At 39.5% G+C, this 72,089-nt stretch overlaps 1 protein-coding gene across 1 annotated transcript; it reads right to left on the bottom strand.

Moving 5' to 3' along the window:
• Positions 1-13,275: 13,275 nt before the first annotated feature.
• On the bottom strand, positions 13,276-43,672 carry nufip2 (nuclear FMR1 interacting protein 2). The gene is made up of 4 exons (XM_043718403.1): positions 43,374-43,672; positions 32,744-34,456; positions 21,767-21,799; positions 13,276-20,816 (listed from the first exon to the last, which is right to left on the bottom strand). Exons 1-4 carry the CDS (start codon positions 43,522-43,524, stop codon positions 20,764-20,766), a joined length of 1,950 nt encoding a protein of 649 aa, XP_043574338.1. The 5' UTR covers positions 43,525-43,672; the 3' UTR covers positions 13,276-20,763.
• Between the last annotated feature and the right edge of the window lie 28,417 nt (positions 43,673-72,089).

Genomic DNA, 72,089 nt, shown 5'->3' with positions numbered 1-72,089 from the left:
ACATGTAGGCCATGAAGTATAACAGGTATCTTTGTCTTGTTCTGACCTGTTTCTCCTTTTCTTTTTAAACTTATAACCCATTTCTTTTTCTCTGTCCCCACCTTCCAACCAAGGGACATTTTCTACCATTCTATTACCTGCAACATCTTCCCCACAACACCAATAAGGCTGCATGCTTTGTGCTGCCTTCTCACCCTCACAGGAAATATCCCCCTGCACCAATAGTAATAGTTGTGTCACCCAATTTCATTTTCTGTAATAGCTGCCTCTCTCTCATTCCCCTCACTTCCGTCCAAGGCCCCAAACGATCCTTCCACATCCTCCAGAGATTTACACATACTTCCGCACATACCATCTACTGTGTCCGTTGCTCACTCTTCTACACTGGGGAGACAGGACACCAACTTGCAGACGTTTTTCAGCGAACATCTCTGGGACAGACGCAGTAAACAACCCCACCGCCCTCGAGCCGAAACACTAACTTCCCCTCCCGCTCCACCAACAACATGCAAGTCCTGGTCTCCCCCACTGCCAAACTCTTACCATCCGATGCTTGGAGGAAGAACACCTCATCTTCTACCTTATGACCCTCCAACCACATGGGATCAATGTAGATTTTACCAGTTTCTTCATTTCCCCTTTCCCCCACCTTATCCCTGAGCCAACCTTTCAACTCAGCACTGCCCTCTTGAACTGTCTTCCTTCTCCATTTTTCTTCCCACTATCTGCTCAACCCTCCTTTCCAACCTATCATCCCCTACCTCCATCTACCGATCACATTCCCAGCTACCTTCCCCCAGGCACCACCCCCTTCCATTTATCTCTGCGCCTCCTTGGGCCAACCCTTCATTCCTGAAGTGTTTATGCTCAAAACACTGCACCTCAGATACTGCCTGACCGGCTGTGCTTTTCCAACACCACAATTTTCAACTCTGATCTCCAGTCCTCACTTACTCTCACATCCCAGCCAACAATAGAGCAGAGAGTCACAAAAGGTGGTGTGCTATCCATCATTCAGTTCCTCATTTCCTCCTGAGAGGAACCTGACTCAGACTGCCTTACGCAGTGGACTTATTGTGTCAGAAATTTGAGTGAAGGCTATCCCCTTTGACTGGGTTGATGATGTAGATAACTATCAGCCCATGTGTGCGCTAAATGACCCGGCATGGCAGCACTCGCTCTAGTTTCCATGTTGGGTTTTCCCAACATCTGCTTTGTTGTACTAGTTTTGTAAAATTCCCAACCAGAATTATAATGAGGAGAGTTAGGTCATCAACAAGGACCTTAACAAGTGTTATTTGCCATCAATTAGCAATGCACTGCTGTGTGACAAGCATCTCACCTCATTGCTTGTGAAAAATGTAAAAGATTGGGGTGCGATGATTTCAACATTGACTTCTTACTCAATTCTGTCTCACCTCACCATAGCCCATGTCACTCAGATTCCAATTAGATTTTGTCTGTAAAATTATAACATACTGGAAATTAAAAGTTAAAAATCTCACAACACCATGTTATTGTCCAACAGGTTTTTTGGAAGCACTAGCTTTTGGAGCACTGCTCCACAACCACCTGATGAAGGAGCAGCACTCAAAAAGCTAGTGCTTCCAAGTAAACCTGTTGGACTATAACGTGTTGTGTGATTTTTAACTTTGTACACCCCAGTCCAACACTGGCACTTCCAAATCATGGAAATTAAAAAATATATTCAGAATAGCTGCAGTGGCCTTGGATATCAGATTTCCATAAGACCATAAGACATAGGAGCAGAAGTCAGGCCATTTTGAATCTGCTCCACCATTCAATCATTGCTGATAAGTTTCTCAACCCCATTCTCCTGTTACCTCCCCATAACCTTTGATCCCATTGACTCTATATACTCCATGTTGTAACAAATTTCATAGATTCCACCACTTGTTGGCTGAAGAAGGTTCTCCTTATCTCTGTTCTAAAGGGTCTTCCGTTTACTCTCAATCTGTGTCCTTGGGTCCTAGTCTCTCCTGCTAATGGAAACATCTTCCGAACGTCCACTCTGTCCAGGCCATTCAGTACTTTGTAAGTTTCAATTAAATTCCCCCTCATCCTTCTAAACTCCATTGATTACAGACCTAGAACCCTCAAACAGTTCTCATATGCTATCTGCAGCAGCCAATTTACCGGGCATCTGTTGACTGTTGAGAAAATAGGAACATATGATATATATTGATACTGAATGAAAAATAGATGGATATCAGAAATTTGTTTCAATTAGAATCAATATGCTTTGACACAATGAATGTTGATTAAATTTATAATGGGATGGTTAATGTGTGATTCCAATTAAAGGGATGATTTCTTTCACACAAAATTAAGATTTCTTTTGTAAAGAAAATTATCAATTTTACCGCATGCAGTAACTTCCTGTTGCACCCCAGAGTGTGCTGATATTCAGCTCCCCATGTGACAACATCCCAATTTTAAAATCTTTGCGATTGTTTTCAAATTCGGCCATGGCCTTTTCTTTTCTGGTCTTGAAAAGTCCTCCACACAACCACAAGTCTTCAAGATCTCTGCACTTTTCCAGAAGTGGTCCTGCACATTTCCAACTTTAATCTATGATAGCCATGCCCTGGCTCCAAGTTCACCCCTCCAGCCTCTTGAGATGGTCCCAAGAACCTCTGATCAAGCTTCAGATTACCTTTGCCAGATTCTCCTGACTTTCTGCCAAAAAGAGTGGAAAAGATTTTGACATAACTCGCTAAGCATTTTGTTTTTTTTTTAAACTACATTAAATGAATTACATAAATGTAAATTGTTGAACAGAATCTGAAGCAGTTGCAGCATTTACAAAACTCAGGCTGGACATTGTCATAATGTGAAAGTGGGGACTGCAGGTGCTGGAGATTAGTGTGGTACTGGAAAAGCACAGGTCGGGCAGCATCCGAGGAACAGGAAAATCGACGTTTTGGGCAAAAGCCCTTCATCAGGAATGCTGTTTGTCGTAAGGCCTGAATTAAAGTAGCAACCAGAGATGAGTAGGCTAGGTGGATAAGCCAGGGTAATGGCAGAGTTAAAGGGATAGGGTGGAAGTGAGAGGTCTGGGTATCAAGCTATTCAGAGGATTGGTAACAACTTTGATGGGCCAAATGGCCTCTTTCTGCACTGTAAGGTTTCTTTGATTCTAAACATAGTCGTAGAGTCAAAGAGCTGTACAGCATGGAAACAGACCCTTTGGTCCAACTTGTCCATGTTAACCAGATATCGGAGATATATCTGGTCCCATTTGCCAGCATTTGATCCATTTCCTGCTAAACCCTTTCTATTCATGGAGCCATCCAGAAGCTTTTTAAAATGTTGTAATTGTACCATCCTCCACCACTTCCTCTGACAGCTCATTCCACACATGCACCACCCTCTGCATGATAAAGTTGCCCATTAGGTCCCTTTTAGATCTTTCCCCTCAGGTCCCTTTTAGATCTTTCCTCTCTCACCCAATACTTATGCACTCTGGCTCTGGACTTCCCCATCCCAGGGAAAAGATTTTGTCTATTTAGCCTATCAATGCCCCTTTATGATTTTAATAAACCTCTAAGCTCCTGTATTATTTCTGCATTTTGCCATCATTTTGGGTTTGTTATTTAAAGGAGATGTTGGATTTGGCTCTTGACTTAGTGGTTTCAAATCCATCTGCTTTATATAATACTGTAATTTGATTACAGTCATAGTCTGTGTCAGGCTAACACTTAATGTTAAGCAGCTAGGTCAGGTTGCAGGCCGGATTGTGACACATGCAGCCTTCCCTTCAAAATAACAATGGAACTTTGCCCACAAGTAAAATATTTGATAGCCATCAGCAAAAATGAGGCAAGTGCCCTGTATTGTTTGCATATTGTATTTCATATAGCTTTATGCTGATATTCTGAGTGCAGGCATGATACAATGTATGTACGCATACAGCTGTCTAAAGTGTGCTGTAATGCAAAGTCAAAAGATTGCAGGAAACTGATCTTTAAATTTATTTCCTACTTTTATTGTGTATTTTGGCTGAATGCTACATGGTTCTGTAAATTGAGCTATTTTATGTGGTACTACTAAGAATGACGACAGTCTGCGGTTAGTGTAGTCTAAACACATTAATAGAGGACTGCTCGAGGGCTTTGGAATTTTTGTAATAGACAGCATCAATGACAATAGAAAGCAGGCAGAAGAGGTAACTGAAGCACATGCAACTTTACCTGCTGGGGCATAAAAATGAAAGTTTAAATATCGTTTACTCTTGTGGTTAAATGCCAATCCTTAATCTTGTTTGTGACACTGAAGCAGAGTATAACAGTAGAAAAGCACCAACTTTCTGAAATCTGAACAGTCCTCTGGAGTGTCTAGACAACACTAACAATCGGCCTTCTAAAGACTGAAGTTGAATAGCAGGAACTGAAAGACAACGAAGAAAGAAAAACAAGTGAACAAAACGTGAAATTAAGGAAAAGAACTTGAGAGAAACAACAGAATGCAAAAAAAAAGATTCGGGGGGGGGGGGGGGGGGGGGACGGGGGACGAAAGGATGTTGTTCAACATTTTGAAATATTTCCACTAACATTATGTATTATTTTGAGCAACTACAGACTCAGCACTTGGAGGATTCGTAAAATATTGGCACCGAACCAATATCACCGCAAAAAAAATGTGCCAATTAAGAGATGAATTAATATGGGAGGTGGGAAAGGGATGCAGTCTATTGTTTATTTTCCTGTCAGATAATGGCAGGAAACAAATCAAAGGCAGAAAATTGTAACATAAGTAAAATGCACAATTAGGAAAGAGGTTAGTAGTTTTAACTTTGTTTTCATGAAGTCATACTTCCTAACAACCATCATCAAACCTCATTAATACCTGCTGACTGTTACTTCCTGGCACATAATTACTGTGGTCTACAGAGGAATGCCACACAAATTGTATTCTGAGAATTAATCATTGTACCATAAATTTTTCAAACTGAATCTCAAAGATCTGCAAAAGGTCACAAGAGATCACTTTCTGCATACTTATGTTTGCTGATTTATCCAACTGAAAAGAATAGATTTTTGATTATACACAAAACCAAACCAAAGCAAAGAGGCTTGTAATTTAGAATGGTGAAGATGTCTTGTTTCTATTTAAAACAAACAAGACTATATTACATGGGGCTAGAAATCATAGTTTAGTCATGCAAAGCCCTGTAGTATCACAAGCAGTTCTGGTCACAATACAGTCAGCAAGATATGTTAGTCAATGAGGAAGAATGATGTCGACTTAACAAGAATAACTCTTATCGATATCATGAGTCACCGCTCCAGATCACCTATAGATATATCAAACTTTAATTCTAACATGTATTTTCGAAAGGAATCAATGCAGTTAAAATGGCTGCAGATGACACTTAGTGGCTATCTGGGGAGAGAGATAATGGAATGTCATCTGACAAAGTGTAGAGGAATCTTCAAATATAAAAGGGGGAAAGGACCTGTAATCTCCTGGGAGCCATCTCAAACTATGAAAAGTCAGCAACTTGGGGAAGAGAGATGTTTTCTGTTTCTCAAGAATACACGTGAACAGATTAAAGCCAGTTCAACACTGGTTTATGCGAGATAGTAAGTTCACCTATTAGAGAGTACTAACGAGTTCAAATACTAACGTTTAGTTAATATCAGTCAAAAACCACCCATTAATCACCCCTGCATTTAAGGGTTTAGTTGAGAAGATGTAGGAACAGAATTAGTCTAGTTGGCCTATTGAATCTGCTCCACCATTCTATGATTGATGTGTCTCTCAACTACATTCTCCTGTCTCCTCCCTGTAATCTTTAATCCCCTTACTAACCAGTCTGTCTGTCTTAAATACACTGACTTGGTCACCACAGCCTTCTGCGGCAACAAGTTCCACAAAGTTACACCCTTTGGCTAAAGAAATTCCTCTTTATCTCAGTTTGAAGGGTCAGCCCTTCACTCTGAGGTTGGGCCCTCGGGTCTCCCCTACAAATAGAAATATCTTCTCCACATCCACTCTATCCAGGCCGAAATTTCAATGAGATACTCCCATATCCTTTTAAACTCCATTGAGTACAGACCCAATGCACTCCTTGTTTGACAAGCTCTTTATGCCTAGGATCATTCTTGTAAACCTTCTCTGGACCCTCCTTACATACTTCCTTACGATATAGGGGCCAAAACCGCTCACAATATTCCAAATGCATCCTGACCAGAGCTTTAGACAGCCTCAGCAGTACACCCCTGCTCTTGTAATCTGGTCCTTAGAAAACAAATGCTAATACTGCTTTTGTCTTCTTAACTGCCAACTGAACTTGCATGTTAACCTTAAGAGAATCCTAAATTAGGACTCCCACAGATACATGAAGCACATTTTCCTATTTCCATGCCTCTGTTCACCCACCAGAGTACATAACCACTCATGTTCCCATATTGTATCCCATCTGCAACCTATCTGCCCACTCTCTGTGCCTGTCCAAGTCCTTCCTCCGTCTCTCTGCCTCCTCAACACTACCTGTCCTACCACTTTGGTGTTATCTGCAAATGTAGTAACAATGCAGTCAGTTCCTTCAGCCTGATCATTAATGTACAATGTGAATAATTGTGGTTCCAACACTGCCCTGCAGAACTCCACTGGTCACCAGCTGCCAGCCTGAAAAATAACCCTTTATTCCCACATCCTGCCAAGTAGGTCAAGCCTCTATCCAATTAAGTACCTTGCACCTAACACAATGGGCTCATCTTATTTAACAACCTCCTGTGTAGAACTTCAAAGACTTTTGGATATCCAAATAGATCATGTCCACTAGCTCTCCTTTGTCTAATTTGCTCATTACTTTAAAGAATTCTAACAGTTACAGACATGACCTCTCCTTGATGAAGCTGCACTGACTAAGGCATTTTCTGGTCTTCTGGATCTTCCCTTGGGATAGTCATAGAGACATACAACATGGAAACAAACCAACCAGTCCATGCTGAACATAACCGCAAACTAAATTTGCCTCACCTGCCTGTTCCAAGCCCATATTCCTCCAAACCTTTCCTGTTCATGCACTTATCCAATTGTGTTTTAAGTACTGTAATTGTGCCCACATCCACCACTTTAAGAAGTTCATTTCACACATGAACCACACTGTAAAAGACTCATGTCTTTTATAAATCTCGCTCCTCCCAACTTATAATGTGCCCCTGAGACTTGAAATCTCCCATTCTAAAAAAAAAGACAACTACCATTAACCTGATCTATATCCCTCATGATTTTATAAACTTCTAAAAAGGTCACCTCTCAACCTTCTATGCTCAACTGAACAAAATCCGAGCCTTTCTTTATAACTTAATTCTTCCATACCCAGTAACATCCTGGTAAATCGCTTCTGAACCCTTTCCAGCTTAATAATATCCTTTCTATAACTGGGCAACTAGAACTGGACACAGTACTCCAGAAGGCGTCTCACCAATGTCTGTACAACCTCAATATGACTTCCGAACTCCTATATTCAAAAGACTGAGCAATGAAGGCAAATGTGTCAAATGCCTTTGTAACCACTGTCTATGTGTGATGCCAATTTCAAAGAATTATGTACCTGCACCTCTAGGCTCCTGCTGTTCTACAACAATACCCAAGACCCTACAATTAATTGTTTAAGTCCTACCTGTTTGTTGCACCAAAGTGCAATATCGTGCATATACCCAGAATCCATTGATGCATTTGATCAAGACCCCTTTGTAATTTTATAAAACTTTATTCACCATCTACCATGCCACCAATTTTGATGTCATTCGCAAACATCCTAACCATGCCTTGTATATGCTCAGCCAAATCATTTATATTAACAAAAAAAATAGGATCCAGAACTAACCCTGTGGAACACTGATGGTGACAGGACTCCAGTCCAAAAAACAACCTTCCACCACTGTCATACTTGATACATTGCTTCATACTGCCTTATTTTGAAATGCTGCCAAACTAACCTGGCACCTAACAGAAACCTTGATATTTTGGATCTACTTAACCTTCCTGACACTGTCAGTGTTCCTTCATATTCACTCCCCTGCTAGGTAAACCAGTCAAATTTGCACTGTATTCCCCTCACCCCAACTGATTTCCATTCAAATATCTTGCAAACTCCAGAGAGGATTGCTATTAACTCCAGTTTAAGAGCCACTGATCCACAGGGCAACATTAGTTACACCTTGAAAAAGATATAAATTTTGACATATCAATTTACCCTTGAAAAAAGTGGTTACTTACCCAGAAACTCTATTGAAAGCCAATGTGCTCTGCCCAATTTTAAAAAATAATAATAAATTGATTAGAATTTGTGCATCAGGGATGCTCAGTGCCGTATCCTGGCAACCAGGGATGCTGCAGGTAAAAAAACAAGTCTTTATTTCATGATTCCACAGAAATTAGGATCTGTTGGAGTATATTGTCTCAATATTTGCACAGCACAAGAAAATCTAGCAAAAACTATTTTGATTTCCAACCTAAACAATAATAAATGGTAACAAAAAACAAAATGGTGGAGAAATCAGAGAAGGTTCATTGCACCAAAGTGTTAACTTTGCTTTCTCTTTACAGATGCTGCCACACCAGCAACTTCTCTTTGCATTTCGGATTTCCAACATCCGCACTGCTTTGGTCTTGTTTAAAATAGATAGCTGCTAAGATAGCAGCTTGGTGCCAGGCTCAGGATCAAGCCAAAATCATTATCTTCTGTTTTATCTGCACCGTCTCACTTTATTACTGTTGTGAGCATGCTGAAGTGAACTTGCCAAGACATTGCTTGGTCCATTTTTCCAACAAATAAATTGTGAATAATGTAGATGGAATGGCAGCAGACGCATGGATTATAAATATTGGACTAACTGAGCTGAGCTACACAAAGATATATTGTATAAAAAGGGGATTCTAGCAAATTACAGCTTATCTGCAATATGAACACATCAGTTCATCCATCAAGTTTGTCCCAAACTCTGATGGCTACAGCACTATGCCCAGAAATGCATTCTTGGGAAACAAAAGTCCAGGACCAAAAGTGGGAAACAAAAATCATTAGAAAATTTCTCCATTTCTACAGCTGATGAAGTCAGTCTAGATGACATGGACTTGTAAAGTCACTTACCTTCCTTACGATAAGATTTTCAGTACAGATAGAGCATTAGCAGTAATTTGCTCCAACCTTCTGGTATGATGCTATTTCTGCCTGTCATGAACCAGTTCAGCCATTTTGAAAACGAGCAGAGAGGAAGGAGCCACAGCAGACAAATGGTCATTGCTCTCTGGGGAGAAATGAACAACCTAACGTCCACTCTATTCCTACTCCTATAACTTACAACTCAAGATCCCTCGTCTTCCCAATATTTTAAACTTTGAATAATCAATACTACACTATTCATGGATCAACATTTCCCTATCTTCCCGGCGTTCTAAGGTACACCTGATCAGATCCCAGGGATTTATCCCAGGGTGTTTTAAGACACCCAGCACCACTTCCTCTGTAATATGGATACTTGTCAAGATGTCGCTATTTATTTCTCTGCATTCTCTGCCTTCCATGTCCTCCTCCACAGCAGACGCATATGCAAAATACTTGTTTAATATCTCCCCATCTCCTGCGGTTCCACACATAGGCAGCCTTGCTGATTTTTAAGGTGCCCTATTCTGTCCTTTTGTCCTTAATATATTTATAAAATCCCTTTGGAGTTTCCTTAGCTTTGGCAAATAAGATTATCTCATGCCCTCTTTTTACCCTCCTTGATTTCCCTCTTAAGTACACTCCCACTGCCTTTATACTCTCCTAGGAATTCACTCAGTCTCCGCCCTTCATACCTGATATACGCTTTCTTCTTATTCTTAACCAAAATTTCTCTAATAATCCAGCATTCCCTACATCTACCAGTCTTGCCCTTCATCCTAACAGGTTCATACTGTCTCTGAACTCTTGTTATCTCATTTTTGAAGTATTCCCATTTCCCAGCCGTCCACCCCTAATCAACTTCTGGAAGTTCTTGCCTAATATTGCAAAAATTGGCCTTTGTCCAAATTGGAACTTCAACTTTTAGATCCAGTCTATCAGTTTCCATTACTATATTAAATCTAATAGAATTATGATCACTGGCTCCAAAGTGCTCCCCCACTGACACCTTTGTTACCTGCCCTGTCTTATTTTGCACCTTCTCTAATAGTTAAGCCCACATACTAAATCAAACATTTTCTTGTACACACTTAACTTCCTCTTCATCCAAGCCCTTAACACTATGGTAGCCCAAGTCTATGTTCGGAAAGTTAAAATCCCCTACCATAACCACCCTATTATTCCTACAGATAGCGGAGATCTCCTTACAAATTTGTTTCTCAATTTCCTGCTGACTATTTGGGGGTCTATAGTACAATCCCAAACAGGTGAGCAACCCTTTCTTTTTTCAGTTCTACCCAATTAACGTCCCTGGATGTATTCCTAAGAATATCCTCCCTAAATATAGCCATAATGCTATATCTAATCAAAAATGCCATTCCCCCTCCTCTCTTGCCAGTCACCCACCCCCCATTTAGCCCACCAAGTCCACACTAACCCTCCAAGTATCTCACCCAGACCCATTACCCTACCTTATTACTTGATATTTCCCCTAATGCACCTAACCTACACACCCATGAACACACTGAGCAACTTAGCATGGCCAATTCACCCAACCTGCACATCTTTGGACCGTGGGAGGAAACCCATGCAGACACAGGGAGAATGTGCAAACTCCACACCAGAAAGTCGCCTGAGACTGGAATCAAACCCGGGTCCCTGGTGCTGTAAGGCAGCAGTGCCAACCACTGAGCCACTGTTTATATGCTGTGAAAGAATAAAACCAAAACCTAACCAACATCAAACCCCAATCACCACTGTGCTTAATTACCTATGGAGGGCCTAATGCTCAAAATTAAAAATTTTCATTTTTATATTAAAACCTTTCATAGCCTTACCTTCCATCATTATTGTTGTTATGCCTGATGCATTCCTTTGAATGCATGACATCTTTAAATTGTGTTGTGACAATTTAAAGGGGATAACTAGTATGTTCGTACAGCTTACAACTTGAGTAATGCACTTTATTCTACTATTTTAATTAAACTTTCCCTTTACGTCTTCTTTGGTAAATGTATCTTCAATTGTCTAATCCCCCAGCTTTGGAATCAAAGATATCTTTTTAAATCAAATCTGATTAACTTTTGAATACTTCTAGTATTACCTTTTGAGTCAGCATACATTTTCTTCTAATGTTTTTGTAACCTACGTCAAAGGGCACTATAAAGAAGTTGTGTGTGTCATTGTTCTGCACCTGTATGTTTAATTGAAGAACATGCTTTCTTAAGTCGAACATATTAGGCCACTGTTGGAATACTGCATTCATTTCTGGTATCCCTGCTATAGCAAAGATGTTATGAAACTTGAAAAGGTTCAGAAATATTGAAGGATTGGAGCTATGGGAGCGGCTGAATAAGGTGGGGTTATTTTCCCTGGAGTGTCAGGTCTCAGGAGGGAACCTTATAGAAGTTTATAAAATCATGAGCAGCATGAATAGGGTGAATAATCAAGGTCTCTTCCTCAGGGTAAGGGAGTCCAAAACTAGAGGGCATACATCTAAGGTGGGAGAGGAAAGATTTAAAAGGGACTTAAGGGGCAGCTTTTTCCACAGAGAGTTAGGAGTGTATGGAATTAGCTTGTCAGTGGAATTGGAGGAGGTTGGTACAATTACAGCATTTAAAAGGCAGCTGGATGGGCATATGAATAGGAAGGGTTTAGAGCGATAGGGACTAAAATGTTGGCAAATGTACATTAAATTAGGATATCTGGTTGGCATGGACAAGTTGGTCCGAAAGGTCTATTTCTGTGCTGTACATCTCCGTGACTCAGTCGAACACCGGTCAAGTCATTTTGTGTTGGTTTTATCATAATGAAGAGATGGAAGCTATATTTCACAATTTTGTACTTCAAAGAATTAAACGTAGTCTTTGGCGATTCAAGGGCAGTGGGAAGCTGTGTTTAATACAAAGTCAAATATCAAAGACAGCAATTAATATTTCCAAGTAACCTAAAATGCCCATAAAACAAAGTAAAATATAAATGTAATGGTTGATGTATGCTTTGATATATTTTTCAAACTCTGCTTCCTGCTGCAGGCATTACCTAAACATTTAATTATGTTTTGACATTGCTCACCACCGATATTTTGCAGCCTTTTCTAAAATACTACAGCCAAAGTGTTAGAATGGACAATATATTCATGTTCTATTATCAAAACTAATCAGCATTTGTCTATTAAAATATAGTTTTTTGAGCAGCACTACTGGTAGCGTACTTGCAGTACCTTTAATTTCACCTAGTTCTTCAATGTACAAAAGATTCAGCTCAACATGATCTACGTTATAACATGTTAACTTTATACTGATATCTGCAAGTGTCAAGAATTTCACCATAAATATACAGGTTCGTAACTTGCTGTCAAGGAAACAGCAGAACTAATAATACTATGTGAAATTTTCCAGCAACTTCAGATGAGGTTCAACTGACGTATTACTCTGTTTAGGCTATAAAATGGCACATGTTTGACACACCACTGAAATCAGTTGAATGGCATGAACGTGCTCTTTTCACATGGTAAATACTAAACAATTCATTAAAACAGCTAGTCTGAACTGACAGAATTTGCCTTAGAGCCATTTGAAACCTACACTTATCTAAATTGAGATCAGCCTTGAACTTGGTACAACATAGTTAAGAGTAAACTACCATCTATGAATCTCTCTGTTGCTGAAAATGACCTTCCAAGCTACTTAGAGGTAAAGTGCAACTAGGGATGTACAACAAATGCCAGTGATGTCCAAAATAAAAACAACTTAATGCATTTCCTCTATAATCCAATCTTTCTTCTTCCCATTTCCATATTACACCTGACATCACTTATTAATTTATATTTTCTTGTCCCATTCCTGTTGCTGCATCACCTTGCACTTCCAGAAAATTATGTAAAATATTGCAATTAAACAAATAGGTTTAAATGGCAGATCGGGTTAAATTACCCTGCTACAAATTGCAGTTAAGTCACAGAACTGACTGTACTTGAACTTCAGAAGTCCAGAACAAATGCAGTATTGATTAGAATTGTGCCAGTTCACAGCTAGTGAGAATTACTACCTAAGTAATGACTATTGTCTACTGAAGCATGGCTACAACACGTTGCAGTCAAACCATACTCAAATGAATAGCAATTAATGCATGGAAAAAAGGAACAGAAAATAGATTTATTGCAGAAAATAAAGCAGAAGAGTTTATTTGAACAATTTTGTACCATGATTGTCAGTGAACTTAGTAGACAGTCATGACTTAAGTCTCAAAAGGAAACAAAAACTGAAATGCCTGCACGGAAACGGAATTCACATCCTGCAGCTGGATGGCATGACTGATGCTGACAGGAATTGATTTTTACAGCTAAATTCTATTACAAAGTGGAAAGGTATTACAGGAAAGAATTTCAGAAGGTTAAGGAGTGACAAAATCTTTGACAGATGAAACCTTTTACACAATAAAATTGGATCGCAATTTTCAGACACCACACACTTTGAAGTTGCCATGTATTATTAAGGCCACAGTCCCATGCCCCAAGTTAAAATCCACACGGTTATTAAATATACAGTACCACATGTTTGTGCAAGAGCTGTTCCTCATTCACATGCTCAGCAAATTTTTTTTAAATTTCACTAAGTTTTTAAGAACCTTGTCAGATGAAAGTATCTTCCCCGCTCCCCCCTAGTATATTTCAATGCCTGTCTCTGTTTCTAAAAAATAAATCACTCATCAGATAATTTATTTTATTAGGAGGAAAGAAATAATACATTTGCAGTGGAATTGTTTGTTTGTGAAAGATAGTTACCAGTACATAAGACAAAAAAGCATGACCAAGTTGTAGCTGGGGTTGCCACACAATCGCAGAGAATATATTTGTGTGTTCCAATACAATATTAAACAACCCCCACTTCTGGAAAGGAGGGCCCACATTTGTTCATAATTTACAAATCTGATTCTTTCAATTTCAGGTATTTACAATACCAGCAATTAAACAGCTCTTTCAGAAGGAAATAAAATATCAGTTGAAGATTTCCAAACAATTCAAACAATTTTAACAATGATGTAGAGGTGGAGGGGCAGTGGACAAATCAGAATCATTAAATAAAACATGGCAACTCCCAAAGGCCAAATTTTCTACGGGTCGCTGTGATAAATTTTACAAAATAATCCATGCACATAAGCATCCAGGGCTAGTTTCTGTGCTTTGCATACCAGCTAAATCATGATATAATGTAGTTTAGGCAACAAATTAAATATATACAGTATTTCAAAGGAAGGGAATAGTGTTTCTTTCATACAAGATATTCCTTAAACGTATTCAAATGGCACTGATCCCAACTAAAGAGTTAATTCCCTAAACATATTTTTAACAAAGTTATCTCATTTACATACTTTGCAGAAATGGTTTTCCTTTGAATTTTATTTGGAATCATCCTCAGATGACATCAGTTAGTTTTGAATAATGATGATTTTAGGACAATAATTATTTCAACCAAAATGTTGTTTCTTTAAAATCACACACAAACTTTTCACGGAACGAGGGTCTAGCATTTGTTTTGAAGGACTATTTCAGCAGTTAAATCCAGATATTTTCAAAAATGCCAATGTGATAGGAATGATTTAACTGATAGATAAAAATTAACTCCTGGAGCTCACTGAGGTACTGTACATTAAGTCTGGCCAGCAAATTTTAAAAATGTATGTTTTTGATTACACACTTTAATACATTTGTGTACTTAGATTTGACATCCAAAGTTAGTCAGCCAAAGTTACTGCACAATTCCAAATATTTTAACCTTTAAAAAGTTGTATTGAAGAGTATAAGCAATATATATTGGTGGTATATTAAAAAGAAATGCTGTACTTGTGCTGCTAAATTTGTTTTCACCAAATAAGACACTACTGACCCTTTGTGGCTTCAAGGATCTCAAAATGGCTTAAAAAGGATTTTCCATGATGATCAGAAACATACATTTTGGCCAAACTAAAAGCCATACATCTCTCTGTACACCTATTTATATTAACATCCATTTACAAGATAACATTCTACATAAATTCTCCTATGGCTTCTGAAACAAAATTCAAAAATTGATACTAATTGAAAATAGCAACAGTTTAATCAGAAATTATGCAGTTCTTTACAAATGTTAGAAATAAGAACTTTTAAAACATTTGTGATATAGATTATAGCTTTTAACAATTGAGAGACATACAAATAGGCAACACATACATGGAAAAAAAAGGAGTTGGGTTGTTTTGTTTATTAAACCTTCCTGCTCTACCCTGTAGGCAGAGTTAGATGCAATCCATTAATTTATTGGTGCAAGTGTTATCGCAATGGGTCAAAGGAATAGGGACATTCTAAATTACTAACTGACCACACGCCCAGCAGGGTATGTTCACTTTCTTGAACCCAACCATGGAACTTGAAACACAGAATCAAGTACAACACACAAACAAAAAAAAACTTACGAATGGGAAGAAATCTACTAACTCAAAACACGTGCATAGCTCAATACCATCAGCTCAAGCAAACATTACTGGAGCTTCAGCAAAACCTGAGTGTGCAAAATGCATTTCTAATGTAATGCAAACAGCCCAGGAAGTAAATTTTACACAATGATACACAGAGGGATTCCGTATAAGGCAGAATTAGCAAAGATATGCTCTTTCGAGAGGGGAAGGGAAAGAGGGAAAATTACACTATTCTAAGCAGGGCAAATAATTGAAGACAGGTATTTTTAGCAAGGTGCTTAAAACATATTCAGAATTCACAGACAATTTTAAAAATGTTTTGAACTGGTTCATTTATAAACCAGACCAGTATGCACACAAATTGTAACCAGAGTGAAGCCAATCTATGCTTTCATAAAAAAATGTATTCAAGACTGGAAAATGTTAACTGTTTATGCAATGTCCTATTCAATTCCTAGCCAGAAACACAATACACTCAGGATATCAGCACAGCAGCAAAACAGAATAAGCTTGGTTGGCAGCAAATGTATGTTTGTGTGGTCTGATGTTACCTCCATTGTTTATCAACTAATGTTTAAAATTTGAACACACTCTGATATAATTAGTTTCAGAGAAGTCAATTTTCAAAAATTTCATAAATTGTATGACAGGAACGCAAATGTACAACAAATGGTAAAGCATTCCACTAAAGTTAACTGCACCATTTAATCTAATCTAACCAGTTAAACGTCCTATCCAAGGCTGCCATCATACTGCAGCCTTGGATATTTAACATTTATGCTGTTCTGAGCTTTAAATGGCATTAATCAAATACTTTTTCTCATTAGCACTTAATTTATGGCTACTATGCATAGTCACTATAATTAGTCACAGCATATTGCAGCACATCCTTACCCCACCCAAAATATTGCAGCAGGGAGAAAAAACAGTGGTGACTCTAGATTCCTTAAAAAAGTGTGTGCCGACTAGTTTAGCACAAGTTTAAAATTAAAAGAAAACTAAATATTCCATGCACCTTTCCACCACCATGCTGGAGCAAATTGCAAACATAAGTACACTTGGGAATAAGCAAATTTAAGTTCAAAGCTGCAAAACAAAGAACACTTTGCTAGCCGCCTCAGTTTGTGAAATATCTGACATATGTATTGTTATTAAAAGAACATGTAAAATGTTATTACTGATATCAATATAGAAATTCTACAAGAGGCAGCACAGATATTACCTGCCCCCACCATTCTGAGAGACAAACATCCTTACTTATTCTGTGCAGGGAGACAATTTATCACCCACTAGGTTAGACATCACAATACCTGTACAATTAACATGGAATAGTCAGCCAGTGTTGAAAAAGTACAAGTTAATTATTTTACAGAAGGATTATTTTCCAAAAATTGAAAGGAAAAAGCTTTCTTATTCTTTTGCATGACGGAAAGAGGGCTGTAGCCACTTTATGAACTGAAACTTATAAAATCAGTTATTTTTTTTTCATTTGGAAATACATAACCAGTAATTTATTTCACTGGCAAATACTGGTCAAAAAATACTGTATTTGAACACAGCAACATGTTCCAGTCACCAACTTCACTCTGGTGGTACAGTATGCACTGAGCAAATAATTATGAACTATATTAAAATGTCAAAAGGAGTTGGTGCGCTCCTTCAGATTCCAGCTTCCCATGTTGTATGCATAAGTATTTTCATGCTGACCCTACCATCTCATGCTGGTCAGAAACTATGTAGCAGCTTCAGTTATTCACATACAACCCAATTTATCTTTTACTGTAAACAGATATTTTAAAAGGGGAAAATTGAAAAAGGGAAAAAATCCTTGAAACATTAGTCCAAGGCTTAAACAGCCAAAATTTCCAAGCTGTAACCTGCCAAAATGCTTCTGCAGATCAGATATTCAGTCCCACATAGTTACACACGAGTTTTTTTTTTAATTTTTTGTTTTTAAATTAACATAATTAGTAACAATAGCAAGCATTTAAAAATACATGTAATTTTATGGTGGCATACAGACAAGACTTGCAATAATTAACCACAAACTAAGATAAGCCCTGGTAACCATACATGCCATCAGTTTTGATGGTAAACATATGAAACATGAAATTTCGGGGAATATGGACAAATTTCTTCAAATGACCATGGGCAGGAATATGGAGCACACATGCATGTTGACAGCCTAGCTTAACTCCCTGAGGTTCTGGCAGCCTTTGAGTTGGGAAAGGGGAAGGGGGGACGCTACATGGGAACTGGAATGAGAAAAGGCTGACCTGCAAGGCCTACAGCTGGACTGACATAACATTACAAAAATGATTTATTTATAAAACAATACAGGTATCAAAGACTTGAACCATGATTAGTTTGCATCTTAGCAACAACAATTTAAAAGAACCTATGCTATCTTACTTGCTTAGTGCCATTCTGCAATAATTAGACCTCTATGATGATCGTTAATCAATGAAATGAAATCAACACATGGCACAAAATAAATTAAGTTCTTATTCTGAATACTAATAAATGCACCAGATACTGTATAGATCTCTCACACATTCATTCAGTCCCTCTTCCCATGTTTTTAGTCTCTTCATAGAAGAAGGGGGCACCACAGTCTACACTGTATTTGGTTTATGCTACAGTACTAACACTCTTGAGGCGGAAAATGTTATACCTACAATAGTAACACATTAGCATTCACTGTACTAATTAGTCACAATTGACTGACCTGTACTTAAAACTTACATGCCTATCCAAAAAAATATAAACAGATAAAAAGTTAAGAAATTTTAAGTGCTTATTGAAGAATCAAGGCAGGGGAAAACATAAGTGAGAGATCAAAAGACAACACAGAAAGGGTAAGCGTAACAAAATCTGGGTGGAACTACCCAGTGGTCCTGTGGCCCTAAATAACCAGAATATTCTACAGTACCAAACATGTACTGGACTGCCGAACCACTCATTCCAGGGATTGATAACCAAGTTATGTGAGTTGTCATTATAAACTACCTTTTAATAGCCATTAGAAGTCAGTAACTGATGGCATGAATAAAATTTAATTCTAAGGCATGACATTTTCCAGTTCAGCATTTGCAAGTAAAAATTTCAACGAGAGACACTGAAAATTTCTACAAGCAATCTGCAGAAAGTAAGCAATAGGCGAAATTCTAAAAAAAATACTGCCTGCTATGTTGAATTGTTCAGAAGTGTATTTAACGGTCAGTGTATATTACTTGACATTATTGGTCAAGCTGCAAACCATTATGATGCTTGTATTTAAATTAGCACAAACATTAGACAGACTAGTTAAGGTGTAAAGTAATGTCAAGCCTTTCTGCTCTCTTGGAAGAATTTGAAAGGACAGTGGTTTCCTGCATTTTCTGATCAGTACACAAAAGGATCTTAAGCATTTCCAGAAATTAGAAATACAGTGCTGGACAGATTTGCACCCAGATGCCATTAAACAGTTGTTTAACTCTGGCTATCATAAGTGAGAGATTTAAGTCTAGCAAGCGCACACTTTTCCTACAAAAAAAAAGACTGCTAGCCTGACCACCAATTTCTCCCCAGAAATTGAGTTTATTTAAATATGAAGACCAGCATAAATATATTTGGCATTGTAGGATTTGAGTTTGTTAGGCAAATTATAGGATCACTTCCAGTCTAGTGCTCAAGACAACAAAACTGATGTGAAAGCTTGAGCATCTGGGGAGGACTGGTGCTGAGCACTGGGTTATATCATACTTTCCACAACCACACAGCAAAAATTAAATCGAGAACATTTACTTTGCAAGACATAGCATAAAGCCACAGGAACGTTCAAAAAAAATCTCTCCCCCCCACTCTGGCACTTAGTCTTACATGCTGCACAAGCTGTAGTGTATAATAACTACTGTTGCACGCTCAGAAGTCCATGCCTGTACACTCTTCACTCACTTCTAATATTGCCATAAAGCTCTTTGCCGATTTGTAAAAATCCAAGCAGGTTTTTAATATTAAAAATATATATTTAATAGTTTAGAAGCAGCAATAAAGCTGTGAACTACACAGAATGCGTTAGAATTTAATAACCAAATTGGCTTTTTAAACTCAAACTTTAAACTGTCCCGTAAGAGGGCTAAAGAATGTAGGAGGGTGATCCAATTTTAGTTTGACTTCAAAATCTACTTTTTTTTTCCTTTTTCTTTTAATCAGTATAATCTGCATGATTCTGGTATATACTGCATGAAAATGCGAAGTTTTAAAAAGCAAGATGATATAAAAGGAAAAAGGAGGGCATAGTAAGCAAATACATATCATTTTGTAATAGTTAAGGCCAGACGCACAACAGGGAAATAACCTACTGATTGAAATATTTAATGATCTAGAGAAAGACAGTGAATGTAGAGCCCCTACAGCAGAAGCAGTGCAGTTTATGTTTCTAACACATACAATGGCAAATTTTAAAAAAATTAAGAGGGAAAGAATTGTACAACATTAAATACCTAAGTTGAACTACTCCACAAATTTCACGTGATATACCCTTTTGCATGTGGAGCATGGTCTTTCTGACCAGTGAACAACCAGCACTGCATTGTCGAATATTGCAGTTGCTTGTGACTTTCTGATTTCTTCCCAGTGATGAATTAAGACAATTTTCCCCAAGGCCTAACTGACCAACATAATCCCAGCAAAAGCCGAGAGCCTTGCAGCAGAAAAGAAAACTGCACTTCAAGGCATTATTCCAGCATAACTTTTGGGTTTTAAAAAATGTTTTGTAATCCTCCTGTTTTCCCGTGTGGAATCTTGGTGCACTCACAGCAAAATGCAGCCTTTGTGAAGTGGGACAGCCCCTTCAGTGGTTCATTGGAGCCTGACGTTACACCAGCAGGATCTTAAGAACCAGACATAGGTAAAAAGTCCACTATTCACTGATCATTGCATTCAGACTTGGTTTTGTAATAGGTTCAGTACCAGAGGTCATTAGATACCCAATTAGAGTCCATCAAAAGAACTGTATGACACGCTCTTTGCACTTGCTCAAATTCGGTTTCCTTTGTTTAAAAACTATTTTTTTGATGATTCTCCTGAACTGGTCCACTGCTAAAGAGATGATTTTAAAGGAGCATAGGAGCATCCAGACAGCGGCTTGCAGCAACAATGAAAACAGGCAGTTCACCAAACTGACTTCATTGATCAGGACGATCCATAGATTCATCATAGGTAACTACTCTAGAGGGATCTGAAAACAAACAGAAGTCTTTTATTATGAAGAACTGAAGGAAAACCCACAACTGTATGAAACTAAATAACTCATCACCACAGTCTGTCACCTCTACTACGAAAATATCAAATCACAGTCCCAAAAATGTTATTCTAACTTGAAAGATCGACAAATCTAGTCCAAAGGTTTTGTGAATAAATACCCTCAATTACACAAACACTGCAAGTTAAGAGTTTTGGCTGTATAATAGCTTCGGTTTGTACTTAAGGCCTAAAGAAGTTGAAGTTCTCCCTTCTCCCCAGATTTTGATACAAAAACTAAACAGAACAATCACTTCAAAATGGAACAATTAACACTTTCCTTCCCTTCAGTTAAACCATAACTTAAGACTCATTTTAGAATTTAATTCACTAGAGTCAAATTTTAGTGAATGTCTTGCTTTCATACATGCCTACGTATAGAATTTGTCCACTAAGAGCATGTCAAACACAAAATTCCAAAGATACAGGCACCCACTAACCTTTCAAAAGGTGAAACAATACTGTTGCTGAAAAAATGAGATCTCTAAAACTAGCATCTTTTGCATCACTGCCCTAGAAATATTGTGGTTTTGACGTTAAATCATTTTTTCCCTCCTAAAGAGCATTACATTGACCCACTTCAGTTTTGAATAAAATGAAATACCAGCTGGCTGCTGATGAGTCAGAGCAAGGCAGCAGTCCAACATACTCTGAGCAAGTATGGTACTATGTTAAGACAGCAATTTCCTAGGTTTGAGCTGCAGAATGTAGATCGAAGAATGTTTAATCGAAGAATGTTCTGTTTAGTTTATCAAAACAATTTGCAATTGTTTTTGAATATTCAAAATATTGAAATTTGATTAAGAAACCTGCAATGTGCGAAGTTTAAATGATAGCATAGACATGAAATTTAGAGTTTCTCAATATTCAAATTTTAATTATGCTTACCTTGTTTATGCAGGTTCCATATAGAGTCCATTTCTGGGGAGGAAAAAAAAATACACATTTTCAATTAAGATAAACGTTAACAAAATAGGTAACAGGAACAGGAGTAGGCCGTTTGGCCGATCTTGCACTGCCATTCAAAAGAATCACAACTGATACAACAATCTTAGTGCCCACTTTCCTGCCCTTTTCCCAACTAATCAAGAATCTAACTCAGCCTTAAATATGTACAATAAGTGCCCTCCCACCTCTCTGTAACATTGAAATCCAGAGACTCAAACCTCCCGAACCTCCCGATCATCCCGATCTTAAATTGCCACCACTTTGAGACACAACACCCTCTGATCCTGGACAATCCAGAGGGGAAAAATCCTCTCAGCAATTACCTAGTCAAGCCCCTGAGAAATCCCATATGTTTGCATGTCTGGGGGACAACACAGGACAGTGGGATTAACTATGAATTGTGAAGATTTTAGGGAACATTTAAAAATTGAGAAGACAGATTTTACAAGTTGGTAATTTTGATGAAAAAGCTATCTTCGCAGCAGGTATTTTACAAACCATTTTAGATGAATTTAAGAAAAATGTGAAAGATAAAGTCGATGTGTACAAAAGCAAAGCTAATCTTTTTCTATTTTTTAAAAAACTGTTTTTAGGGTTCAATATAGTTCTAATCTGGTGTCTTACTTTTCCATAATTCATACAATAGTGGAAAAACATGTTGCTAATTTTCAAATTTTGCTGACTTGTGACATCAACCTTTGATCCCTTGGAGAATTCAACTACATTACAGAATCATACAACACAAGGCCATTCAGCCCATTAGCGCAGCATGCTGGGTTGCCATAAGAATCAACTTATCTGGCACCTTTTAAATGGGTATATTTCATGTGCAGTTAACAGGTCAAATACAGAATTGTTTGTAAATTCAATGCAAAATAATGAAATGATATCAAAATGGACAAAGAAAAACTAAGCAGCACCAGATTAGTGAAAATTCTTTAGTAAATACTATGGCTTATGAATTATAGCATTATGTCAAGTTAAAAGCTAGTTTGGAAGATAACCTTGAAGCATACCATGAGAGATATTGTGAAGTAATGAGTAATATCCTCCAATAGGAATATTTCTGAGATTGAATGTTTTTTGAATGTTGAACGCACAGTAGTGAAAACCAACTGAAATAACTCATGGAGTTACTGGAATTTTTAGCTTCCATTATTCTATTATTGACCTTGTGCAAACTCTGCTAAGGGATTAAAAATTACTGTGTTCAAAATTATGTATAGTAATCCCAAATTTAAATTGATTGAACTGAATGGAAACCTTCAAGTCATTCATGGCTTTGTATGAAAATTTCACCAATTCTCAAGGTTTCAACATTTTGTCTGCAAGCTGTCAAATTAACAAAGACTGAAGCTCAATGGTTGGTCTCACCTAAAGATTAGTCAACTTGAAGTGATCCTATATACTCAGCACTTGTTCTGGGTCAGAAAAGAGAAAAACAAAAGCCACAATGTCTGCTTGTAATAGCTGAATATTGAGTTATGACAGAAGTACACATGGAATGTGATGCACTACAATCAAATAATTTGCAGAAACATACGAATAGTTATAATAGCAAAGTACTTGGAAATAGCAAGGTATCAATATTTCAGGGAAAGGAATAAAAAAAAATCAAAACAACATTTCAATCTCTGGACCCATCAAATGACCCATATTAAAAATGGATATGCATAATTTAGCACGGTTTTAAAACCAAATAAACCAATTTCTGAAACTAAAATGCATATCTATTTAATTGGATCATTTGTGAGCAAATCCAGCTAACTATTCAAGTACTACACTGTTTAGAAATTAAGAGCAATCTTAAGAAAATTTTGCAGAAGACATTTTGATAAAGCTTTTTGAAGTGGTTTTCCATATCTATTTGCAGCTTGGTCAGAGAACAGGTAATATTTCAATGGTATTTGTCTTATTGGCTATACAACTAGTCTCTGCATATGACAGGAGGAAAGAAAATGTGATTATCAACACAATGTAATGTCGCCAAAAATTAAGTATACAATAAACACAAAGTATCTCTATTTCCAGATATGCTCATTCCTGCCCACGCTGACATTGATCCCACTCTTCATCTACAACACCTGTTAGAAATCCTCACCTATGTTAAATTCTGACTTCAATTCATCACCGATAAGTGCAGTCCACTGATTGCTACACAACAGACCTAACAGGACAACACAACACGCCCGGGAACTCTAACCACCCTGCCATACTTTAAAGGCATCTCAGAGATTACGATTAGACCACTCTGACCCTGAGGCATTGTGGTCACCCACAAACTTACCACCACACTGAAACAGCTCCTGATAAATTTAAAAAGGACCCTGTACCAACAACCAGCAGAACAGATGTCACAAAATACCCTTCAAAGACTGTAATAAACATTACATTGGACAGACGGGCAGGAAACTAGCCATCAGGATACATGAGCACCAATTAGCCACAAAAAGGCATGACCAACTATCACTAGTAATCTCATGCACAGACGAAGGAGGACTCCAGTTCGACTGGGATAATACATCCATGCTGGGACAGGCTAAACAAAGACATGCACGAGAATTCCTAGAGGCTTGGCATTCAAACCAGAATTCCATTAACAAACATATAAATTTGGGCCCCATTTATCAACCTCTCAGAAAAAGAACCGGAATTGGTATCACCCACCACAACAGACCAAGACAGATAGAACATCAGTGCTTCATTGGAGGCACGAAATGTCTGAGAGTGAATCTATCAGCTCAGCGAGCAAATTTACAATCTGATTAATTGTCATCTGTTTATTCTTTTAGGACATGGGCATTACTGACGTATCCCTCAAATGCTACAGTCTATGCAGTGTCGCTCTAATCCACATTGCTTTTTTTTTGGTGGGGACAGGAAGAGGAGGAGATTTCAAGTGGTGGCATTCACAACTTCCTCCTTTGCATCAAACTGCGTGTTTACCTATATTTTCACCCTATCATTGGCAGCTATTCTGCCTCTGCCAAGATCCATTTTCAAATTCCCTCCATAAACATTCCCCTAATAATCCATCACTTTCACCAAACATTGAGTCCCTGCCAGTGAGTCTCTGACTAAAATAAAACACTTAGAATACTTCTCCATGCAAAAAATGTGCTGCATAAATCCAACTGCATTAGTAGAACACAAGAATATAAGAAACAGGTTCAGGACAGGCCAATCAGCTTTCAAGCCTGCCCCACCATTCAACAAGATCATGGCTGATCTCAGTTTGTACCAACTCTTCATGACTCTCAAGTCCTGAATATTTTAAAAACTTAGCTACATTTTCTTTAAATTCATCCATTGTCAGAGCAATGGATGTGCAGCTTAGTGTGCATTCATAAAGGACAGTCGCCTTGAGTGCATAAATAAGACAGTAACCATCAAGCAATTATAACTAGAAGATTCTGAACCATCCTGTTACCTGTGGAAATCCAGTTCTCAAGACTCTCTCTCCCAGTTTGAAGTAAAGCTCCTTTTAAATGTTGACTACAATAGCCTGATTCAAACTAAGTTTCAAGGTTTGCAGAACTGATTGTATTCCTGTTTTAGCTGAACACACTGAATTTGCATTTTGCACAGAGAATCAGCACCATTCGTGATTCCTCATACACTGAAGCAGTACATGTCCAAATGCAACAAGATCTGGACAATATCCAGACTTGGGCTGACAAGTAACGTTTGCACCACACAAATACCAAGCTGTGACCATCATCAATAAGAGACAATCTAACCACCAGCCCTTGACATTCAATGGTGTAACCATCATTGAATCCCACACTAACAACATCCTTGGAACTATCATTGATCAGAAACTCAACTGGACTCACCACAAACAGAGTAGCTACAAAAGCAGGTCAGAGGCTCTGAAAACTGCAACTTGTAAGTTACCTCCTGACTCCCGAAAGCCTGTCCACCATCTACAGGGTCCAAGTCAGGAGTGTGGTGAAATACTCCTCCCTTGTCTGAACAAATGCAGCTCCATCAAAACTCAAGAAACTGGACACCATCCAGGACAAAGCAGCCCACTTGACTGGCACTGCATCCACAAGCATTCACTCCCTCCACTACTGACACACAATAGGAACAGTTTGCATTATCTACAAGACACACTGTACAAACTCAAAGATCCTTAGACAGCAACTACCAAACCCACGACACCTTCATCTAGGAGAACAAGGGCAGCAGATATTTGGGAACATCACCATCTTCAAATTCCCCTCCATGCCACTCACCACCCTGACTTGGAAATAGATCAGTGCTTCTTGTCACTGGGTCAAATTCTGGAATTCCCTCCCTAATGGCATTGTGGGTCAACCCACAGCAGGTGGACCGCATCAGTTCAAGGCAGCAGCTCACTATCACCTTCAAGGACAACTAGGGATGGGCAATAAATTCTGGCCAGCCAGCGATGCCCACATCTCTCAAAATGAATAAATAAAAGAAACGCAGAAGATCAAGGAGGTTGCAGGTGTAGCTGAACTCCTGGATGCACTGATAAGATGCTCAGCCCCTTCAAAAGAGCACAAAACCTTTTATTTAAAAAAAAATCAACCTACTCAGACATGTCATAGCAATTAACAGAACAGTGGGTCAGGCGGTCTTTGAATTCAGACCTCCTGCCTCAAAGGAAGTGCCGCTACCACTGTGCCACAAGACCAGATTGAGTTATATAAAATGGAGCTCTGCTTATAACTGGAAATCAAACTAATACATCTTTAAAGATGCTGTTCCACATCTTAAGTCAAACATGTTTAAATTACTGATTATGCAGTCAACTATTCCTGAAGTTCCTTCATCCAGGCTAATTAGCTTTTGTTTTCTCAAACTGAGAACACAAATAATATAAATTATTTCCCTCTACTTGATATAGCACTTGATTTCTATGGGTGAGAAATTGGTATTTGCATACTTGTGTAATGTTGGCATTATGTAGAATGCAATGTAGTATTCTAAACTGGAGTGTCCCATTCAGGCCTCAAGGCCCAATTCCTAATATCCATATCCCAAGTTGAATTTAGTGAGGCGAGACCTTTGATTCTCCACATGGGAAAATTTATTTTCATTTTTGACCATCAGATAGTAAATGTGGGTGCCAAACATCAAAATCCCACTGTTACATTAAATAGCATTCATATTGATTGGGCACAAAAACAAGTATACTTACTTAGGATGAATTAGTGATTCTGTCACCTGCAATACTCAACTACATTCTCAATAATAGGATAAGTGCTAGAAATGAAAAGGTGCACAAAACTATTTTTTTCCAAACAAGCTACATTAACCATTTCTACCTTTTATTATAAGAATTAAAATCCTAAAATCAACTCAGCAAAAAAATTCAAACCCACAAATCTAAGAGCATGCTGTGGAATTCCTACATAAACACTGCAATATATGATTAGTTCTTTCTGGCTAACAGTTGAATTTAAAAGCAGGACAAAAATCAAGCCTCAGAGGTTTCTGCATTTTTGATGTATACTTTGTACTCCATATTTTTACTTTAGCTGAGGTTGACTGTATGGCAGATGAAAGTATTGCAAAGTAAGACATATTAAATTATTCAAAGCCCTGCAGCAATAACTAAATCAACCTAATTCTTCAAAATTTTGCTGCAATGTATGCAGAATACACTCAATTCTGTGAAAGACTACTTTTTCTCAAAGGCATCTCAGTAGTGCAAAGGACCACAAATTATACCGGTTTACTGCATTGCCTGTAGGAGGCACCAGAGGCACGTGGACTTTAAATGCCACGCAGGATGAACACGGCTTTGCATGAATCTGAAACTATAGTAGATTCCTCCGGTCAATCAAGACCGATTTCTTGAACACAAGGACATACTTCCAAATATAACTTTTTTTGCTTGCGATACTATTAAGATCACAAAAATCCAGCTTTATTTCTCCTACCAAGTTGTAAGCATGGGCACATTTGGGAGAAACGTCCAATATAAAATACTATTTTCTTAAACCTTTGACATTGCAATTTATTAGAGAGACGTATGAATTTTCAGTTTACTTTAGCCACTGCTGGCTTGACATGATTAGATTAGATTAGGTTCCCTACAGTGCGGAAACAGGCCCTTCGGCCTAACTTGTCCACCCCAACCCTCCGAAGAGTAACCCACTCAGACCCATTTCCCTCTGACTAATGCACCTAGCACTATGGACAATTTAGCATGGCCAATTCACCTAACTTGCACATCTTTGGACTGTGGGAGGAAACCAGAGCACCCGGAGGAGACCCACGCAGACTCAGGGAGAATGTACAAACTCCACACAGTCGCCAGAGGCTGGAATCGAACCTGGGACCCTAGTGCTGTGAGGCAGCAATGCTAACCACTTGATGTTTCTCAGCCAGAATGCCTCCCAAATCAAGCTAATTAATGACACTGCCCTAACTGATTGTCAATCTCGCCACTGATGTCAGTTGAGCAGCATCCCACTGAAACTAGTTGTGTGGCAGGTGGAAAAACACACCAAGCATTGTAATATTTGACAATGACAGGTTTCAATATTTCTTGTATCCTATTCTGACAGATGGAAAATGGCAGGAAAGGCAACCTTGCTGGAACAACTGGATGCCATTCTCTCTGTCCTGAAAATTCACTTCTTCCTTTCTTCAGTCATTTACAGAACATTTGCACAATTCTACTGTATTTTGCAATTACAGTGCTAGGAAGACAAAGCAATCTTTGGAGGCATGGGTGATTACATTCAAATATTCTTCACCAAAAATGAACATAAGATTTTATGCACAATCTGTATTCCAAAAAAGTCCCCACCACAATAATTACTTGCAAAGTATTAATACATGGAAAGCCATTTATAAACTTTGCAGACCATTTCGTAATTACATCTTTCTTCAGTTCGGAGGTAGACATTAATAGCATAAAGCCACAGCAGCTAATGACTGGGGGCAGCTAAGAAGATTTCCTTTGATCCCTCGAATTCCACGCAGTCCAAAACCATTCATTTGAAATCCATTAATGCAGCAGGTCACTGAATATTTTTAAAGGTGAAGACAGATTGATTCCCCTACCTTACAACCATGATCTCAATGAATGACATAGCAGACTGAAAGGGCCAAAGTCTTTTTTGTCTAAATTCAAATGTTCTTATTTGATGTTTAGATGATTCAAAACCAACTCTATTTGATCCTGTTGAGTTTCACTTGGAATTGGTACATTCTAGCAACTGCACATATTTTATTTTTAACTATCACCTTGCAGTCATTTGGATTTTTGCTATTCAGGATTAGTTGACACTTTCACATTCTAATATTTGAACTCACTATTCCACTAGGCTACTACAAAACAGCTACACAGAGCTCAACTTTTATTTAATAACCAATCCAAGCTACTTAAATTTAGTACAATTCAAAAGCAGGGACAAATCAAAGCTTGATCAGATTACATTTATCAATTGCAATTGGTATACTTGGACATTCTCACTGTACTAAGCAAATTGTCATCCTCAGGAGATTTAACGTTATATCTCAATTCATTTGGCTTTCTCTCCTTTTAATTCAATGGTCTTTTTTTCCTAAATACTGCCCTTTGTTTGAACTTTCTTACATGCATACACAACCAAGCATTTCAATTGTCATCTTGCATACCTACATTATCCATAACATGACTATTATTGATGAGGCAATCTCTGGACATTGTCTTGTATTGTGGTCTGACCACATTTCCCTTTCAAGCTCAATTCTTTGAATCTGGATGGGGAGAAAGTCTCATTCAGGTCACTGGCTGCACACTTTCCAATTCCCAAATATCAAACGTAGGCATTTAATCCATCATACATCACTACAGCAGCTCTCCACCATGTCTGCAATACTCATCTTCACCCTTTTGGAGAGGTACAGGCATGATCATTCACCATTAGTCACTTAAGAGCATCGTTGGGAAAAATAAGAAATTTAAGTGTCATCAAGAAAGATTAAAAATATGTTGCTTGTCATTTTGCACTTTGCCCCAACTTTCTTTAACCCTGAATTTGGATCTGTAGTTTCTCTCCTATCAGAATTCATTTTGATGAGACCCACCTCACTCACAATAGCCAATTCCCACAAAAAACTTCCCTTTCTGGCTCTCATGTTACCCAACTTAAACGTTCTCTCCAATAGTCTCTACTGTCAAAGATTGCAAAAATTTGTTAATTCCTCTGTCCTTAGAAAACCAGCTCCATACCATTCCCTCTCCAAAATCCTTAAACAGTTGGCCTCCTTCTAAAATCTTGTCTATCTTTAAATGAGCTTGTTTGAATCTCTCCAAATAGAATTCATTTGACATGGTTGAGTATAAATTTCTGTTTCAATACCTGTCATCCAGCTGGATGACATTCTACTTTTCTTGTTCTACCCTCCTCTTTCCTGTCAAAGTAGAGACTCAGCGATTGCAGCTTTCCTTTTCATGGCTACACTTTACTTCTACATCAATATCACCTGAGGTCACCTTCATAACATCGTCTAACTCCATCCTTGCTAGAACTAATTTGTAGGCAAAATCCTCTCACATGGCTTTAATAACTATTAGGTTTGCCTACACTCAGAATTGAGATAATTCAAAACACTATCTTTATGCACGTGTTGGCTTCTGCTCAAGCAATGCCTGAGTTTTAGAACTATCACCACTATTTTCAAATACCACATATACTCGTGTGTATGTTGAATTTTTAAGATTACTTTTAAAGGATCAATTTTGAGGGTCGACTAATACACAGGCACTGGTTTTGAGGGGCTGAAATTCATGCTGCAGTTCGAAATACCGTATTATTGGCAAAGGTTGATTTGATCACTCAACTAACCCCAAGCAAAGAAGAAAACAATGTTTAACGATAAAGATAATTAACAGTTAAAGCAAGAGACTGGCACAAAAATTTAACATGTCAAAGATTCATTGAAATCCTTCAAAATCACACTGCTCAATATAGTCATGGCCTGGTATAATGGCACACTTAAAATGAAACCTTAAATTCTGAATGTGTAAGTGTCTTGAACTTTCACACCAAATTCTTCTATTCCCCTCCCATTTACTCTCATATCATAAACCTCAACAACATTAACAAACTTTTCAAAGAATTAAAGATATACCAGTACGCAGCCAACGTACCTCGCTTTTAATCAGATATAATGGCACAATTAAAATGGTTAACTTTTTAATGATATTAACTTTTGGATGTATAGTGAACAGCATCCAATAGGTACCGATAGACTTAGTATTGGGCTGAATGAATGAATCAAAACGTGCTGTAATAAACCAAATGCAGTGAGTTATGAACGAATGAATGAATGAATGGAGACGCAATATAGTAAATACAGCGCGGCGAGTAGAGTACAAATATGAATGAATGAGATTTTGTTTAAATGGGTTATTGTGAAAATGCAATTTTCTTTATAAGAGGTTGAAATGCAATATAGTAGGGTCAACTTATACACACGATATATGGAAAATAAGGAACTTTTGGCCAAAATAAGAGATTGACGTATACATGAGATTAAACCTATATGTGGGTATATACACAGTATCGCTAGTTTACTGAAATCCTACAGTCCTCCCAGATCATTGCATTGTTTCAATTTTGGTCTCTTGAATGTTCCAGAATATAATTGTTTCACTTACAGACTGCTGTACCTTCAGCTGTGAAATTCCCTACCCATATTGCGCTACATTTTCCTTCTTTAGGATGGAGAATTAAATCCCTTATCAAACCTATCAAACATAGAAATGAGTATTGATAGTCACGCACTAACACTCAAAATACCTTAGGGTGCTTAATTACATTGAAAAGGTCCAAATCCATGCAACTTGTTGCTTACTCATTGAAACTCAGTCACAAGCAGAGGCTTGTCTTTCTACAATTGCATTTCAAATACATGGGCATTTCAAAGTCTTGGTGGGAAATACACCACCTCAAACGGACCAAAAGTGCAACTCAAAGATAGTGCTAACTTATTGATCTCACTAGGAGGGTTGTGGGAATGACATTTGGAGTATAATCTTGAGGTGAAGTGAGGACGTGGAGGGCGGGTGGGGTGACCTTCATTAACCCATTTCTAAAACTGATGGCGAACTGCTTTAACTTTAGGTTGTTTTAATCTATATATCGTAGCAATGTTACATGTGCATATACTCTACCTACAAAGCATACAAGGTCTAACAAATCAAGGCCGAACAGCAGGCTTGAAGAAAAGCCCCTCGACCTATTCTTTGGGCATTCCATACATTATGTTTAGCAGTGTCAAAAGTTAGATAAAGCCAAATCAAGTGAAAGCAAAACCAAAATTTAAATGGTGGAAGAGGATTGAAGAGTAAAATGACTAAGTTACCGGAGAAGCAATCCAGAAGCATGGGTTCAAAGTATAGCAGAATATTTGAGACATTTTTAATGAGGTAAATAAATAAATTGAATTAAAAGCTGGCTTCATAGCCTGGTCTCATCAACAATAGTGACTGGGTACCTGTGACTTCATACACAGCACTGCAGATGACTCAACTGTCTCTAAAATAGCCTTGTAGGTCACAATTATATTGAAGTTAACTCACTGCCACTTAAATGCTGGCCTGGCCAAAAACCTAGCTCTTGTGCAAAGAATTAATTTCAGCAATGCTAGAAATAATTTAGATAAAAGCAAATCAATTTAAAACAAACAATTTAAATGATGGAAGAAATATCTTCCATCCCATTAAATTACCAGGATCATTACAGCTTGATATACAATTAGGACTAAACAAATACCCAATCAGATGACAGTCAGTCACACCAAGAAATGGAAATTCACATTGTAAGAGGATAACTTCTACCAAGAAAGATTGTTCAAAGTTCAATAAGGTTAGGAAATATCCTGTTAGTGTTGTGATCCTGCACTGCAATAATGTGTGCGCAAGCTCCATTAAAATATTACCTTTAGTGTGATACATAACAGCAGATTTCAAGTCAAATGACCCAAAGCTGTCCTTTCTGTCAAAGCCTCTGTGGTACCTTGGGTTTTCTTTGGCTGACTGCACCAAAGCATTGGTAGAAGAGGCTTGTTGTGGTGTTTCACTCCCAAAGTCTTTTGGGACAAAAACTATTGCACTTTGGCTTGTAGCAGCCATCTTTTGCAGGTCATTAACATGTGGTTCCATAGGCAAGGACATGCCCTCAGCAGAAACACCAGCAGCCACTGTGGCAGTCTTCATGACACTGCTGAGAACCTGAGGGCTAGTCCGTTTGTCTAATTCATAAGCCTTTGGAAACACAGGAATTTCAGATCCTGTTGAAAGCAGTTCAGCACCCTGTGAAACCAAAGAGGCAGCACATTCAGCTTGAAACGTCACCTCCAGAGGTGGGTTATCCACAGATCTTGCAGTGGCTAACTCAGGGCCAGCACTTGGCTCATTTATAAAAGATAATCCCCATTGGTTCTGGAAAATATCCCCCAGGTTTTGTTGAGTTGTCTGTGACGGCAGTTCAACTGGCTTCGTGCTAGGAAGCACAGATTGCATATTTGAAGGGTAGAAAAAGAGACCCTGCTTTCTTTGTTCCATGGCCATTGGGTCTGAGCCATCAGGGGACACAGAAGTCTCACTCCCAGAGGAGGCAGGCACTACAGTATTAGCAGCAGTAACTGTCTGGACTCCTGAAACAGCAATATGCCCATCAGTCACTCCTGAAGCCAAACCGTTAGAGAAGCTAGATGAGGTGACAGCTTTCACAGCAGACATAGGAACCTGTGACAAACGACCTGAAGCTTGTGCCTGAGTGTCCACAGCCAATGACTGATTTGAGGGTGATTTGTTGAGGTTCTCTTTAACTTTACTTGCATAACTAATCTTGGGAACAATTTTTGCACTACTGTTGTCCACTGGGAAGACTGGAGGTGGCTTAAATAGTGTCCAAGAGTCTTCCTTTGAAGTTACAGATGCTACCTTTGATTTAGGCCGGTCTTCAAACTTTTTACCACCACTAGGTTTTCCATCAGAGTTCTTCCGTTGGGTTTCACCAGCTCCCATCTTCGCTCGAGCTGTGACTGGACTAACTGCTGTGAGTTCATACCTTCCACTGGGCTTAGCATTTTCTAGACGATTTGTCTTTTGCTCAGATACCTCAAGTTTGGCATTCTCAAGATCCAATTTTGGAGAACTTGGGTTCCCCTCGTGCTGCATGATTTTGTCTTGAAATAAATTTAAGTTATCAATACTTTTGTCACTATTCCTCCTGCCTTTACGTTTCTTCGGTGTGGTGTAACCACTCTCAGATCCACTACCATCATTGTCGGCTGAATTCTTGACAGAAAATCCATTTGTAATGTACCCAGAGCTGCTAGTTATAACACCATTGAGAAATGACAATGCCTCCTTCTTTTCAATTGATCTGCTATCCCTAGATTTATTATCAAAGACTTTGTCATTTTTTTTGTCCATACTGTTTTTGTGATTATAACTCTTTGTTTTATTACCCACTCGGTTATAGGTGATAGTTTTTGTTGTGTGCCTGGGGTTGAAATTAGTGTCTAAAAATTGCTTCCTGCCATTAGTTGCGCTGGAAGAAATCAAATTTACTTCTTCGGTTTCCTGGCTTGCTGCAAATTCAACCTCGTCTTCTGATCCAGCATCACCATTTAATTCTTCAAAACCTGAAATGAGACAAAAGGTTAGATCTTTATTATTCTTTTAAAATGGTTAAACAACTACCAGGCATCTCTATTTCTCACAAGAACTGCCCTACGGTCCAGTAGGACATTGGTAATTTTTCATTTTAGTATAGAAGCAACAATAAAGGAGCAGTTATAAAGAACGACATTCGAGTAATTACTCAAAATACAAAGAAGATCAATAAGCCAACAACACTGTCCTCAAAAAAATGAACAGGTAAATCTTAACTATAGAAATTGCATTCAATGCACAAGTTGAGAAATAGATAGGACAGCAATCAGGACGTGAGCAGGTAGAAAAGCAAGGAAAACTAGTTCAACAAGGCCAAGAACTTGACTTATTTAGTAAGAGGAATCTTTAAAACATTACAAAACGGCAAAGAATTTGCAGAGACCAATATTCTATTTCCTTCTTGAACATTTTAAAATATTTAACAAGAATCACTTCCTCCCCATTGTAGGTCAGACCAGTCTCCTGAACAAAATCAAGAATTAAAGTTCCCTATTAAATATCACAGCATGAGGAATGACACCAACTGACAAGAACATTCACTACTCTAGCTCTTCAAAACTAAGGAGAAAGTCTTTCCTGTCTGACATGCATGTACCATTCTCCCTAGACTAACCTTCTCCAGAGTATCTCTCAAGGTGTCAGAGATATTTAAAATTAGAGATTACCTTGTCTTTAAATGTGCCTATTACTGATATGGACAAATCTCGGCAATATGAATTTGGAGAAAGAAATATTTAAAAGTAGGGGAAACTAGATTGAAATCAGAAGGAAATCTGCTGTTTTAATATTAACCATTTAACTCTAGCATGGTCAGCTTGGATCAATTACAGCAATGTAATCATTGAAGGTTACATGTTCAAATCACGTTAAGCACAATCTAAGCTGACATTTCAGTGCTGCACGAGCTGGCCACTGATTTTCATGCTAATAGTTGTGCATGCAAAAAACTATACTTCAGAAATAATTAATTAGCAATGAAACATTTTAAAAGATTTGAAGATGCAGATTAACTAAAATCCTATTTCCCCAATTATATTTTCATTAAAATTTCAGTATAGAAGTTTATATTTTTTTCTAAAAGAAATTTGAACAATAGGACACAAGGAAATGGAATGCAATCTAGTAATAAAGAATCTAGATCCTTCACAATGGTATACCTTTCAAGACACACAAATGTAAATTATCTTTACAGTACTTTGGATAATGGATTTTCTTACACTATTTGTTCATCTTTGGGTGAGCACACTGGAATCACAGGTTAAATATTATTATCCAGTAGCTGCAATGCTCACACTATCCAAACCAATTTTACAGGGAAGTGCAGCCATTTATAGGTGCAAGCTTTCAGTACACAATTTAGCAGTCTTATTCAAAGAGTCGACATGGGCTGACATCTAGGAAAATTTTATGGAACAGCAAAGAACTCTCTCGTCACTTCGGGCCCAATGGAAACTGCCCCTTCATTTAAAACACTCACCAACTTTAGATTTTATTGTTAACTCCCAATCTGAGACAGTCTGCTTCTGTTCAAAATCTAGCAGTCTAAGTAAATTCCAATGCACCATTTATCAGCTGATAATTTGTTCCCACTTGCCGTCAACAGATCCTTGTCTCACTCAGCAGCTTCAGACTGTGATGGATTTCTGAGTGAGCACTACAGGTTCTCCAGGGAGTGGAGTACATAATGAAAAATTCAACAATAAAAGATTGAGACACTAATAGCAAAGGTTTGGTCAGAATGTGTAATTTTCATAAATTCATTCCTACTTAAAATCTGTCGTGCACAAGTTTAAGAGTATGTGAAACACAGGGTACATATTGTCCCTTCCTGTCACACAGTTGATCAGGTACAGTGTGAACCAGTTGTTGAATGAAGCTCTCTCACTGCCACATTAGTGCGCCTTCAACAGGAAGGAAAGGCTGGCTGAGTAATTATGACTTTGAGACCTCTGTTATGCAATACACTGAAAATAAACATATGTTAAGTTAATGAACATTCTATCTTTGCCCCTACAATGATCTGCTACATGATCAATTGATATTTATCTCTTCTACTTAAATGAAGCTCAGAGGAACCTCGATTATCCGAACATCGAATTATCCGAAGGAGATCTCAAGGTCCCGATAGAAACATTACGTCAAACAGCTGTTTCAACCCTGATAGCGTCTTTTGTTTGCAGGTACAATGATTAAAAAATGAACTCAGCTCACTAAAATGCTGCCGAGAATAGTCCTGGACAGTCTAGGCACCGTCTCCAAATGAATGAACCCTAAAACTCCCCCTTCTCTAGATAATCTCTCCAACATCGTCCTGCACAGGGTAGAGGTGGAACCTGTCAAAACAGTGCATGCGTGCATGTATACACGCATGCTATTTGGAGACTCACCCCAAAAAGGCAGCAGACGGGGGTCAGGTGGTGGGTGAGGATGGACAGGGGTGCAGGGTTGAGGGAGCAGGATCTCATCCGTAGTGTACTTTTGCAGAGACTCCTGAACAGGGAACAGACCTTACGGAAAACTCCGAGCCGCAGAGGAAATCAATTAACCGAATAAGCAATTATCCAATGAAATAGTGCCTGCCCATCTAGCTCGGAAATTCGAGGCTCCCCTGTATTTGTGCACAGTGTAATCAAGCATGAAAACTTTAAAACAGACCAAATCTCTCGATATGAGCAGTAGCATGTATTTTCTGAAGTCAGCAACCGATGCAGGAAGGAGTCTGGATAGCTCAGTCGATACAGCACCAGACTTTTAAATCAAGGGTCAAGGCCCTTTTCATTCCTGAGTGGCTCAGTGGTTAACACTGTTGTCTCAGAGCACCAGGGACCCCCAGGTTCAATTCCAACCTTGGGTGACCATGTGGAGTTGCACAATTCTCCCAGAGTCTGAGAGAATTTCCTGTGGGTCCTCCAGTTTTCTCCCACAGTCCACAGCAGGTTAGCTGGATTGGCCATGCAAAATTGCCCTGTAGTATTTAGAGATATACAGATTAGGTTGGTTAAGTATGGTAAATATCAAGTTATTGGGATAGGGTGGGATGCTCCTCAGAGGTTTGGTGCAGACAGAAAAGATGAGCCAAATGGCCTCTACTTGCACTGTAGGGATTCAATAAATCTATGTTTTAATACTTAAAAGGTTCCCTGGTGCTATTTTCTTTAAAAGAAAGTGAACTCATGTAATAGCATGTAAATAAAACAGACAGGCAACATAACAATGACGCATTAAACGGTTAGTATAATTACAATGTAATACAGTCTTGCCATGACCTCTGTTCTGAAGAGTCATATTGGACTCAAAACTTTAAGATTATTTCTCTCTCCAGAAATGCTTCCAGACCATTTGTTTTTATTTCAAATTTCCAGCATCCACATTATCCTGCCTTTATTCAAAGGTCAAACACGTTTGCTAATCCAAATTAGTCTAATCAAATGACTTCGTTATATAACTCATGTACAAGAAAATTAACCAATCACAAAACTTTTCAGAAGGAACAGATAACAGAATTGCTTCATCAAAACAAGTGGACAGCAATTTGCTACACAGCATGAAGAGAATGCTTGTCCTTTCATGATGGGTAAAATAATTCAAGACTAACTATTATGAACTAAATTTTCAAACAGATCAATATTAGGGAAGTATGGCAAAAAAAAAATCAATTTTCCTTTGAATGCTATTTAAAAATCACCCAACAAAATCAATGAGCAACTTTGAAACATTTTATTCATTAAACTTTCATCTACCTTGTGGCACAGTGGTAGTGCCCCTAGACCTGGACTAAGAGCCCCAGGTTCCAGCCACACCTGCTCGAGGTGTGTAATTACATCACTGAACAGGATGATTAGAAAAAAAAAGGCTAATTTTTTTAAAAAGTCATTGGTCAAGGTGAGAGGGGACAGATTTAAAAAGAACCCATGGGCTAACTTCTTCACACAGAAAGTGGCGCACGTATGAAACAAACTGCTAAGGAGCTGATTGGGGCAGGTACAATCACAACATTTAAAAGGCATTTGGATGGGCTAATGAATAGGAAGGGTTGAGAGAGTATGGGTAAAATACTGGCAAATGGGAATACGTGAGAATGGGGATGTCAGGTCGGCACAGACAAGTTGACCAAAGGGTTTGTTTCTGTGCTGTATGACTCCATGATTCTATGCTGGACCTGTAATGTAAAATGGAGTTGAGATGCTCCACAAGTGAACTATGAAAGCCTCAAAACAGCAAATAAAGATTCAAATTACCTTTAAATGGGAAGATTATTTACAAAAGAAGGAATTCAATTAAAAACAGAATAAACGCATTCTATTTCAAGAAAATGCTGCACTTGAGTTATATAACTTTACTACAATAAAGCTATTACTTTTATAAAACTGCCACTTCAAACCAAGCAAGAGCAAACTTCAAGCTGAAGATTCTGGAATTTTTTCTGGATTGTTTACTGCCCTCAATGAACTCAAGAGTTACATCTAATTCAGAGCAGCTCAAGAGTTTTTCACCAGTGTTAAATAACTTTACTGTAATTTTACTAACCCACTGATAGAATTAGAGAAGGTCATTTGCACCACTTTTTGAACAAGAAGCGGTTTTTTACAAATTTTTTCTCTGTATGCAGGTGTGAGACAAAGTGAAAGACAACAGGTGTACAAATCTTTATTCAATTTCCACCACCAGGAAGAAAGGAAACATCCAAGTGGCCAGTGACAAGCAGTGCCCTTCTCAGAGGGCAATGCTGTGAGATCAAACAGTGAAGTGGAGGGCAGGGATTAAATCAAAATAGAGTTGGAGGGGGAAGATAATGCACACCACTCCCTGCCATACCCACCTGTCCCTGAAAGTTGGTGTTTGTGGACAGCGCGTGCTCTTTCTCCAGGGACATAACCATGGAAGCAGGGCAGGCAATGAAGAAGTGGTTTTTTTGAAGACAAATTTAATCAAATTAAGAGGCAAATCAAGCATCTGTCTATATTCTGCATTATACTTGATCATACAAATCATAGACTCACTACAGGCCATTTGACCCAACAAGTCCACACCGATCCGCCGAGGAGTAACCCACCCAGACCCATTTCCCTACTACTCTACATTTATCCCTGACTAATGCACCTAACCGACACATCCCTGAACACTATGGGCAATTTAGCATGACCAATTCACCTGTCCTGCACATCTTTGGATTGTGAGAGGAAACTGCAGCACCCAGAGGAAATCCACGCAAACACAGGGAGAATGTGCAAACTCCACATAGACAGTTGCCCAGGTCCCTGGTGCTGAGAGAGTCATAAAGTACAGCACGGAAACAGATCCTTTTGTCCTACTTGTCCGTACCAACCAGATATCCCAACCCAATCTAGTCCCACCTGACAACACCCAGCCCATATCCCAGCAGTTCAAGCAGCATCCGAGGAGCAGTAAAATCAACATTTCAGGCAAAAGCCCTTCATCAGGAATACAGGGTCCTGATGAAGGGCTTTTGCCCGAAACGTCGATTTTACTGCTCCTCGGGATACCGCCTGAACAGCTGTGCTTTTCCAGCACCACTAATCCAGAACCAGCCCATATCGATCCAAACCCTTCCTATTCATATACCCATCCAGATGTCTTTTAAATATTGCAATCATACTAGCCTTCACCACTTCCTCGGACAACTCATTCCAAAAACAGACCACCCTCTTTGTCAAAAGGTTGCCCCCTTAGGTCTCTTTTATATCTTTCCCCTCTCACCCTAAACCTAGTTAAAAATCACACAACACCAGGTTATTGTCCAAAAGGTTTAATTGGAAGCACACTAGCTTTCGGAGTGACACTCCATCAGGTGTGTGCTTCCAATTAAATCTGTTGGACTATAACCTGGTGTTGTGTGATTTTTAATTTTGTACACCCCAGTCCAACACCGGCATCTCTAAATCACCCTAAACCTATGCAGTCTAATTCTGGACTCCACGACCCCAGGGAAGAGACCTTGTCTATTTACCATATCCATGACCCTCATGATTTTATAAACCTATATAAGGTCACCCCTCAGCCTCTGACACTCCAAGGAAAACAACCCTAGCCATTCAACCTCTCCCTATAGCTCAAATCCTCCAACCCTGGCAACATCCTTGTACGTCTTTTCTGAACCCTTTCAAGTTTCACAACATCTTTCCAATAGGAAGGAGTCCAGAATTGCACGCAATATTCCAACAGTGGCCTAACCAATGTCCTGTAGAGCTGCAACATGACCTCCCAACTACTGTACTCAATACTCTGACCAATAAAGAAAAGCATACCAAACGCCTTCTTCAATATTCTATCTACCAGCGACTCCATTTTCAAGGATCTATGAACCTGCTCTCCAAGGTCTCTTCGTTCAGTAACACTCCCTAGCACCTTACCATTAAGTGTATAAGTCCTGTTAAGATTTGCTTTCCCAAAATGCAGAACCTCGTATTTTTCTAAATTAAACTCTATCTGCCACTTCTTAGCCCATTGGCCCATCTGATTAAGATCCTGTTGTAATCTGAGGTAACCCTCTTCACCATCCACTACACATCCAATTTTGATGTCATCTGCAAACTTACTACCTATACTTCTTATGCTCACATACAAATCATTTATATATGTAATAAAAAATAGTGGACCCAGCACCGATCCTTGTGGCACTCCACCGGCCACAGGTCTCCAGTCTGAAAAACAACCCTCCACCACCACCCTCTGTCTTCTACCTTTGAGCCAGTTCTGTATCCAAATGGCGAGTTCTCCCTGTATTCTGTGAGATCTAACCTTGCTAACCAGTCTCCCACGGGGAACCTTGTCAAACCCTTTACTCAAGTCCACACAGATCATATCTACCGCTCTGCCCTCATCAATCCTCTTTGTTACTTCTTTAAAACACTCAAATCAGGTTTGAGAGACATGCTATCCCACGCACAAAGGCATGTTGACTAGCCTGAATCAGTCCTTGCCTTTTCAAACACAAGGACTGTATTAAGCATTTTATTTTCCTGCTTACAATAATATCAAACCACTTGGAAAGGAATAGCAAAGTTTGGAGTAATACATTACAACTGAACAAAGCCTACTTTAAGAAACAGAAAGGCTGTTATATGCATGTTAACACAATTCAAAATTATGAAATTAGCTGGGAGACCTCTTTTCACACAGGTTAATTATAATAATGAACAAATATACAACTAGATATAAACAGCTCATCAAGCCATGGTAAATGCTTAAATATAATGGCATTTCTTCACATAAACAACCCCTCAGATCTCAATCACAAGCAGTTGGAATTAAGACAAAGTCCTCAACAAATTATTATAGTGTGTATCCTGGATAGCTTGAATGTTAATGTAAAGTTTAAAAATAATCATTGACATCCATATTTGCCAGTATTCAAACACTTATGACAAACTACATATGTAGGAATGCTTCTGACATTACTGAATATCCACCATTTCACATATTTTTGAAAATATGCCTGTACACAATATACAGTATGCTCATTTAAATCCAGTGTGCTTGTAAGAATCTAGCACATAGTTCAACCTTACACTTAATGACAAACATATGACTGATCTACACATTGAATTAAATGTATTTGAAGACAAAAACGCATGAAAGATTTCTGAAATCAAAGCAATTCGATTCTTAATGTAAATGAAACAAGTCACATCAGGTTATTTTGTGAATGCCACGCATTTTGCGCCTAGGCTTTCTTTACCTGAAGTAGGCCCTGGTGAGACCCAAAATTCTGTTTCACTCTGCAAATGCCCTGTCAATATACCGTAACTGAAATAATTTTGCCCTAAAAATTAAATGTTTTAAGAATATTAAATAAAGATCTCCAAACGAAAAGTGTTCGATGCTCCCGATTGTAACTGGACCGCTTACATACTTTCCCACGTTGCAAACTGTCTATGCCAAACACTGCACCTGCCAAATAATGGACTCTTCCAAAATATCTCAAAAATTAAAGTACAAAATCACGAATACATATTTTCCGGGCGGGGGAGGGAAAAGAGCAAATCATGTAGAGAGAATAAATAGAGAGACGAACATGAAACCTCGAGATGAATCTGTAGGGTGTTAACTGTCGAGGGCGAGATCACCCTTGAAGACCAGAAGATCAAAAGAAAAAGAAAAAAAAAGTCAAATGCTGGAGCGAAAAAATAGACGAGGCGAGGAAGGGGCCGCTAGCAACACTCCCTGTCTTTCCTAGTTAGTGTGTGTCTGTGCAGGAGAGTGGGATAACTGTTTATAAAGAATCTGTTTCCCCTTTCAAAAATAAGAACCCAGCAACAATGCAGTCTCCTCCTGTTTGCCAGAGGTACATTGAGCTGGCGGGGAAATTGTTGTTTAAAAGGAGATGACCATTCAACTCTAAAGAGGGAGAGACTGTGTGTGGGTCTCCTCCAACATGGCGGACAGGAAATGGCAGCTGAAGAACATTCCAGTGAGCCGGCATCATCATCACCACCACCGCCGCCACCACAACCATCATCATCATCCACGGGCCGGGAGGCCGGGGCCTGCGGCCTGCGGCCTGCCCACTCCAACACACACCGGCAAAGCCTTTTTGAAAGTAAAAAAGGCTCCAACCATCCACCACCACCGGCGGCACCCGCGCCTCATTCCCTCAGAAGAGAGAGAGAGGGGGAACGTGGAGGAGGAGAGAAAGACAGACGGCTATCAAGAGACGGGGGGAGGGGGGGGAATTAAGATCCGGCCCGGCCTTCAGGGGCCTAAAGAGTATAACTAAAGGCACCAAGGTCACCAGGAACCACGGCTGCAAACCTACCTCCCACCTCCCCACCACCATCATCATCATCAACCGACATTTTTTTTATAACCTATCCCCCGTCAATAACATTTACACCGGTTTGATAAGATCTCGGACTGGGCTCTCACCTGTTTTCTTCTTCTTTTTCTTCGTTTTCTGACCGTCTGAGACATCGCTTACTTTGGTGATTAAGTCGCAGGCGGCCTGCTGCTGTTGGGCGTCTCCATTGGTGAGAGGAGCGGGAGCTGAGGGCTGCTCGCGGCCGCACTTTTCGTCCATTGAACGCGAAGGGAGGGGGGTGGGGGAGGGCGAACAGAGACAGATAGACAGACGGGGAGGTGGCACTGCGCCTGCGTCCTACGTTTACCCAACTGGCGGCAGCTGATTCGACACGCCCGACCCGGTCTGCCCTTCCCCTCCCTCTCCTACTCACTCTCTGACTCTGTCCCTCTCGACACGCGCACCGCTCCACTCCGAACGGCACATTCGACACGGTCCTTCCTGCTCCGCCTTCTACGCTCCGCCCCCAACGTCCTGGACCGTCTCGTGGCGAACGCGAGACCCAACTGTTTGATGAGTTGGCGCGGGGGCGACGCCACGTGATGGGCCGAAGGGTCTCTTCCTCTTCCACACCTCGCCCTCGATGAAGGGTCACCGAACTCGAAACCTTAACTCGCACCCCCTCCCTCCTCTGTTGCAGGACACTGCTGATTTTCGGCCTTTGGTTTCTGGGGTCTTTTTTTTGGCCTTTTTGAGTCTCGGCCAAGAATTCCTGCTTTTTTATTTCCTTTTCGCGCCGTTTTAAAACCTACTCTATGGTTCTGTCCCCGCAAAAAAACTGCCGATGCTGGAAATCTGAAACAAACTCTTGGGTTCAGAAGAAGGGTCATTGGAGCCGAAACGTTAACCCTTTCTGTCCATAGATGCTGCCAGACCTGCTGTGTTTAGCCAACAATTTCTGTTTTTCCTCAAAGTTAAAAATCACACAACGCCAGGTTATAATCCAACAGGTTTTATTGGAAGCATTAGCTTTCGAAGCGCTGCTCCTTCATCAGGTGGTTGTTTTTGCTGTCTGTTATTCTTGGATCCAGCCTGCCACCCCCCAACCCCGACTGTCCATATCTTCCCCAGCTCATAAAATCTTCCTTTTAGGATAACTGTAAAGTGGGAGGGGTGAATGCAGGCAATTCTGCTCATCAAATCTGCAGGCTTCTCAACTGGGTCATTCACTATTAGATAATCCTCCACTCCAAGAGGGATATTTGGAGTGTGCCCATCTGTGGATTAGGAGTCCTGGATTCATAGTCATAGAGACGTACAGCACGGAAACAGATCTTTTGGTCCAACCTGTCCATGCCGATCAGATATCCAAAATTAATCTAGTCCCATTTGCCAAAATTTGGCGCATATCTCTCTAAACCCTTCGTATTCATATACCCATACAGATGCCTTTTAAATGTTGTACTAGCCTCCACCACTTCCTCTGGCAGTTCATTGCATACACGCACCACCCTCTGAATTTAAAAGTTACCCCTTAGGTCCCTTTTAAATCTTTCCCCTCTCACCCTAACCTATGCCCTCTAGTTTTGGACTTCCCTACCCTGTGGAAAAGACCTTGACTGTTCACGCTGTCCATGTTCCTCATGATCTTATAAGCCTCTATAAGGTCACCCCTCAGCATCTGACCCTCCAGGGAAAATGTTCAACTCCCACCTGCTCCGAGGTGTACAATAACATATCTGCACAGGTTGTTTAGAATTTATCTAATCTTCAGCTTCACTTTCCTTCCCCCGCCCTCAACAACCTTTCGTGAGTATACATCTATCTATCTCAACTTTGTATATACTTAAATGATCTAACATCTATAGCCCTCCGTGGTAAAGAATATCACACTTACTACTCAGATATGAGGAGGAAATTATTATCTGTTTTAAATGGACAATTGAACCTGCCTCCTCTGCTGCCTCTGACTCTTGTAATACATACATGATGTCCTGCCATAATTATTACAACTAAATGTACAAAGTCAACAGGTTGCAGTTGAACCCAAAGCTAGCTAAGAGGGAGGGCTACTAGTACAGCACCTCAAGGCCCTGACTTGGAAATATTCCTGATGAATGGCTTTTGCCCGAAACGCCGATTTTACTGCTCCTCGGATGCTGCCTGAACTGCTGTGCTCTTCCCAGCACCACTAATCCAGAATTTAGAAATATGCTGCTGTTTCTCAAAATCCTGGTACTCCTTTTCTAACAGCATTGTGGGTCTATTCACAGCACACGGACTGCAGTGGAAAATGCTGCCAAAATCGTCCCAAGGGCAATTGGGGATGAGCAATAAATGCTGGTCCAGCCAGTGTTACCCATATCCCATGAATGATTTTTTTAAACAAATAAGTATATATATTAAAACACTATGTATAATTTCACTTAGTGTGAAATTCAGTGTGGAAGCAGGGCATTTGGCCCATCAAGCCCACACTGTCCCTCCAAGAGCAACTCCAATTTCCCATGGCTGATTCATCTACATTGCACATCCCTGGACACTATAGGCAATTTAGCATAGTCAGTCCATGCATATCTTTGGACTGTGGGAGGAAACCAGACCATTTGGCAGAAACCTGGGGACAACGTGCAAACTCTACACGGACTGTCATCTAAGACTGGAATCAAACCCAGGTCCTTGATGCTGTGATGCAGCAGTGCTAGCCATTGTGCTGGCAGACTTGATTTCTAGCTTTGATGATAGGCCATTCACATAATGGATCAGATGGCCTTCTGTCCCTTATGTTCCTTGGAATGATGGAGAAGGCATGCTGGACTGAATGGCCTCCCTCTCTGCTTTATCACTAAACTTTAAAAAATGCACTTATATTCATATAAGGCCTTCTGGGACCATTGATTGTTTCACAGCTTTTTCATAGCAAAATGATTTGAGATATCTGGTGGTCATGAATAGTAAAGGCGCTATTCTGATGCAAGTTTCTCTTAAGAAGGTTATGATGTAGTAATGTGTTTTATCATTGTATAAAAGACTGTTTCGAATGACAGAAAGGGCACAAAGGGTCAGATGGCCTTCTGTGCCTTATCATCACATAGAAATATAGCACTTTCAGAACAATAGGACATTCCAAACCTCTTTGCAACTAATGAATTAATTTTGCAGTTTATTTACTATTCACTCATGGGATATGGATGCCTGTAAGAAGGTGGTGGTGAGCTGCCTTTTGAACTACTGCAGTTCATGTGGTGCAGATAGACCAATAATGGGATGAGGGAGGGAGATCCAGGATATTTACCCAGCAACACTTAAGGAGCAGCAATATATTTCCAAGTCAGAATGATGAATGGCTTGGAGGCAACTTGTAGGCAATGGTGTTCCCATGTTTCTGCTGCCCTAGTGTTGTAGGCAATACAGAAACAAATTTGAACACAGCAAGCTCCCATATACACTATTATTGTAATGACCAATTACAATTTTTGGAATGTTGATTGAAGGATAAATATTGTCCAGTACATCAGTGATAATTCAATCAGTAATTTTTTAATTCTGTATTGCCAGGTAAATTTGGAAGCTGATGTAGTTATTTTTATCATACCCTCTTGGCAGGCAAATTTAGAAATACTTGCACATATGTAGCACCTTTAACATAAGAAGCCAGTCCAAGGAGATTCATGAGGGAAAAATTAACACAGATGAAGAGACTTGGCTGACTAGAGCTTGGCTAATAGTATAGTTTTAAAGAGGGTTCTATGAAAGGAAAAAGACTTGAAGAAATTTAAGTATGGCATTACAGAATTTAATGACTAATTTAAGACTGAAGACAAAGCCAGTGGAGTGAGGAATGGAGGTTAGCTAAGAGGTCATGATTGCAAGAATGTTCTCATAGATTTGAACTGCTAGAGAAATTTATAGATACTGATGGGGTTGAAGCAATGAAGGAATACATCAATCCTGTAAAATCAAATATCAAGGATGGTGTGACATGTCAAAGGTATAAAACATTTGAGCAGAATAAGGAAGAGATATACATCATAATCTCAGATATATTTTGTTAATTTGATTCAGCCAATCACAGTAAGGGGAGCACAGGTTATGGGAAGAAGACAACAGAATGGGTTTGAGAAACATATCAGTCATGATTGAATGGTACAGCAGACCTCATGGGCCGAATAGCCTGGTTCTACTCTTAATACTATCGTCTTACAAAATAGATAGAAACACCACTGAAGAGTTTAAGCAAACATGGAGTTTGAAGAGATAAATGTAAACTTGTGTATTGACAACATCTTCCAGGACTTTGGAGAGGAAAGCGCATTTGGGATGAGATAGTAGGTTGCAAAGATGGAATTGTCAAGTATGGCTTTTAAGTGGATGCTTGATGGTGGCAGATTTGATAGCGAGTGAAAAAGAACCTAATGGGAGGGAGCCATTTACATTAACAATTAACCTTGGATCAAGAAGACACGATGCATAGTCTACATTTTAGTAGGAATAGAACATTAAAAAATACCACAAGTTGTGTTTCATGAACAGTGAAACACAATGAAGATGATCTCATGAGGAATAAATGAGGATTGGAAAGCAACTAGAGAAAAAATGTGAAGTCCAGTTATGCCATTGGTGGAAGATTGGATTGATTGGCAGAGAAAGGGATGTATGATCTCATTCTTAATGACAAAGTCTATGAACTTCTTGCACTTTTCGGAATTAGTGACTTTCGTCCATATTGGAACTTCAACTTGCATTCTTATGATTCCAGGGAAAGACTGCTATCAACTGACAATCTGACAGATATCCACCTTTTCGTATTAGTGCATGTAGATAGCAATTGAGAACTAGAAAAAAACTAACCAACAGTTTCAAAAGGCTGATGGTCCAGAGGTTGATCTAAATGAATGACATTGCATCAAATAATGAGGCTGAAACTGAGCATGAGCTATAATGTCAACTTGTTAAACACCCACATTTGAATGTATTGCAGGGCAAACATTTTAAAGTGTCTAAAAGGGTAAAATGTAGTAATGATGTATTTAGAAATTGTTGAAGCCATTACAATGTTTCCTACATTGCAACAGTAACTACGCATCATTAGTACTTAAATGACTGGAAAGTACTTTGGAACATCCTGAGGTCATGTATGACAATAAAAAGGCAAGTTACTTTTTCAAGCCTTCCTTTCAAATATAGATTAATGTCTTTTGATATGTTGGATAGAAGAGTGTGGCATAATGACAGTCATCCAGTTTTATCACAGATAATAACTTGCAAGTTATATTGTTCTCTTCATCTTGTGAAAATGTTGGTTTTAGCATTTCAAGTGAAAGAAGGTAAAACAAAATAACCTTAGAATGTCCCAAAGTACTTTACAGCCATTGAAATATAGTATAGTCATTTTGCAATGTAAGAGACATGGTCAACTTGTGCACAACAAACTCCTACAAGTAGAAAATATAATAAAGACTAGATAATCTGTTTTTGAGATGGAGATTGAGTGAAAAGTATTGACCAGAACATTGTTAGTAACTCCCATGCCTAATACTCCCTTGGCATTGACTTCTGCTTCCGGAACCCACTGCTGTGCATAGATATCGGCAGCCTGTGCAGCAGAAAAGAGGATTAGCAGGAAGTCCGCCCATACTGCCTTTCAAAATAATGCCATGGCATCTTTCACATCCAACTTGAAGAGAGTTGCCTTGGTTTAACAGCTCACATGAGAAACAGCAACACCAATAGTGCAGTACTCTCTCAGCATGTTCGGTGGGGGTGGGAGGGGGTGCAGGAGTGGAGTTGCTTAGCTCAGTTGGCTGGATGGCTGGTTTATGAGGCAAAATGAGACAAACAGCGCAGATTTAATTCCAACATGGGCTGACGGTACGATGAAGGTTCTGCTTTCTCAACCTCCCTTCTCACCTGAGGTGTCGTGACCCTCAGCTTAAAGTCACCTATAGAACTATGGTGACTTTTCCTTTCCTCTCTCAGCACTAAAATAGTGTCAGTGAGGAGATTTCTGCTTATGTCGTGGAGTGAGATTTGAACCCACAATCTTCTGACTCAGAGATCACTGCGCTACCAACTGCAACAAAATATCATTTTGCAATTACTGAAAACATTATGTATAAAAATATAATTCACAGGAACAGATTTATGAAGATGAATTGTGTGTTGTTATTAGAACTTCAATGTTTTCCTTCTGGTGTATGCAATATACAGCAGTTTTATTTATTATTATCACTCTCCACCATTCTCCATGTATGCTAACTGATCTAAAATGCATAATCTCTCAGTCTTTTAGTGTATTACAAGATTAAAAGTTTAGCTTCATCATAAGCCAATAAAGAAAGTGATAGGACAATATTTAGGGTGATAGTATATCCCTGTAAATTTGAGGTAAAAGCTGATCTTTCTGAAGTAGAAACATACGAGATTAATTATTTGTATAAAAGCATAAAACGACATCGAAGCGAACAGTAGGGGTATGTAATCAATGCCAGGAGGTCACATTAGAGGGCAATTTACCCTATGAAAGGTTTGGAAGGACATGCAAGTTATTTTAATGAGAAACTTCAATCCTTTATTAGATGAAGAAAGCTAAACTGGTTTTAAAGTCAGAATTGATAAATGAAGTAGATGATGACTTTCCAGATGTACTGATTCCTGCCCTAGTGCATCAAGGAGGCAGTAGTTATCTTAATCTGTAACTTGTTAATGATTCAGAAGTTGAAAAGGAAATCACCTCAGAAGGATAACGTTGACAGGATCTGCGAGTTTTAAACACCCAAGACCTAAAACCTGATGTATAATTTTAAAGATGTTTTCTTTTGAAATGAGAAAGCAACTAAAATAAATAAATTGGAATGGGGCTTGGGGAATTGTTTTGCGAAATAAGTTTGATCTTTAGGCCTTTATATAGAGTTTAGGAAAAAGGGTTTATTGAAACATACAAGTCTTTGAGGGGGCTTGACAGAGTAGATGTTGCAAAGATGTTTCCACTAGCGAGGGAATCTCAAACTAGTTGACTAAGTTACAGAATAAGGGGACACTCATTTAAAACTAAGATGTGGATGAATTTCTTCTCCCAGAGGGGTGTGGATGTCTGGGATTTTATACTCCAGGAATTTGGAGAGGCTAGATTACTGAAAGTATTTGAAGTTTTTGAAATATCGGGGAGTTGAGGCTAAGATAGCTGGCTTGAGAGCAATTGTGGCCTGGGGAAGATAACGCATCATCTTGGATGGCAGGACAGGCTTGAGGGGCCAAATGGCCTATACCTGCTCCTATTTCTTATGTTCATATAACATTTCAGTAAAAAAGAAACTGGAACACCTAAAATACATGAGACTGAGCACACAGGACAAATGTAATCAAATATCAATAAACTCAGATTAAGTACATGACTCTAAATAGATGAGCAAATAAATTAAAAAGGAGACCAAATTCACATTTAAAGCCTGTGCAATTGGTGCAGAGAAAGATTGGATGGGGCTCACTGAAGTGAATGGAAGAAGTTGTAAAAGCATTTTTAAAGGATGGTCTGAGAGTAAGGGGGCATTGGGAACAAAAGCTAATGAAGATATGCATACAGTTTTTAAAAAGCATTACATCAGTGTGAGGCAGATAGAAAAAAAGACAAAAGTCACGAAAGATGTAAATAGGTTTGAAATTAAGGAAAAGTACCAAAACAGATAAATCCATAGGGAAATATAAATGTCAGAGAGAATTAGGGAAAATATTAATAATGCAGTGGGAATCATTAAGAGGGAGTCAATGACTCTGGAATGGTACCTTTGGACTTGCAATTGTCTTTAATATATTTCTCATATGCAAAAAGAATGGCAAATCAAAAATAGAGAGCTACAGTCATAGAGTCATAGAGATGTACAGCATGGAAACAGACTCTTCGGTCCAACCCGTCCACGCCGACCAGATATCACAACTCAATCTAGTCCCACCTGCCAGCACCTGGCCCATATCTCTCCAAATCCTTCATATAACCATCCAAATGCCTTTTACATGTCGCAATTGTACTAGCCTCCACCACTTCCTCTGGCAGCTCATTCCATACATGCACCACCCTCTGTGTGAACAAGTTGCCCTGTAGGTCTCTTTTATATCTTTCCCTTCTCACCCTAAACCTATGCCCTCTATTTCTGGACTCCCCGACCCCAGGGAAAAGACTTTATCTATTTATCCTACCCATGCCCTTCATGATTTTGTAAACCTCTATAAGGTCACCCCTCAGCCTCCGATGCTCCAGTGAAAACAGCTCTAGCCTGTTCAGCCTCAAATCCTCCAACCCTGGCAATATCCTTGTAAATCTTTTCTGAACCCTTTCAAGTTTAACAACATCTTTCCGATAGGAAGGAGACCAGAATTGCACACAATATTCCATCAGTGGCCTAACCAATGTCTTGTAGAGCTGCAACATGACCTCCCAACTACTGTACTCAATACTCTGACCAATAAAAGAAAGCACACCAAATGCCTTCTTCAATATCCTATCTACCTGCGACTTCACTTTCAAGGAACTATGTACCTGCACTCCGAGGTCTCTTTGTTCAGCAACACTCCATAGGATCTTACCATTAAGTGTATCAGTCCTGCTAATATTTGCTTTCCCAAAATGCAGCACTTCTCATTTAGCTGAATTAAACTCCATCTGCCACTTCTCAGCCCATTGGCCATCTGATCAAGATCCTGTTGTAATCTGAGGTAACCTTCTTCGCTGTCCACTACACCTCCAATTTTGGTGTCATCTGCAAACTTACTAACTGTACCTTTTATGCTCATGTCCAAATTGTTTATGTAAATGACAAAAAGTAGGGGACCCAGCACTCCACTGATCACAGGTGTCCAGTCTGAAAAAACAACCCTCCACCACCACCCTCTGTCTTCAGCCTTTGAGCCAGTTCTGTATCCAAATGGCGAGTTCTCTCTGTATTCTGTGAGATCTAACCTTGCTAACCAGTCTCCCATGGGGAACTTTGTCAAATGTCTTACTGAAGTCCATATAGATGACATCTACCGCTCTGCCCTCATCATTCCTCTTTGCTGCTTCTTCAAAAAACTTAATCAAGTTTATGAGACATGATTTCCCATGCACAAAGTCATGTTGATTATCCCTATCAGTCCTTGCCTTTCCAAATACATGTACATCCTGTCCCTCAGGATTCCCTCCAACAACTTGTCCACCACCGACGTCAGACTCATTGGCCTATAGTTCCTTGGCTTGTCCTTGTCCTTCTTAGTCTTACTTTGATTCCATGTAAACTAGTGGAATTGAATACCAAGAATAAACTTAAAGATTATCAGTGTAACAATAACCTAGCTCAGAGCATGTTGATTCCAAAGAGCAAAATCCCCATCCTACAGATGATCAATGATTTCAAAAGGAAATTTGATGGGCATTTGAAGCAAATAAACTTGTAGAGCTACACACATTGAACAGGGAAGTAAGGTTGACCAGATTACTCAACAATGGATAGTCATAGATTCAACATTTTGAATTGCCTCCTCCTGCACTGTAAATGACTCTATGATTGCCTGACCAATCTCTTCAACATCTTTGAGAAAGTGCCAATCTGTGGATTGCTATCTAACCCATGATATAATATACCCAAATTCCAAAAGATTAAAAGACTTTCCAAAAGGATTTTGGTAAAGTTACACAAAAGAAACAAAGAAAACACACATAATGAGGGAAAAGACATTAGTTGAAACAAATTTTAAAATTCTGTGAACAAGAAGATAAGTAAAATCCAAGATGGTGAATTGAAAAAATAGTTTTGAGTTCAGTATGAGTAAGATCCCTTATCTGGAAGATATTGTCGCAAGAAGGAACTGTAATCTAATGCTGCACAAACAGCAAGAATAACCAAAGGGATATTCTAAGACCAAGATTTACTTCTTTTGGTGACAATCAACTTAATTATATTATGTGTGTTATTTGGGTAATATTATTACTTATGAGTGTTGGTACAATATAAATTACAGATGTCTGTACATAGTTATATATAAAGATTATGATACATCATACAGAACATTACTGAAGTGAACATATGGCATATCTATGATAGTTCTTGAATTCTCACAAGCTTGATCTCTTCTCCATATATCCAATAACAAATTTAAATATATCAATGAGTATCTGAGGTTACACAATACCTATAATATGATGTCAATTATTGCGTTAGGAATAAAGACACAAATGCTAGAAAGACATAGCACATTAGACTGCATCAATATGCAGGGAGAATTAGGTTACCATGTCAGATTCAGCCATTTCTTCAGAACTGAAACATGTCTCTACCTAAACATACTTGTAAGTGCTTCAAGCATTTTCTGATTTTTCTTTATGTTTGCAATTTTCTCAATCTTTCTCTGGTTTGCATTTCCTGCATTTGATGTGTAACATTTTTCATTCTGACCATATGTTTTCAGGATGCTTACATCTCAAGAACAATTTTTTAAGAAAGGTGGATATTACAGAGGAGGACAATACTTATTGTCCACTTCTTTTTGCCCTTTGGAAGGCGGAGGTGAGCTGCCTTCCTGAACTGCTGTGATCGTTGTGCTGTAGGTGCATTCACAGTGCTGATAGGAAAGGAGTTCCAGGATTTAACCCAGTGATAGTGAAATAATAATGCTGCAGTTCCAATTAAGGTGATGTGTGACTTGAAAAGGAAATTGCAAGTGTTAGTTTTGCTCTGATTGCTCCTGCTGGTATCTGCCACATCTGCCAGTATGTGACACAGGTTAAAGGTTGTTTGAGATAATTCATGGCCACCAAATCTCCTATGTCTCCATTAGGATCTCATTATCAGTAGTAGAGGATGGGCCATTGCTGAGACATTTAGAGCCATAGAGCTGTACAGCATGGAAACAGACCCTTTGATCCAACTTGTCCATGCCAACTAGATATCCTAAATTAATCTAGTCCTATTTGCCAGCACTTGGCCCAGATCCTTCCTATTCATATACCCATTCAAAAGCCTTTTAAATGTTGTAATTGTATCGGACTCCGCCACTTCATCTAACAGCTCATTCCATACACGCATCATCTTCTGAAAACATTGCCCCTTAGGTCCCTTTTATATCTTTCCCCTTTCACCTTCAACCTATACTCTCTAGTTTTGAACTCCCCACCCTGGGGAAAAGACCTAGCCATTCACCCTATCCATACCCCTCACGATTTTATAAATTTCTCTAAGGTCACCCCTCAGCCTCTGACCACTCCAGGGAAAACAGCCTCGGCTCCTTGCTATAGCTCCAACCTTCCAACCCTGTCAACATCCTTGTAAATGTTTTCTGAACTCTTTCAAGTTTCACAACATCCTTCCCATAGCAGCAAGACCAGAACTGAACTCTATTGTCCCAGCTAACATGATAGCAATAAGTAAAAATTGCTTTAATAATCAGGGATAATTATCAAGCACACTTGGGATCTGGACAGAATACATCTCCCCCTATGAAGGATAGTGTAAATTTCCCTGACGCCACACAAACACAGTGGCTTATAAGATTGAGTGAAGCTAATGCAAGTTCAATACTAATTGTTTCAGAGCCATTGTTTTATCAAACAGTGTTTTCTGACTCTCCAGCATATGCAGTCCTCACTTTCTCCTATTTTTTTCATATAATAAAAATAGAAATGCTGGAGAAACCCAGCAAGTCTTAATCTGTGTTCCTATGTGTGTACTATTGACATTGCTTTCATTGTAAGCTTTGGAATTCTCTTCGTGTAGCATCGTCATTATACAGAGGTTTTTAATCAAAGTATGTTTCATGATATAATTCTAGGACCAACATATGGGGCAGATTCCAAGAACCATCTCAGTTGGTACAGAGATTGATGCTCAATGTTGGTCTTACTCTGCATCACACTCCTGCATCCATTTACCAAAACAACTTCATTGCATTGATCTCTCAATTTCCCTCCATAAAACTCAAGGTTATAATATCTCCTGAGTGTCAAAGTTTGTTTGATAATATTCCTATGAAATGTCTAGCAATGTTTTGATGTTAATAAGAGCCAATAAGACTATGAGTGGAGAGCAGTACAAGGGAATAATGCAATTGAATTATCAGTGATCAAATGACTAGCAAGACCATTTAAGATATTTCCTAATAAATCCGTTCAGAGATGTTATTACACACCTCTGGAACAGGTGGGAATTGAACCAATATCTTCTGGTTCCAGATGTAGGGACATTAGCACTGCACCACACCAGTCTTAGGACACTTTAATTAAATATCATAAGAAGCTGTGCACCTGATGCTACATAATTCTTTAAATGTGATCTTATTTCTGAAGTGTCTTTCTTCTATAGTATGCATTGAGCTTTAGAATCTTAATCTGTCTTTGTGAGTGTGTCCTTTATGTTTATTTTGATTAAATAGAATCTGGAAATTTGGCCATTGCATAATATGATACATTCGCTACAAGAGTGACTTTTCCCAATTTTTAAAATTTATCTAATCTTTTGAGCTTCAATTGATTTCAATGTTGGGCAAAATAACTTTTGTCTGTGTTCAACAGCTGAATTAACTAATCAGCTGGAGGAAGATACTCAGTTAAAAACCATTGCAAAATTACCTGAGGAATCACTGCAAGTTTAAATGGTAAGCTTTAATATAATAAGATTGCTATGTTTCCAGTGTGGAAAGAGAAAATATTTTTAGCAGAATATCATATCTATAGTTATGAAATGTAAGCTACCCAGTTTTTCCTTGGGTTGGGAAATAGACCTTAAAAGTGCACTAACTATATCATCTTGTTAGGCTTTACTAGGACACAGAATTTTACTGGTGGTGGGCATAGTTTGAAAGCCCAAATATTGCGTGCCTGCCTTGTGGTAAGATGAATAGTACAGGGTATGATTTAGATATTTCCTAATTAATCCGCTGGGGATATATTTCCACTCCTCTGGAAGAGGTGGGACTTGAACTAAGGCCTCTTGGCTCAGGGGTAGGGACACCATAAGGACATCCTCAGGGTATATTTTATGGTGGGCTGATAGATAATAAGAACCTGCACTGCAAGAAGATCCAATTCCAATTTTATTCACCGGAAATCACTCATTGATTATTATGACTCTGGACATGGCTCCATACCGTTATGCAATTTATCCGCATTAAACAAGCACATGATAACTTTGCAGGACTGGCCTGCTTTGAATTAATTCTTAAAGGAAGGCCACTGTAGTTTAAATAGTCAATAAACTGTCAAGCTTTTGGCAGCAAGTGATTACCTCCTGCAGCACTTACATTACATTTTTATTTCACGTTATGCATTCCTCTGTTATTGTTAAATAATTTCATTTGCTAAGCAAGACTTCCATCCATTCTGGCATCATTTCTTTGTAATATTACAAGTTGCAATTGATAAAATGAGATGCATGGACCTCCTTTTCAGTGATCCCATAGACACTGTCTAAATTTGATGAGGAAGACAATTCCATGTGAGGATCTTTCCCTGAGTCATAATCTGTGATCTGCAGCAACAATCACCAAACTATATTATCCACTTTTGGCTGCCTTACAGGCAGTCTCAACTATTTGATTGTCTCTTTAAGTAGCTGTGTAAATTGTCGGGACTGTATGTTTTGATCCGACAAGCTCCTTTCAAAGCATTGCATGAGGTATTTGCTGGCTAAGTTAATCTGCAGGTCACAGCTTAATAAAACAGGATTCCATGTTTTCGGAGAAGGTCAGAATTTTATTATTTGGCATGATTCCCAACTATTTAGATGTTGCGGATCAAATGGATATGGCCGTTAGAGCTACTTACATCAACCAAAAAGCAGAGCAAAAGATCTTACTTTTTTAATGTACATTAATGTCCATTAACCAGAGAGCAGTTACGCATCGAGCAACCCATGGCATTTATGTTATTTCAATGTAACTGGAAAATAAACAAGTGAGAACTGTAAAACTATAGCCACAGACAGCAACGGGCAAATACCATGAGACTGAAATTAACACCCCAAAGGATGATTCTGCACAGTGCAGAGATGATAAAGCACTAATTCTATTGTTTCTACTGGCCAATAAAAAGTGAAAAGCTAGGATGCTGGGTGAGATCTCTGAAACTCTGGACCCATGGCCAAAGAACTAGAGGAAGTAGAGAAACAATTGCAATACCCTGTGAATGAGAACTAAGTTCAATAATGGACCAAGCCTGGATCAATGTTACTTTTGCTGGTTCAATACTTAGTTTTCCTGGCAAGAATATGCAGTGCATTCCTTGCATTGGAACTCAATTGTTATCTCCCAGTGCCCTTCTAACATTTCCTACCTTTCCAAGACTTTTTCAACAAACACTGTTTCATGAAAATGAATTACAAAGATCCATGTTTAATTGTTAATTTAGGAACATAGGAGATTGGAGCAGGAGTCGGTCTTTTAGCCCTTTTGGCATACCCCACCCTTCAACAAGATTTTAGCTGATTTGGTTGGTTGTGGTCTAGCTTCAATTTCTATTCCCCATAATCTTTGACTCCCTTGTCTATTAATAATTTAACTCAGACTTGAATAAATTCAAATGATTCTGCTGTCTGAGGAAGAGAATTTGACATAGAAATATAGTTATTGAGTTGCACAGCATGGAAAAAGACTCTTCAATCCAACTCGTCCATGCCAACCAGATATCCTATATTGATCTAGTCCCATTTGCCGGCATTTGGCCTATATCCCTCCAAACCCTTTCTATTCATGAATCCATCTCAGTCTTTTAAATGTTGTAATTGTACCAGCCTCCACCACTTACTCTGGCAGCTCATTCTGTACACACATCACCCTCTGCATGAAAAAAATTGCCCCTTGGGTCTCTTTTATATCTTTCCCCTCTCACCTTCAATCTATATCCTTTAGTTTTGAACTCCCCTACCCTGGAAAATAGACCTTGACTATTCACCTTATCCATGCCCTTTATGATTTTATAAACTTCTTTAAGGATACCCCTCAACCTCCAATGCTCCAGGGAAAATAGCCCCAGCTTATTCAATCTCTCCCTATGCACAAAGCCTCCATACCCAGCAACATCCTTGCAAATCTTTTCTGCATCTTTTCAAATTTCACAACATCTTTCCTATAGCAGGAAAACCAGAATTGAACACAACATTCCAAAAGTAGCCTAACCAATGTCTTGTACAGCTGCAACATGACATCCCAACTCCTATACTCAATGCACTACCCCAAAGGCATGTGTTCCAAACACGTTCTTCACTATCCTGTCTACCTGTGACTCCACCTTCGAGCAACTGTGAATCTGCACTCCAAGTTCTCTTTGTTTGGCAATATTCCCCAGGACTGTATCATTAAGAGGGAAGGGGCCATATTGGACCTGGTACTGGGGAACGAGCCAGGACAGGTGGTAGAAGTGGCGGTGGGGGATTTCTTTGGGAACAGTGACCACAATTCTGTAAATTTTAGAATACTCGTAGATAAAGAAGAGAGTGGTCCTGATGGAAACTGGACCAAGGCCAATTATATCAAAATTAGGCAGGAGCTCAGAAATGTGGATTGGACATTCATCCAGATGAACCTTAACATGATGAGGAATCAAGTGGATTAAAAGGGGTCATGAAATAGCTTTAGCAAGCAGAATTAAGGAGAATCCCAAAGCATCTTATTCTTATATAAGAAGCAAGTGGGTAACTAGAGGAAGGATTGGTCCACTAAAGGATAATGACGGAAGGCTGTGTGTTGAACCTGAGAGAATGGGTGAGATTCTGAATGATTACTTTGCATCAGTGTTCACTGAGGAGAGGAACATGATGAATCTTGAGATTAGAGATAGACGTTTGATGAGTCTGCATCATGTTGACATAAGTAGGGAAGATGTGTTGGGTAGGCTAGAGGTTATTAAAGTGGACAAATACCCAGGAACAGATGGGATCTACCCAGGTTGCTAATATATTTGTGGCATCCTTAAACACAGGTGAGATGCCAGAGGACTGGAGGGTTGCTCATGTTGTCCCCCTGTACAAGAAGGGTAGTAGGGATATTCCGGGTAACTACAGACCAGTGAGCCTGACGTCGGTGGTGGAAAAGTTGCTGGAGAAGGTACTGAGGGATAGGATCGATTTAGTTTTAGAAAATAATGGGCTTATCAGAGATAGGCAACATAGTTTTGTGCGGGGGAGATTGTGCCTTACCAACTTAATAGAGTTCTTTAAGGAAGTGACCAAGTTGATAGATGAAGGAAGGGCTGTTGATGTCATATACATGGACTTTAGTAAGGCATTTGATAAGGTTCCCCATGGTAGACTAATGGAGAAAGTGAAGTCACATGGTGTGCAAGGTGTTCTAGCTAGTTGGACAAAGAACTGGTTGAGCAACAAGAAGCTAGTTGGACAAAGAACTGGTTGAGCAACAAGAAACAGAGAGTACTGGTTGAAGGGAGTTTCTCGAAATGGAGGAAGGTGACCAGTGGTGTTCCACAGGGGTCAGTGTTGGGGCCACTGTTGTTTGTAATATACATAAATGATCTGGAAGAGGGCACTGTTGGTATGATCAGCAAGTTTGCAGATGGCAGAAAGATAGATGGAGTAGCAGAAAGCATAAGGGACTGTTAGACAATACAGGAGGATATAGATAGACTGGAGAGTTGGGCGGAAAAGTGGCAGATGGCTTTCAATCCAGACAAATGTGAGGTGATGCATTTAGGCAAGACTAAGTTGATGGGGAAAAATTGATGGGTAGAGAGATCTGGGAGTGCAGGTCCATTGTACCCTGAAGGTTGCTGAACAGGTGGATAGAGTCAAGAAGGCATATAGTAAGCTTGCCTTCTTTGGATGGAGTATTGAGTATATTGAGTCATGTTAAAATTGTACAAGACATTAGTTCAGCCGCATTTAGAATACTGTGTACAGCTCTTGTCGCCACATTACCAAAAGGATGTGGATGCTTTGGAGAGGGTACAGAGAAGGTTTACGAGGATGTTGCCTGGTATGGAAGGTGCTAGCTATGAAGAGAGGTTGAGTAGGTTATGTTTATTTTCATTACAAAAAAGGAGATTGAAAGGAGACCTGATTGAGGTTTACAAAATCATGAAGGATATAGACAGGGTGGATAGAGACAAGTTTTTTCCCATGGTGATGAGTTCAATAACAAGAGATCACACTTTCAAGGTGAGGTGTGGAAAGTTTAACGGAGATACACGCGGCAAGTACTTCACACATAGGGTGGTGGGCGTTTTGAACGCGTTGCCAGCAGAGGTGGTAGAGGCAGGCACAGTAGGTTCATTTAAGATGCATCTGGACAGATGCATGAGCAGAGACCGAAGGGCGTGTTCCTGGGCTGTACATTTTCTTTGTTCTTTCTTCTTTGTAAGTGTATAAGTCTTGCCCTGATATGCGTAATCAAAATGCAACACCTCATATTTGTCTAAATTAAACTCTATCTGCCAATCCTCAGTCCATCAGCATATCGGCCCAACTGATCAAAGTCTGCTTGCTTAATATCCACTACCCCACCAATTTTGGTATAATCTGCAAACTTACTAAGTATACATCCTATATTCACATCCAAAATCATTTATATAAATGACAAAAAGTAGTGGACCCAGCACCGATCCTTGTGTGACTCCACTGGTCACAGGTCTCCAGTCTGAAAAACAACCCTCCACCACCACCCTCTGTCTTCTACCTTTGCACCAAATTGTATCTAAATAGCTAGTTATTCCTGGATTCCATGAGATCTAATCTTGCTAACCAGTCTCCTATGGAGAACCTTGTCAAACTGAAGTCTATCTGGATCACATCTACCTCTGTGCACTCATCGATCCTCTTTGTTACTTCTTCAAAAGCCTCAATCGAGTTTTGCACCAAATTGTATCTAAATAGCTAGTTATTCCTGGATTCCATGAGATCTAATCTTGCTAACCAGTCTCCTATGGAGAACCTTGTCAAACGCTTTACTGAAGTCTATATGGATCACATCTACCTCTGTGCACTCATCAATCCTCTTTGTTACTTCTTCAAAAGCCTCAATCGAGTTTATGAGACATGATTTCGCACACACAAAGCCATGTTGACTATCCCTAATTAGTCCTTGTCTTTCCAAATACATGTACGTCCTGTCCCTCAGGATTCCTTCCTTGCCCACCAGCGATGTCAGGCTCACTGGTCTATCGTTCCCTGGCTTCTCCTTACCACCTGTCTTAAATAGTGGCATCACGTTAGCCAACCTCCAGTCTTCCAGCACCTGTGACTATCGATAATACAAATATCTCAGCAAGGGGCCCAGCAATCACTTCCCCAACTTCCCACAGAATTCTAGGGTATACCTGATCAGGCCCTGGGGATTTATCCACTTTTATGCATTTCAAGACACCCAGCACTTGCTCTTCTGTGATATGGACATTTTTCAAGATGTCACCATCTATTTCCCTACATTCTATATCTTCCATGTCCTTTTTCACAATATACACTGATGCAAAATACTCATTTAGTATCTCCCCCATCTCCTGCGGCTCCATATAAAGGCTGTCTTGCTGATCTTTGAGGGGCCCTATTCTCTCCTTAGTTACCCTTTTGTCCTTAATGTATTTGTAAAAACCCTTTGGATTCTCCTTAACTTTATTTGCCAAAGCTATCTCGTGTCCCCTTTTTGCCATCCTGATTTCCCTCTTACTCCCCTACTGCTATACTCTTCTAAGGATTCACTTGATCTATCCTGTCTATACCTGATATATGCTTCCTTCTTTTTCTTAACCAAAACTTCAATTTCTCTAGTCATCCAGCATTTTCTACACCTACCAGCCTTCCCTTTCACCCTAACAGGAATATACTCTCTCTGGACTTCTGTTATCTCATTTCTGAGGGCTTCGCATTTTCCAGCCGCCCCTTTATCTGCGAACATCTGCCTCCAATCAGCTTATGAAAGTTCTTGCCTAATACTGTCAAAATTGGCCTTTCTCCAATTTTGAACTTCAACTTTTAGATCTGGTCTATCTTTTTTCATCATTATTTTCAAACTAATAGAATCATGGTGGCTGGCCCCAGAGTGCTCCCCCACTGACACCTCAGTCACCTGCCCTGCCTTATTTCCCAAGATTAGGTCATGTTTTGCACCTTCTCTAGTAGGTACATCCACATAGTGAATCAGAAAATTTTCTTTACATGCTTAACAAATTCCTCTCCATCTAAACCCTTAACACTATAGCAGTCCCAGTCTATGTTTGGAAAGTTAAAATCCCCTACCATAACCGACCCATTATTCTTACAGATAACTGAGATCTCCTAATGAATTTGTTTCTCAATTTCTCTCTGACTATTAGGGGGTCTATAATACAATCCCAATAAGGTGATCATCCTTTCTAATTTCTCAGTTCCACACAAATAACTTCCCTGGATGTATTTCCGAGAATAACCTCCCTCAGCACAGCTGTAATGCTATCTCTTATCAAAAATGCCACTCCCCCTCCTCTCCTTGCTGTAGCATTTGTATCCTGGAACATTAGGCTGCCAGTCCTAACCATCCCTGAATCATGTTTTTGTAATTGCTATGATATCCCAGTCCCATGTTCCTAACCATGCCCTGAGTTCATCTGCTTTACCTGTTAGGCCTCTTGCATTGAAATAAATGCAGTTTAATTTATCAGTCCTACCTTGTTCTCTGCTTTGTTCCTGCCTGCCATGACTGTTTGTCTTGCTTCTTTTCTCATCTGTACCAGACTCAGATTGATCTCTTTCCTCACTATCTCCCTGGGTCCCAAATCCCCCCAACCTTAATAGTTTAAATCCTCTCGAGCAGCTCTAGCAAATCTTCCTGCCAGTATATTAGTCCCCTTCCAATTCAGATGCAATCCGTCCTTCTTGTACAGGTCACTTCTTCCAATGATCCAAAAATGTGAATCCTTCTCCCATATACCAGCTCCTCAGCCACGCATTCATATACTTTATCCTCCTATTCCTGCCCTGACTAGCTCATAGCACCAGGAGTAATCTAGATATTTCAACTCTCAAGGATCTCCTTTTAAAAATCCTGCCAAACTCTCTATATTACCCCTTCAGAATCTCATTCTTTTCCCTTCCTATGTCATTGGTTCCTATGTGTACAATGATCTCCTGCTGGGCCCTCTCCCCCTTGAGAACATTCTGCACCCTCTCTGAGACATCCTTCAGCCTGGCACTGGGGAGGTAACACACCATTCTGATTTTTCGCTGTTGGCTGCAGAAACATCTGTCTGTGCCTCGGACTAGAGAGTCCCCTAACACAACTGATCTCTTGAAACCCAACATAACCCTCATTGCATCAGATCCAGTCTCGATACCAGAAACTTGGCTGTTCATGTAGGGGTGAGAATCCATCACCCCTACATTTTCCAAAATAGCACACTTGTTTAAAATGGGGATAGCCACAGCAGCCTCCTGCACTATCTGCCTACTTCTCTTACCTTTCCTGGAGTTAACCCATCTATGTGACTGTATCTGTCACTTTTCTCCCTTCCATAACTGCCATCCATCACATCCCCTTGCTCTTGTAAATTTCTCATTACCTCTGCCTCTCCAACCGATTCATTCAATCTGAGAGGATTCGCAACCAATGGCATTTATTGCAGATATAATCTTCAGTAACACGTAAACGCTCCCTAAACTCCCATATCACTCTACTAAGGGCCATTTTTGATTTTTCCAATTTGCAAACTCGGAAAATAGCACCGTCTTATTCCTCTACAAAACACTGCTTCAGGTTAACTTAATACTTATAGCTTATGTTTTTAAGTTTAATCAAGAGACATATCTCATAAACAAGAAAGAACCCACTCTAGTCACTACTGCAGACTTACAGCAAGGCCCCAAGGTCACACTTAAAACGATTCACTTATCTGTCAATGTGCTGTGACCTCTCCCAAACAGGTTCCTCCACGATTAGTTGTGAATTTCACTGTTTGATAATTTTCCCAGACACACTCCGATGTCCAGCAATACATGAATTCAACAGCAAAGGCAGTAACTGTGCAGGTTCACTGCTGTGTCAGTTAGCAGTGTGGGTTTCTTTCTCTCTCTCTCTCTCCTGCAGACCATGTGCTGCCCTGACTTGCTTAACGTTCTGGTGTGCTCCTGGTGTCTTACCTATTCAATTCCTCCGCCATTTTATTTGTTCCCCATTACTACATCTCTACCCTCATTTTCCAGCAGTCCAATATCCAATCTTGCTCTCTCTTATCTTTTGCATATCTAAAAAAAAACACTTGTAATCTTCTTTTATATTACTACCTAGCTTACCCTCTTATTTCATCTTCTTCCCCCTTTTTTTCAGTTATTCTCTGTTGTTTTTTAATGGCTTTCACACTAATCGTTGCCACATTGTTTGCTTTTTAGTTTGCTTTTATGCTGTCCCTGACTTCCCTTGTCAGTTATGGTTGCCTCACCCTACTCTCAAAAGATGCATCTTCTTTTGAAGTAAATTACTGCTGTGCATTCTGAATTATCCCCAGACTCTCCTGCCTTTGCTGCTCTACTGTCTTCCGCACTAGGTTCCCCTTCCAATCAATATAGGCCAGTTCCTCCCTTATGTCTTTGTAGTTACTTTTACTCTATTGTAATACCATTACATCTGATTCCAGCTTCTCCCTCTCAAACCTCAGGGTGAATTTTATCATATTATAGATACTGCCCCCTTGGGGTTCCCACACTTTAAGTTCCCGAATCTAGACTGCCTCAATATACATCACCAAATCCAGAATTGCCTGTTTCCTAGTGGGCTCTATCACAAGCTGCTCCAAAAAAGCTATCTTATAAACACACCATAAATTCCTTTCTTTGAGATCCACTGCAAACCTGATTTTCCCAGTCCACCTGTGTCTTGAAGTCCCTTACATGCCTTTTCTATCTCCTGATTTATTTTCTGCCCCACATTCTGACTATTGCTAGGAAGCCTTTACATAACTCCTACCAGGGTCTTTTTCTCCTTTGCGGTTCCTCAACTCTACCCACACAGATTCTATGCTTTCTGACTCGATATCACTTCTTGTTATTGATTTAATTTTAACTTTGCACTAGCAAGGTAACCCAGTCCTCTCTGCCCATCTGCCCGTGCTTTCGATAGGACGTGTATCCTTGGATGGAGGAAAAGTGCTGTAAACCTTGATTTGCAGAAAAGCAAATAATGAATTGTAACAGTGTAAGTCAACAAGGTGACCAAAAGGTAAACAAAACCTTTGGTTTTGTGCCTAGAGGACAAAACACAAATGCAAGGAGATAAAGTACAATAAATTACAATGTGACTGGATTTATCATGTTGTGCTGGTTTTACACAGCCCATTATAGGAGACATTTAAGAACAATGTAAGAGATGGAGTGTTGATTCATCCAACTGTTATCAGGGATTAAGGAATGTTGTCATGAAAAAGACATTTGAGAATTCAAGGATTTTTATCACTAGAGCTCAAAAGGTTAAGAAATGAAAAGTTGTCAAGATTGTGAAAGGTTGTGATAAAACAATTTGACAGATTGTTTCTACCAGTCAAAGACAAAAGCAATTGGGTCTGTATTTCAGCTGAGGCTCAGTTAGGAGCATTCTTACTTTTGACTAATAGGTTTGTGAGTTCAAGTCTCATTCCAGGACTTGATCTTAAAACTGCTAAAGGAAGGATATTATTAAACTAAAGAAGATGCAGAAAAGATTTACAAGGATGTTACTGGGACTGGAGGATTTAAGCTATAAGTAAAGGCTGGATAGGCTGGGACTTTTTCCACTGGAGTCTAGGAGGTCGAGGGGTGATCTTGTAGAGGTTTATAAAATCATGAAGGGCATAGATAAGGTGAATAGCAAAGGCTTTTTTTCTGTTGGGTTGGGAAAAAGTAGAGGCAATATTTTTAAGGTGAGAGGAGAAAGATTTAAAAGGGACTGAAGGGGCAACCTTTTCACACAGAGTGTGGTTCATATATGGAATGAACTGCCAGAGGAAGTGATAGATGCAGGTACAGTTACAACTTTTAAAAGACACTTGGTCAAGTACATGAATAGAAACGGTTTAGAGGGATATGGGCCAAATGCAGACAAATGGGACTAGTTTAGTTTGGGAAACTTGGTCGACATGGGTGAATTGGACTGAAGGGTCTGTTTCTGTGCTGTATGACTCTATGCTGCATTGAGAGAGGTGACATCCCTGAGATATGATTTTAAACCAAGGTCTCAATTGTCCTCCTTGATGAACTTTAAAAAAATTGAAGTACTATTTCAAAGAAGAATAGGGGTGCTATTCCCAGTGTCCTAACCAATACTCGTCTCTTAATCAGCATCACAGAAATACATTATCTGTCTGTGGAAACTTGCTGAACACAAATCAGCTGTTGTTTCTGATACAACAGAGGTTACACTTCAAAGCACTTTGGTGCATCTTTTGTTATGAAAAGCATTACATTACATAAATGCAAGTCATTCTCTATTACAAAAGAATCACTGATGTTACAACACAGGGATAGCAAGCCAAACCAAATCAGCCTCACTATCATTGGATTTGAAACATAGCGAACTTAAAATATTTAATAACCCTCATATTTGCTTCATTGTTTCTAATCATACTTTACAAATAACAGACAAATTATTTATTATAAATAATGTAACTTCAGGATAATACAGATGATTAACAATCTAATTGATATCTCCAATCTAAGCCCAACCTTCATGGATCACAAACCCCCATTCACACACCAAAAAAATGACAGCCAGACCCAGTTGAGTCCCAAGTTTTTTTTTAAAATAGAAGAATTATAAGTTGTTAGCTAGACAACTATTCTAACAATAAATACCAGGTTTTTCTAAAACACCTGGATGATGGGTTGCAAGCTAATGGGTTGCAAGCTATATCTTGCTTGAAATCCAAAGTCACCAGTCAACATAAACAACTTCTGCAGACCTCTGGAAGCTACTTACTTACTTCTTACAGACTGGTACTTTGCTCAGAAATTTGAACAAATCAATGACTTGAAAATAACTAGAGAGAGCAAAACCAAAATCCAGCCCAGTCCAACAGCTTCCAAAGCAAACCTGCCTCTTTCCCAAACACAATCAGTGCCCGTTCACTCTTTGTTTTCTCTTTCTTATTCAATATTGTCTGCGGTTGGCTGGCCAGCACCAGTCCCCCCTCCGTTGACCAATTCAGATCCAACCAGTTGCCAGTCGGTCAGCATAACAACAGCTCGGTGCCAAATCCTTGACAATGATCTTAGGGAAGTAATTAACTTGCATTATCTTTCCAGGCCAGTTCCCAACAACAAATATTAGTCTTTCATTCTAGCCTCATTTTCAAAACAAGCTGCTGCTCAGAGTTCAAAGTTCAATTCTCAAATTCATTTCACAGCTGCAAACCAAAAATGAGAAAAATAAAAGAAACATTGCAATGGTATCAACACAGAGAAGATTAGAAAACTATCTGTACACAAATGGTGTTAAAGGCGTGAAAGTTTCTGCCCTAAACTGTACATGAAACAAATTTCATAACTTTGTTTTAAAATGGGTTCAAAAGAAAGATTAAAAATATTGCAGTATAAGCTGAAGAATGCATTTAAATTAACTGACTCATGGAGAAAAAAGCACGAACATAGATAATGGAAACAGGCCATTTAATCAATGGTTCTATAATGAGCAAAACATACCCTTGCTTATTTAAAAATTGTGAAGAAAGGAAAGTATCAACTGGAATGTGGGCTTTTGCCCTGAAAAGGTGCAAACAATTTTGCTGCACCCACCACTCCAAGGACTTGTTGGGAAGAAAAACATGCTTGAGTTGCATGTTCATTTTGCTGAACAAAATTGGACACTCTCTCGTAACTAATGTAGTCCTGTACAGTATACTTAATGCAGAAGAGTAGTGCAGTCTCCCCTTTAAGATGACTGCTTGTCCAGCAATGCAAGTTCCAATGAACCAGCAAGCCAATGCAGCTCTGTGTGTAAACTTGCCACACGGATGCAGTATGTTTAGGAGGGAAACATTCAATAAAGTAAGCATTGACCTAATATTAACATGGATGTGTCTGTGCCACCAGCAAAGTGCAACACAACTTCTGCCAATTTTACAGAAACAGGGTTAAAGGAGGCTTCAGGACGGTTTCCCACACATTCGTATTCGTCACTATTAGTTATTCTTTTAGTGAAATGTTGCCAGGGATTTATTTGACCTGTCTTAGATATACTGCACGATGAGAAAGTTTGAGTGCTGCTTCTGGTTGTGGGTATCGAGCAGTGCAATTTAACCCCCTGCAATAAAACTCCTTGGGTTAAAACTTGGTAAGATTTTGACGGTCTTTCAGGCAAGGACAGAATTTGCAGCAAAGCTTATTGTGAGCTAACTTCACCATAGCTTCAGAAGACCTTAAGGCTGCTTTCTCATTCGAGAGAGATGATTGGAGGTGAATTAACCTGGGTATCACTATACCCCAGGCATGACAATGAGAAGGCAGGAGCTTCATTTTAACCTCATCTAGTAGATGAATCAAACCATGCTGTTGGTGTCACTCTGCATTGCAAATCTGCCATCCAGCCAACTGAGCTAACTGATTCCCTAGTAGTATTGCCATATCCTACTGGCCCACAGGGCTGTTCTCTCATGAGACAGATAGATGACTGGTGGTGGGTTAACCAGAGGCTCACCATGCCTCAGCTGAGGGGAGAGGGTCAGAGGTAGAGCCTTTCATGATAACCTCAGCCAGTGTGGGAATTGAACCCAGGCTGTTGTCATTGCTCTGCATCACAAACCCACTGAGCTAACTTCATCGAGTCAAAGAACAAGTTTATTGATTTTGCAGATATATTATGTCCAGAAACCCAGCCTTGGGTTGATGAAGAATTTTGTGTGTGCAAGACACAAAAAATGGCTTTGTTCACAGCTTTGGTCTTTCAGACTTTGACCCTCACTCCCTTGTCTGTTGCCTTGTCATGGTCATGTCTCTGGAGGAATTTTACTTGGCCATGCAGAAAACAGAGCAAGAGTCTCTTGTATTCTGGTTGTTGTCCATTTAACCCTGCCTTATATCAATCATCTTCGTTGTGATTACACCTCCTTTGACCAACCAAATGGAATTTATGTGGCTGGTGCTAACTTTGCAGATTTATCCAACATTGTACCTCATTATTTTTTCAACATTGTATTTTCTTACCTGATAATGAGAGAGAGAGAGAGACAGTGAGAGAGAGAAAATGATACATCTACATTGCATTTTCATACAAGCAGATTTTTACAGACAAGGTGAAAAGTAAAGGATCTGCAGATATTGTAAATCAGAAACAAAATCAGAAATTGCTGGAAAAGCTCAGCAGGTCTGGCAGCATCTGTGAGAGAAATCAGAATTAATGTTTTGTGTCAAGGCCTCAGAACTGAGCCTTCAAGATCTTGTCCAATGTCTGTGATCAAGCTCTTAATTAAGTGGCATAAACTCCCAGAAACCACGTTACCTTGTCATATTTTCCATCTTGTGCCATACTCCTAAGTTTACCCACTTTGCAATCTTACAAAGAAATGTATTTAAGAAAGCTATGTTTGTAAAACCCAGGGTGGCACGGTGGCACAGTGGTTAGCACTGCTACCTCACAGCACCAGAGATCCAGGTTCAATTCCTGCCTCAGGTGTGGCGTTTGCACATTCTCTCTGTGTCTGCATGGATTTCCTCCCATAGTCCAAAAATGTACAGGTTAGGTGAATTCACCTAACATTAACTTTCCCGTAGTGTTAGGTGAAGGGGTAAATGTCGGGGAATGAGTCTGGGTGGGTTGCTCTTCGGAGGGTTGGTGTGAACTTGTTGGGCCGAAGGGCCTGTTTCCACACTGTAAGTAATCTAAACAACAATGTTAGTTTCTCATAACAATGAGTTTTTGTGTGAGTAAACTAGAGATTTGAGTGCAAAAAAAATCAAACTTGAAACTCCAGTTCAGTATTGATGAGGTGCTGCACTGTCAGAGCTACCATCTTTTAGATGAGGCTTCCATCTGGCTGCTTGTGTGAATGTACAGGATCCCATGACACTAGTTTTAAATAGTGGAGATATCCCCAATATCCCTACCAATATTTATTCCTTAATCATAAAAATGAGTTATTATTTGATCACAATTGCATCAGAGTGCATTTTGATTGCTACACTTCCTTCACCGCAGCAGTTTCAACACTTCAAAAAATAGTTCATTAACCGTAAAACTCTTTGAAGCATTCAATGGTAGTGAAAGGCATTACATTGGGCCCCCTATTTATGAATTTCATTCAGCCTTACAATGTGGTCTCCTCTACACTGGGGAAAGTGAGGACTGCAGATGCTGGAGATCAGAGCTGAAAATGTGTTGCTGGAAAAGCGCAGCAGGTCAGGCAGCATCCAAGGAACAGGAGAATCGACGTTTCGGGCATAAGCCCTTCTTCAGGAATGAGGAAAGTGTGTCCAGCAGGCTAAGATAAAAGGTAGGGAGGAGGGACTTGGGGGAGTGGCGTTGGAAATGCGATAGGTGGAAGGAGGTCAAGGTGAGGGTGATAGGCCGGAGTGGGGTGGGGGCGGAGAGGTCAGGAAGAAGATTGCAGGTTAGGAAGGCGGTGCTGAGTTCGAGGGATTTGACTGAGACAAGGTGGGGGGAGGGGAAATTAGGAAACTGGAGAAATCTGAGTTCATCCCTTGTGGTTGGAGGGTTCCTAGGCGGAAGATGAGGCGCTCTTCCTCCAACCGTCAGCACTTACTTTTCTGCTTAGGGACCCTGCAGCCTTCTGGACTCAATATCAACTTCAACAATTTTCGGGTTTGAGGCACCTACACATGTGCTTACCCCAACCCTCACACACCAGTTATCACCAGTTTCCTCATCTCCCTTCCCCCGACCTTATCCCAGATCTAACCCTCCAACTCAGCACCACCCTCTTGAACTGTCCTATCTGTCCATCTTCCTTGCCACATATCTGCTCCACCCTCCTCTCCGACTCATCACCATCTGCTTCCCCCGCCACCTTCATTTACCTATCACCTTCCCAGCCTTGCCCTCGCCCTCAGTCTCACCCACCTATTTATCTCTTAGCTACCACTCACCACCCGCCCACATTCCTGATGAAGGGCTTATGCCCAAAAGTTCCTAAGACCCTGACGTTTTCCTGATGAAGGGCTTATGCCCAAAAGGTCAACTGTCATGCTCCTCCCATGCTGCCTCACCTGCTGTGCTTTTCCAGCATCACACTTTTGGACTCTGATCTCCAGCATCTGCAGTCCTCACTTTCAGCTTGTTATCACATAGTCTACTTTACATACCACCCATTGTTAACCACTAATTGTCCACTAATAACTATTCATTCATCTGGGCTGATCGTTATCCACTCCTTTGTCTGTCTACTTGTCCTTCTCTCTCTTTGGGCTCTATCTCCACTTACTGTTAACTCTTTACCCTCTCCCCCTAATCTATCTTCTGCATTAAAACCAACTTTTTCCTACCTACCATCAGTCCTGAGGAAAGGTCACTGGATCTGATTTCTCTTCTTCACAGATGCTGCCAGACCAGCTGAGTTTTTCCAGAAATTTCTGCTTTTGTTTCTGATTTCGAGCATCAACAGATCTTTTGGTTTTTATTCCCTATTTGTGAATGTCTGACTTACGAACACTCGTACTTATGAATGCGATCCTCTACATGACTTTAATTTTAAAGATCTGATATACTAACTTTTTCAGTTCTTACAAAAGGCTGACTTCCATTGTTCTGTATTGTGCTCTGGTTTGCATACAATTGACTTGCAAATGGACTCCAGAATGGAACCCTCTCACAACCTGGAGACAGCCTGTGTGTAAATGTGGGCACATGTTCTTCTTTGGAAAAGAATCAATGCCTCTGCTTCTTGTTTGTTTTGAAAACAAAAATAAACCTTGTTTTAAATTTAATAT

The sequence above is a fragment of the Chiloscyllium plagiosum genome, chromosome 28, assembly GCF_004010195.1.
Source record: "Chiloscyllium plagiosum isolate BGI_BamShark_2017 chromosome 28, ASM401019v2, whole genome shotgun sequence".
Classification (NCBI taxonomy): Eukaryota; Metazoa; Chordata; class Chondrichthyes; order Orectolobiformes; family Hemiscylliidae; genus Chiloscyllium; species Chiloscyllium plagiosum.
The sequence above is the reverse complement of the archived record's forward strand: the minus strand, read 5'-3'. Positions and strand labels throughout refer to the sequence as shown.

Coding starts and splice junctions, on each gene's coding strand:
- nufip2 (XM_043718403.1), bottom strand. CDS start 43,524: ATGGACGAAAAGTGCGGCCGCGAGCAGCCCTCAGCTCCCGCTCCTCTC. Junction 21,800..32,743: donor TGTTATGTATCACACTAAAG/GTAATATTTTAA, acceptor TTTCCTCCCCAG/AAATGGACTCTATATGGAAC. Junction 20,817..21,766: donor ATGGAACCTGCATAAACAAG/GTAAGCATAATT, acceptor GTTTGTTTTCAG/ATCCCTCTAGAGTAGTTACC.